At 35.4% G+C, this 72,089-nt stretch overlaps 4 protein-coding genes and 1 long non-coding RNA gene across 6 annotated transcripts; 3 read left to right on the top strand and 2 right to left on the bottom strand.

The window, feature by feature from the left end:
* Positions 1–14,076: 14,076 nt before the first annotated feature.
* Positions 14,077–15,876, bottom strand: LOC120200765. Its single transcript, XM_039201516.1, has one exon. It carries the CDS (start codon positions 15,874–15,876, stop codon positions 14,077–14,079), a length of 1,800 nt encoding a protein of 599 aa, XP_039057447.1.
* Positions 15,877–28,062: 12,186 nt separating this feature from the next.
* On the top strand, positions 28,063–28,899 carry LOC120200841 (zinc finger A20 and AN1 domain-containing stress-associated protein 6-like). The gene is made up of 2 exons (XM_039201590.1): positions 28,063–28,168; positions 28,265–28,899. The coding sequence occupies exon 2, from the start codon at positions 28,331–28,333 to the stop codon at positions 28,823–28,825; it is 495 nt and encodes a 164-aa protein (XP_039057521.1). The 5' UTR covers positions 28,063–28,168; positions 28,265–28,330; the 3' UTR covers positions 28,826–28,899.
* A 15,220-nt stretch (positions 28,900–44,119) lies between these two features.
* On the bottom strand, positions 44,120–59,976 carry LOC120200792. Its single transcript, XR_005523603.1, has 4 exons — positions 59,966–59,976; positions 57,962–57,969; positions 56,302–56,308; positions 44,120–44,242 (listed from the first exon to the last, which is right to left on the bottom strand). It is a non-coding gene; the product is annotated as an uncharacterized LOC120200792 (long non-coding RNA).
* Positions 59,977–67,083: 7,107 nt separating this feature from the next.
* Positions 67,084–68,206, top strand: LOC120200782 (protein BIC1-like). 2 transcript variants are annotated; one of them, XM_039201535.1, is made up of 2 exons: positions 67,084–67,647; positions 67,981–68,206. In XM_039201535.1, the coding sequence occupies exon 1, from the start codon at positions 67,229–67,231 to the stop codon at positions 67,616–67,618; it is 390 nt and encodes a 129-aa protein (XP_039057466.1). In that variant the 5' UTR covers positions 67,084–67,228; the 3' UTR covers positions 67,619–67,647; positions 67,981–68,206. The 2 variants fall into 2 exon arrangements, with proteins under 2 accessions (XP_039057466.1, XP_039057465.1); XM_039201534.1 differs by lacking the exon at positions 67,981–68,206 and adding an exon at positions 67,849–67,911 and having other exon boundaries at positions 67,089–67,647.
* A 724-nt stretch (positions 68,207–68,930) lies between these two features.
* Positions 68,931–71,255, top strand: LOC120200840 (cytochrome b-c1 complex subunit 9-like). The gene is made up of 3 exons (XM_039201589.1): positions 68,931–69,133; positions 69,403–69,450; positions 71,052–71,255. The coding sequence occupies exons 1-3, from the start codon at positions 69,011–69,013 to the stop codon at positions 71,100–71,102; spliced, it is 222 nt and encodes a 73-aa protein (XP_039057520.1). The 5' UTR covers positions 68,931–69,010; the 3' UTR covers positions 71,103–71,255.
* Positions 71,256–72,089: the final 834 nt, after the last annotated feature.

The following is a 72,089-nucleotide window of genomic DNA, read 5'->3' as shown; positions in this document are numbered from 1 at the left end:
TCATTCCACTGTTCTTCAGGGAAGATTAAATCAGGGTAGACTTGTTCCGCTGTCACTCAGGGAATCTCAAATCTTGGAGGATATAAATATGTTCCGCTTCTTCTGAAGAGAATATCATATATGGAAAGAGATGTGATCCATTAAATTAGGACATATTTGTTCCACTGTCACTCAGGGAATATCAAATCTTGAAGGAGAGGGATTTGTTAGACTTCTTCTGAAGGGATTATCAGATCTGAGAGGAGAGGTGATTCATTCCGCTGTCACTCAGGGAAGATTGAATCAGGATAGACTTGTTCCGCTGTCACTCAGGGAATATCAAATCTTGGAGGAGAGGGATTTGTTCCGCTTCTTCTAAAGGGATTATCAGATCTGAGAGGAGAGGTGATTTATTCCGCTGTCACTCAGGGAAGATTGAATCGGGGTAGACTTGTTCCGCTGTCACTCAGGGAATATCAAATCTTGGAGGATAGAAATTTATTCCGCTTCTTCTAAAGGGAATATCATATATGGAAAGAAATGTAATCCATTGAATTAGGGCAGATTTGTTCCACTTTCACTCAGGGAATATCAAATCTTGAAGGAGATGGATTTATTCCGCTTCTTCTGAAGGGATTATCAAATCTGAGAGGAGACGTGATTCATTCCGCTGTCACTCAGGGAAGATTAAATCGGGGTAGATGTAACATCCTCAATACCGAGTTAGTGACTAAATTGTAAAGTCTCAGAATTTTGTAGTTAAAATAAAATGAATGAATAGTATAAAGATTTATATGTAAATATTGTGTAGGATGGAATTGAAAGGAAGAAGGAATGGAATGACAATAGAGTAATTGCAAGGAAAAATAATTAAAGAAAGGATAAGTATAGATATAAGGATACACGTGGGTGGAAGGGGAGAAAACACCCAAGGCTTCCAGAGTTCTCTTCTTCTTTCTTCCTTGTGCGTGTGAACCAAAGCAAAGGTAAGATTTCTGATTATTAAGTTTATTGTTAAATTTAATATTGGGTTTTTATTATTAGATGATAACTAAGCTTAAAGAAAGCTTAAGTTATCTTAACATCAAAGGATGATGGAGTTAGGAGAGATTTAAGATTGTAAGTTCTTAAATGAAATTTTAGAATAGAGTTCATAACTAGAATTAAAAGTTAAATTTGACTTATCATCAATCTAGTTAAGATATACGAAGTGTTAAAAGTGGAATTCAAACATGTTGAATTATTGATGTAATTCTTGAATTTCATATGAATGATAGAATTGGAGGTTTAAGATGAAATAAATGAGTATAAATTGGTTTAAGGATGTATATTATAGTTAAGAATGAAAAAGAGGATTAAACATAAAGGATTTAATCCAAAATTAATGAATTTTTGGGTTCAAAAAGAGGATTCTGGACAGAGTGCATCGGTGCATATTCATAGTGCATCGATGCATCAAGGTTAAAACCCAGAAAGTGTTTGAAGGTGTATCGATGCACTCTTTTAAAATAAAAGGATCGAATGCAATTAGTGCATCGATGCATAAGGCATGCATCGATATATCCCATTAATAATAAAACATCGAATGCATTTTATGCACCGATGCATAAGTAGTGCATCGATGCATACCTTCATTAAAAGAGGAAATTGGCATTTATCTTAATCTAAAGAGTGAACCATTAGAGTATATTAGTTATAATACTGATATAGATCCATGTGTGATTATGTAGATACTAAAAGTAAGCTTATTCCGGAACGATCAAATGATTAGAATCGAATCAAAGCAAAGCTAAGGTGAGTGCATACTATATGTATAGTATAATGGAATAAGACTTGTAATAAGTCTAATTCATATATTGATTTTCATAGTACAATAGTTGTGAACATGCATACATGATAATTATTGTAATACATGCATAAGGCATATATATGTTCATGTGATTGGATAAATGATGTATATATATGAATAGATTCAAATACACATGTGACATGAGAACATGACATGAGCTACATGATCACAAGAGAAATGACATGAGTACATGAACATATGAAATATAAGAATAATGCCCATAGTATACGATATGAGAGCTATAGATGTAATTGGCATGCCAAGAGTCGATGGTATAATAGTCATTCGAGACGTAGTCCTTCGGGATGTAGTGGTCCTACGGGACATATATGACAGTCCTTCGGAACGAATATACCAAGGTTCAGTGCCCCATGAGGGAATTGATACGAGCTGTGGTGACAGCATTAGTGCACAACCTCTATGTACTCACATACCTCTATTCTTAATAATATACATGGGCAATTGAAATACAAAGTAAAGTGAAAGTGGTACAAGAAGGTAAGTCTTGTACATGCATGATATGATTATATATGTTATTGTGTAATAGATACATGCATATTGAAATGTCATGAAGGAAATGGTAAGAATGCATATTCATGAAGATATTGTTGCATATTCATTTATTGTCTCACTAAGTCTATGACTTAGCGTGTAAGTGATTTACACGTAAGTACCAAGAAATAAGAAGATTCAGAATAGCAGTGGCACAGACAACAACATTACTAAGAAATCAGATCAGAATTAATTGACAAAGTATGTATTTTATTGTGTATAAAGTGTTGGTATGTAATAAGTGGTTAATTACGAGTGCTCTGATCAATTTTGTATTAAGTGGTTTTTTTATGTACATTAAAGTATTTTGTTTTAATGAAAGTTTTAAATTCCCGGGATTTTTCTTTAAGAATCAAAGTTTGAAAAGTCAATGTGACATCTGGAATTTGTATTCGAGTAGAATATGAGTTAGTGGTGTTACATTTAATGGTATCAGAGCTATGGTTTAGTCGATTCTCGGCATAAACCGGAGTCTAGAGTGTCTGATAATGTATACATACCAATAAATAGTAGAAACTTCTGATCTGATGGAATAGTAAATATGTTGTTTTGCTAATAGAACTATATGGTTATATTTTTATGGATTTCCGGACGAGGTAGTTCTAGGAATGAAGCGGAAGATGATAGACCCGCTGAAAGTAGTAATTCACCTACCCTGGCCAGGCAGAGTGAAGAACAGACATCCTCTAGAATGCCTGTAAATGATTAAGATGTATTCTTTAGAACGTTAGACGTGGTATTGACGCGTTTCCAACCTCCTGTTACTTCAACTCTAAAAATGAATATTGCGAAAGAGTTGAAGGGATTAGGAGTTCCAGAGTTTAGAGGGGAAGCCGGTGAAGATCATGTTACTGCAGACCTTTGGCTTAATGACGCGAAGGTCATGCTTACCGAACTTCATTGTTCCGATGTTGAGAAGCTGGATGGAGTAATTTCCTTGTTGAGAGGACAAGAAAGGATCTAGTGGACCAATGTTACATTGAGGATATCTAATACCCAAGTAACTTGGTCATTATTTTTAGAAGAATTCAAGCATAAGTACATTGGAGATCAATTTGTTCGTCAAATGAAGCAAGAGTTCATGAATTTGAAGCAATAGAATCACAATGTATATGAGTACGAGTGTGAATTCAATAAGTTGAGCCGCTTTGTTGCCGAGTTAATTCCTACGGAGAAGGATACTTGTGAGTGGTTTGTAGAGGGGTTACGTCCTCGGTTAAAGGAAATGTTAATTGTCTTGAATTTATCCTCGTTTCAAGATGTAGTCAACCATGCCAAGGTTTTAGAAAGAGCTCAGAACGAGAGGTTTGAAAATTCGAGAGCTCAGATAGTCAAAAGAACGGGTGCTTCTTCGAGTTCCGCACCATCAAAAAGGGATAGAGATGCTGGTTTTCGACCCCAAGTTAGATCAGAATCAGTATCATCCTTCGCTAGAGGATCGAATCAGATAAGAGGTAGACAAACTCAGTCAGTGGGATCTGGAGCTTTGAGATCTAATCAGAGTCAAACCAGACAATGCTCACATTGTGGAAAGAATCATTCAGGGATATGCCAGATGATTTCTGGAGTTTGCTTTAGATGTGGGGACGTTGGGCATTTTGTTCGGGATTGTCCATTGTTAACCAGTGAAGCTATACAGCCAGAGAGATCTATTTCTACAGGCCAGAGAGGAAGAGGTAGAGGCAGAGGAAGAAGCCAATCGGAATCCTCTGCTCAACAGGAGATACACTCCACTGCTCGAGTGTACAACCTCAAGACCAATAAGGATTGTGATGACCCAGATATTATAACAGATACCTTTTTATTGTTTGACAAAGGTGTAGTTGTATTGATTGATACGGGGTCTACATATTCATACATTACTAGTAAGTTAGTGAAAGAATTGAACATTCCGTTAGAAACTACTAGCAATGAGGTAATAGTGACGAACCCATTAGGTCACAGTGCTCGGATAAATTTGGTGAGCCGAGGGTGTCCCATACAAATTCAGGGAATTGAATTTCCTGCTAATTTGATGAAATTACCTTTCGACGAATTTAAAGTGATACTGGGAATGGATTGGTTATATCGTTATTACGCTAATGTCGATTGTAGATTGAAAAGAGTAACGCTGAAAAGTCCAGAAGGGGTAGATGTTGTAGTATTTAGTGAAGGATGGAATCCATTGGCAAATGTAATTTCAGTAATGTCGGCGAAGAAGTTATTGCTACAAGGATGTCAAGGGTTCATTGCTAATGTGCTGGATATTAGAACCAAGGAGAAAGGGATTGAAGGAATTCCTATAGTCAGAGAATTTCCCAATGTATTTCCTGCAGAGTTTCCAGGTTTACCTCCGGATAGAGAGGTAGAATTCCAGATTGAGATAATACTGGGAACAACGCCCATTGTAATGGCACCATACAGGATGGCTCCAAAAGAGTTGCAAGAATTAAAGATTCAATTACAGGAGTTACTAGACAAAGGGTTTATTAGACCAATTGTATCACCTTAGGGAGCTCCTGTTCTATTTGTTAAAAAGAAAGATGGATCAACGCGTCTTTGTATCGATTACAGACAGCTCAATAAAGTGACCATCAAGAACAAGTATCCACTTCCCCGAATTGACGATTTATTTGGTCAATTAAAGGAAGCTTCAGTGTTCTCTAAAGTTGATCTACGTTCGGGTTATCATTAATTAAATATTCAAGAGAAAGATATTTTAAAAACGGCGTTTAGAACAAGATATGGTCACTATGAGTTTATCGTGATGCCGTTTGGAGTTACGAATGCACCAGCTGCTTTTATGGATCTAATGAACAGGATATTCCAACCTTATTTGGATCAGTTTATTGTGGTGTTTATTGATAATATTTTAATATATTCAAAGTCAGAAGAAGAGCATATTTCACATTTACAGATTGTTTTACAGATTTTACGAGACAAGAAGCTTTATGCTAAATTTTCTAAGTGTGAATTTTGGTTGAATGAAGTGACATTCCTTGGACATGTAATTTCTGCAGAAGGAGTTTGAGTGGATCCCCAAAAATTAAAGCTATTCTGGAGTAGGAAGTTCCAAAGAATGTATCAGAAGTTAGAAGTTTTCTGGGGTTAGCTGGTTATTATCGAAGGTTCGTTAAAAACTTTTCGATCATAGCATTACCCCTAACTAAACTGTTGAAAAAGGAAGTAAAATTTGTTTGGACTCAAGAATGTCAAGAGAGTTTTGAAAAGTTAAAGAAGATCCAACATATAATAAATGGAGAGGGTACGGATTATGAGATTAAGTCTGATGAGAATTTGTATTATCGAGAAAGATTGGTAATTCCGGATGATGATGAATTAAAGAATGATTTGTTAACAGAAGCTCATTGTAGTCCATTGACAATGCATCCGGGAGGGAATAAAATGTATATGGATCTCAATAGTCGATATTGGTGGTCGGGAATGAAGAAAGATATTACGAAATTTGTATCAAAGTGTTTGACTTGTCAACAAGTCAAAGTTGAGCATCAGGTTCCATCAGGATTGTTACAACCAATTTCAATTCCTCAATGGAAATGGGAAAACATAACGATGGATTTTGTCATGGGGTTGCCTTTAACTCCGAACAAAAAGAATTCAATCTGGGTGATCGTAGATAGATTGACTAAGTCAGCCCATTTTATTTCGGTACAAACTGATTTCTCCATGGATAAGTATGCGGAACTGTATATTAGAGAGATTATACATTTGCATGGTGTACCTATTTCCATAGTTTCTGATCGAGATCCTAGATTCACATCACGGTTTTGGAATTCATTACATGAAGCACTAGGAACTCGGTTGAATTTCAGTACAGCGTTTCATCCTCAAACCGATAGTCAATCCGAGTGAACTATTCAAATTCTGGAGGATATGCTAAGAGCTTGTGTCATTAAATTCAAAGGATCGTGGGAAAGGTATTTACCACTTGCTGAATTTGCATACAACAATAGTTATCAGTCAAACATCAAAATGGCTCCCTATGAAGCTTTATACGGAAGAAGATGTCGTACGCCCTTGAACTGATATGAACTTAAGGATCGAGAAGTTATTGGTCCTGAGTTGATTCAGAATACGGAAGAAAAAGTTCAAGTAATTCAGAATAATCTGAAAGCTGCATCTGATAGACAGAAATCGTATGCTGATTTAAAAAGGAAAGAGATTGAATTTCAAGTAAGAGATAAAGTGTTCTTGAAAGTGTCTCCGTGAAAGAAAGTGTTGAGGTTTGGACTGAAAGGAAAGTTGAGTCCTCGATTCATTGGACCTTATGATATTAGTAAGAGAGTAGGACCAGTAGCATATCAGCTAATTTTGCCACCTGAAATGGAAAAGATACACAATGTTTTTCATGTCTCAATGCTTAGGAAATATCGATCTGATTCATCTCACATTGTGACTCCTGAAGAAATTGAAGTTCGATCAGATTTAACTTATGAGGAAGAACATGACCAAATATTAGCTCACGAAGTCAAGCAACTAAGGAACAAGACTATTCCATTGGTTAAAGTCTTGTGGAGGAATCACAAAGTAAAGGATGCAACATGGGAACGTGAAGAGGACATGAGGATTAAGTACCCCTACCTCTTTGCATAATGAAAATTAGAGGATGAATTTTCTTAAGAGAGAGAGTTGTAACATCCTCAATACCGGGTTAGTGACTAAATTGTAAAGTCTCATAATTTGGTAGTTAAAATAAAATGAATGAATAGTATAAATATTTATATGTAAATTATTGTGTAGGATGGAATTGAAAGGAAAATGGAATGGAAGGACAATAGAGTAATTGCAAGGAAAAATAATTAAAGAAAGGATAAGTATAGATATAAGGATACACGTGGGCGGAAGGGGAGAAAACACCCAAGGCTTTTAGAGTTCTCTTTTTCTTCTTTCTTCCTTGTGCGTGTGAACCAAAGCAAAGGTAAGATTTCTGATTATTGAGTTTCTTGTTAAATTTAATATTGGGTTTTGATTATTAGATGATAACTAAGCTTAAAGAAAGCTTAAGTTATCTTAACATCAAAGGATGATGGAGTTAGGAGAGATTTAAGATTGGAAGTTCTTAAATGAAATCTTGGAATATAGTTCATAACTAGAATTAAAAGTTAAATTTGACTTGTCATCAATCTAGTTAAGATATACGAAGTGTTAAAAGTGGAATTCAAACATGTTGAATTATTGATGTAATTCTTGAATTTCATATGAAGGATAGAATTGGAGGTTTAAGATAAATAAATGAGTATAAATTGGTTTAAGGATGTGTACTATAGTTAAGAATGAAAAAGAGGATTAAACATGAAGGATTTAATCCAAAATGAATGAATTTTCGGGTTCAAAAAGAGGATTCTGGGCAGAGTGCATCGATGCATATTCATAGTGCATCGATGCATCAAGGTTAAAACCCAGAAAGTGTTTGAAAGTGTATCGATGCACTGGTAGTGCATCGATGCACTCTTTTAAAATAAAAAGATCGAATGCAATTAGTGCATCGATGCATAAGGCATGCATTGATGCATCCCATTAATAATAAAACATCGATTGCATTTTATGCACCGATGCACAAGTAGTGCATCGATGCATACCTTCATTAAAAGAGGAAATTGGCATTTATCTTAATCTAAAGAGTACCATTAGAGTATATTAGCTATAATACTGATATAGATCCATGTGTGATTATGTAGATACTAAAAGTAAGCTTATTCTGGAACGATCAAAGGATTAGAATCGAATCAAAGCAAAGCTAAGGTGAGTGCATACTATATGTATAGTATAATGGAATAAGACTTTTGATAAGTCTAATTCCTATATTGATTTTCATAGTACAATAGTTGTGAACATGCATACATGATAATTATTGTAATACATGCATAAGGCATGTATATGTTCATGTGATTAGATAAATGATGTATATATATGAATAGATTCAAATACACATGTGATATGATATGTGATATGAGAACATGACATGAGCTACATGATCACAAGAGAAATGACATGAGTACATGAACATATGAAATATAAGAATAATGCCCATAGTATACGATATGAGAGCTATAGGTGTAATTGGCATGCCAAAAGTTGAGGGTATAATAGTCCTTTTGAACGTAGTCCTTCGGGAAGTAGTGGTCCTACGGGACATATATGACAATCCTTCGGGATGAATACTGAACTAAGGTTCGGTGACCCATGAGAGAATTGATACGAGCTGTGGTGACAGCATTAGTGCACAACCTCTATGTACTCACATACCTCTATTCTCAATAATATACATGGGCAATTGAAATACAAAGTAAAGTGAAAGTGGTACAAGAAGGTAAGTCTTATACATGCATGATATGATTATATATGTTATTGTGTAATAGATACATGCACATTGAAATGTCATGAAGGAAATGGTAAGAATGCATATTCATGAAGATATTGTTGCATATTCATTTATTGCCTCACTAAGTCTATGACTTAGCGTGTAAGTGATTTACACGTAGGTACCAAGAAATAAGAAGATTCAGAATAGCAGTGGCACGGATAGCAACATTACTAAGAAATCAGATCAGAAGTAATTGACAAAGTATGTATTTTATTATGTATAAAGTGTTGGTATGTAATAAGTGGTTAATTACGAGTGCTCTGATCAATTTTGTATTAAGTGGTTTTTTATGTACATTAAAGTATTTTGTTTTAATGAAAGTTTTAAATTCCCGGGATTTTTCTTTAAGAATCAAAGTTTGAAAAGCCAATGTGACATCTCGGACTTGTATTTAGGTCGAATATGAGTTAGGGGTGTTACAATAGACTTGTTCCGCGGTCACTTAGGGAATATCAAATCTTGGAAAAGAGAAACTTGTCCTGTTACTCTGAAGGGAATATCAGATCTGGGGGAGTTGATCCATTGAATTGAGATCAAACTTGAAAATTAAACATTAACCTTTGTTAGTATGTGTTTGAGGACTCGAAAGCATCATATCTGAAAGTCTCGAGATGATAGTTTTTTGAAGAGATTTCTCTTGCGGAAGCTTGTCTTGCCACGACCAAATATGGAAATCTGAATTGGTTATTTTTATGTTTGGTCTTTATATCTTTGTCCTTTCTTTTAAGAGAATCTACAAGCACTTAATTATTATGCATTTTATGACATGATCTTGTTTATGCCTAAAATGTGTGCAATGATGCATTTATTTTGAGGGTATTTTCTTTTCAAATAGGAATTTTCTTTTGTTAACGGCCTTGTACTTCAGTCTAATTTGAGCACAAAAGCATCAACAACAATTCATCTCAGTCAACAACCTTGGTTGGACATTCTTTCGTTGAGCCTGACTCTGATTCTCTTTGAACCCATGTGCTTTTCATGACCCGCTATTTGATCAGTGACAAAACCCCCTGGGTTATCTCACATTATTGAGCATTCGCGTGTATCCCAGGGTTTTAACTTTTTGTGGCCTGACATTGTGTAAGCCTTATGCTAAAACCATTTTCATCTTCGGAATACCTACATTTCCCAAAAATTTTGTACAATAATGCACAATGCTCTCATGTTTCCTGAGCTAATCTACATGTTTTTTATTTTTAATCGGGATGCTTGCAACGTGGTTAAAAATATCTTTTTATTTATAAATAAAGAGTTTTTGGGTGAATACATGGCAAACTTTTAACTGGAATAATCAAAAGAAAATACAATAGGCGTTATCATATATCAATAGTACAAATGCTTTTGAACTTGCACGCCGTAAGAGGACCCAAGTGTAGATTTTGTCAAGAGGATCTTGAGGATTATGGTAATGTGTAAGGGTGCGAGGTTCCCCTGTACTGCCAAATTCCCAACTGTTGGACACCATAAGCGAGTGTTTGAATCTTATTTATTTTCTGGTTACCCAAGCTTTTCGATTTCCAACCCTAACCCATGACTACCATTTCAAGCCTTCAAAACTAATTCAGAATCTCCGTCATGCACGAATTCTGAATTTACACAATTCTCAAGCTGCCCTTTACGGGTTTTCAACCTGAGACCTTCTCTGGTTTCAAGATGCCCTTTACGGGTTTTCATCTTGAATCCTTTTATTATGTATTTTCATGTGAAGTACTTCTTGACTGCGTCAGCATTCACAGGGTTAGGTAACTAAGGTCCATCCATCTCAGTGAGTATCAAAGCCCCTCCAGAAAAGGTCTTCTTTACCACATAAAGTCTTTCCCAATTTGGCATACATTTTCCCCGAAAGTCTTTTTGAATTGACAAAATCTTCCTCAACACCAGGTCTCCCTCCTGAAACTCTCGTATGTGAACCTTCTTTTTATATGTCCTTATCATACGTTTCTGGTACATTTTTCCGTGGCTGATAGCTTTTAATCTTTTTTCCTCAATCAGATTCAACTGGTCATACCTAGCTTGCATCCATTCTGCTTCATCTAGCTTAACCTCTGACAGCACCCGTAGTGACGGAATCTCAACCTCGATGGGTAACATAGCCTCCATCCCATAGGCTAAATAAAACAGAGTTGCCCCAGTGGACGTCCTTACTGAAGTTCGATAGGCAAACAAAGTGAATGGTAGCTTTTCATGCCAGTCTCATAAGTCTCAGTCATTTTTTGTATGAGCCTCTTGATGTTCTTATTAGCTGCCTCTACCGCTCCATTTATCTTTGGGCGATAAGTGGTGGAATTATGATGTTTAATCTGGAACTGTTTACATACTGACTCCATCATCTTATTGTTTAAATTCAAGGCATTGTCGGTGATGATCCTTTCTGGTAGCCCATACCGACAAATGATTTCTCTCTTCAGGAACTTGCAAACTGTTGACTGAGTGACATTTGCATAGGAGCCCGCTTCTACCCACTTAGTGAAGTAGTCTATTGCCACGAATATGAAACGAAGGCCATTAGAAGCTTTGGGTGAAATTTGCCCAATGATATCCATGGCCCATATAGAGAATGGCCACAGAGTAGTCATTACGTGCAATGGATGATGAGGGGTGTGGAGCTTGTCTCCATAAATCTGACATTTTCTGGAGAAATTGATACAATCGGTTTCTAGGGTTGACCAATAATATCCAAATCTCATTATTTGTTTAGCCATTACATGTCCATTAGCATGGGTACCGCATACTCCTTCATGCACTTCTTCAATGATCATTCTGGCTTCTTTAGTATCTACACATCGCAACAAGACCTGATTATGACTCTTCTTGTACAAGATATCACCATCAAGTACATATCCTGCCGCCATTCTACGAATAGTTCTTTTGTCATTCTCAGTGGCATGCTCAGGGTAGCTTTGATATTTAATGTGCTGCAGGATGTCGTAATACCAGAGGTTTCCATCATTTTCCTCTTCTATGCTATAGCAATGGGCTGGATACCCATAAGCTTGCATCGTAATAGGCATCATGCTTGAATATTCATTGACTTTGAAGGCTGCTGCCAAAGTGGCCAGAGAATCCACCATTTGATTCTCTTCTCTATGGAGGTAATAGAATGTCACTCTCTCAAATTCTTTAATGAGCTCTGGGACCAACTTATGGTCTTCCACAAACTACGTATCATTTTTTTCTCATTCACCTTTGAGTTGATAAAATATCAGGGTTGAATCCTTGTATACTTTGAGTGTTTTCACTTTACGCTCAATGGCAGCTCTAAGACCCAGAATACATGCTTCATACTCATCCATGTTATTTGTGCAATCAAAATTCAATCGACTGGTGAAAGGATAGTGTTTTCCATCAAGTGAGATGAGAATTGCCCCAATCCCATGCCCCAAGGCATTCAAGGCACCATCGAAATTCATCTTCCATTGTTCATTAGTAGTAGAGCAAAACTACCTCCTCAGTTGAAACAACCATTAAATCTTCGTCTGGAAAATCAAAGTTCAGTGGTTCGTACTCTTCAGAAGCCCTACTTGCAATGAAATCGGCCACAACACTTCTTTTAACTTCTTTTTGGATTACATATTAGATGTCAAATTTAGACAATAAGATTTGCCAATGAGCCAATCTTCCAGATAAAGCAGGTACACCCATTAGATATTTCAGAGGATCAAGTTTAGATATCAGCCAAGTAGTGTGATACAATATATACTGCCTGAGCCTTCGGGTTGTCCAAACTAAAGCATAACACAACTTTTCTATTGGTGAGTAATTTGCCTCACAATCAGTGAACTTTTTGCTGAGATAGTAGATTGCTCTTTCTCTTTTCTCAATTTGGTTATGATGCCCTAATTCGTACCCCATTGAATTCTCAAAGATTGACAAGTAGAGGATTAATGGTTTGCCTGATATTGGTGGCATTAAGACTGGAGAATTCGACAAATATCCTTTTATTGTTTCAAAAGCTCCTTGACAATCATCGTTCCATACCCCTGGGTTATTTTTACGAAGAAGGCGAAAAATGAGATTGCACTTCTCAGTTAATTGTGAATTAAATTGGAAAATATAGTTTAATCTTCTCAGGAATCCTCGAACTTCTTTCTGTGTTTGTGGGGGTGGTAAATCCTGAATAGCTTTGACCTTGTCAGGATCTACTCCCTTTTTTGCTTACTACAAACCCCAAGAGTTTTCCCGATGTTACCCCGAAGGTACACTTGCTTGGATTGAGTTTTAATTAGCATTTCCTTAATCTTTGGAAGAGTTTTCTCAGATTCTCGATGTGTTCTTCCTCCGTTTTAGCTTTAACAATCATATCATCGACATAGACCTCTATTTCCTTATGCATCATGTCATGGAATAGTGTTACCATGGCCCTTTGATAAGTTTCCCCTGCATTATTTAGCCCAAACGGCATCACCTTGTAACAGAACGTACCCCACATGGTGACAAACGTAGTCTTTTCCTTATCATCTGGATGCATCTTTATTTGATTGTAACTTGAGAACCCATCCATAAACGAAAATAGAAAGTTTCCGGACTGGCCCGATTAAGATCTCTGTAGTCGACGGACATGCAGACTTTCCCATATTTGTTTGGTACTGGAACAACGTTTTCTACCCATTCTGGATACTTGGCTACTTTTAAGAACCCAGCATCGAACTGCTTCTTTACTTCTTCTTTAATTTTAGGTAACATTTCGGATCGCATCATTCTGAGCTTTTGTTGTACCGATTTACATTCGGGTTTTATTAGTAACTTATGTACCACTAACTCAGTGTCTAAACCTGGAATATCCTTATATGACCAAGCAAAAACATCTTTGTACTCTCGAAGAATCTCAATCAGACTTTGTCGTCCCTCAGCACATACGATGGTGCCAATTTTTATCTCATTTTAGTCTTCCTCTGATCCCATATTCAGAATCTCAATGGGCTCTTCATGAGGTAAAATTTGTTTGTCTTCTCTCTCTACCATTTTTAGTAGTTCAGAAGGTAAGTCGTTTCTCTCATCACTATCATAACCTCAAACTTCCCCTTGATATATGGACAGCTCGAAATCTATCTTCGGGTCAGAGTCATCAGCATTCATACTATTGATACCGGAGGTCCTGAAAGAATAATAAACGAGATGATATATATACGTATACAAATACAGGAGAATTTATCCCATATCAAAATAGAATGAATAAATAAAGAAATAAAAAAATATGCAATAGAGGATGTTTGCCATTTCGTGAATTAACAGAAATGCATCATTTATGGAAATAAAAAAACAGATAGATTAACCCCTTACAAAGGATCACCTATTGTCCCGGGATTTAGACAATAGGGAAATTTTTTGGTCATTACTCTGAAATAGTTTTGTAAACTACATGTAATTCTTCTGCATTCCAATTGTTTAGCACAAAGCCCGGTGGTGCGGGGTAGATGCCCATAGCCCTTCCGTCTTCAATTCCTTCCTCTGATATCATATTTAAACCCAAATCCCTCAGGGCATTTTCAATAACATACTCTTTAGATGACCTAGCCCCCTGAAACATGTGGCCCCCAGATATGAAGGTGTCACGTAGCGGTGGGAAAATCATGGGCTCCCACTTAATATCCTCCCCCGCTAACCTGGTTTTCCTCTTTTCCTGACTCTTTTGAACATTTTTTAACTTTTCTTTTAAGGTCGGACGATATCGCATACCAAAATGATCTCGTTTAATACTGGGAAAAACTAGACTAATATTCCCCTGTAAGCGACTCCCTAACCCTCTTTCGATCTCAGCTCCTCTTTTAAGAGTCATTTTCAGTCCCATTCTGGTACAATTGGATAGCCTAGGCTTCCGAATTTTCTTTCTCTCAGCAACAAAGATGGCATTAACGAATTCCAGGGATCTGAAAGAACACTCGACCGCATATTTATTTACTTCGACATATGGAGCGGTAGTAGATATGGAAGCAATGATGTCTTCCTCAACATTAAGGCATACAAGTCTCCCCTCTATTACAAATTTGAGTTTTTGATGCAGAGTGGATGGCACAGCTCCTGCCTGGTGGATCCAAGGTCTTCCCAACAAATAGTTATATGAGGGCATTATATCCATTATAAGGAATTCGACCTCGTAGGTTGATGGGCCTATGGTTAAGGGAATGGCGATCTTCCCCAACACCTCATTCTTCATTCTGTTGAAAGCTCGAACGATGATTTGGCAATTTTTCATGTGTGTACTATCGTCCGACAGTTTCTTCAAGGTTACTAATGGCATCACATTCAGAGTAGAGTCGTTGTTGATTAGTACTTGTGATAATACATATCCCTTGCACATGATAGTAATGTGCAGGGCTTTGGGATTGCTCATCATTCCGGACAGGATCTCATCATCAGAGAAAGAGATGAAGTTATCCGCCTGAATATTCGTAACCAGTCGGTCTATCTTTTCCACTGGTACATCTTTCGGTACGAAAGTCTGATTCAATACTTTTAACAAGGCATCTTGATGTGCCTCAGAGCTTAATAGTAGAGCTAGGATCGAGATGCGAGATGGCAACTTGTGTAGTTGTTCGACGATGCTGTACTCACTATGCTTCAGAAATTTTAAAAACTCCATAGCCTCGTTCTCGGTTACTGACTCATTAATTGTCGGCTCATCATCTTTCAGCAGTATTTCGACCTTTTTCCCTTTATCAGGGGTCGCTCTTTTCTCGGGTTCACTGGTCTGGTTGGGAAAATTACATCTCCCACTTTTGGTGAAGTGGTATACCTCATCCACATCTTCCTTAGTAGTCTTTAAACTCTCAAAATTTTCTAGTTGGCATTCATACCTCCAAGGGACCTGTTTGTTGTCCTTATAAGGAAAGGACGATGGAGGCGTGATCACCACTTTTGGGATTAACTTTTCCGTAGTCTGGGCTTTCGATGTGATGACTAAAGGCCAGTTAGTATTGTAAACTCCCGTGGATGTGCCTTCGGAAGCGCAAATCTCCATCTCTTTCTCTTTTGTAGCTTCATGGTAAAATTCCATAACTTTACTATCTATCAACCTTTGAACCAAGGCCTTGAACTTATCACAATTTTGAATGACATGATCTTCACAGCAGTGGTAGGAGCAAGCGTGCTTATTCCCGTCAACACTAAAGGTCAACCAACCTGCTTTGACCATTTGCCCCCATACCCAATACATGGGTGACTTCACTTGATTTACTTTGGCTATGAATCTGTTCACTCTTTCTTCAATAACAGTATTAACCCCTGTCCCTGTATGGTTCGACAGAGGGTTCTGAGCTAAATTGGGCTGCTCACTGTCACCAAAGTTGATGACATTTATTTTTCTTAATTTATGCACCAACTTTTTAAAGGCCAGACAGTTTTCAATTGAATGCCCCGACGCCCCCATATGATACTCACATTGAGCATTGATGTCAAACCATTTTGGGTAAGGAGGCTACATTGGAGAAGCGGGGTAGGGCGACACCACATGTTTGTCATACAGGATCTGGAATAGTTCTTTATAGGCTATAGGGATAGGGTCAAATTGAACCATTTCCCTTTCTTGTCTTGGTTCTTTCATCCCTTGCTTAACAGGACTTAGTGCAGATAACGCGGTGGCTTGAGGTCAGGATACTGTAATGTTATTAGAATCATATTTCTTTACATTACTGACTTCATTATCCTTTCTTCTCGCTGGAGGTTTTTGGCTAGATTCTCCCCCTTCTAGCTTCCCGCTTTTGATCGCCAGCTAGATCATTTCCCCTGCATTAACTATATCAGCAAAATTCTTGGATGAATTTCCAATGAGATGTCCAAAGAACGGGGCCCTTAAAGTATTCACAAAAAACATATTAGTTTATTCCTCCTCTAACGGTGGATGAACTTGTACAGCCACATCTCTCCACCTTTGGGCATATTATCTGAAGCTCTCGTTGGATCTTTTTTCCATACTCCGTAACAGAAGTCGATTCAGCCTCACATCTTTTAAGTGCTTATATTGCTCTAGGAAAGCCTTAGCCAAATCCTTTCATGATTTAATCTTAGCCCGACTTAGCTGATTGTACCAACGGATTGCTGAGCCTGTTAGGCTTTCTTGAAAGCAATGAATTAATAGCTGATCATTTTCCACATAGCCTGTCATTTTTCTGTGAAACATGGTAATGTGTGAAGAAGGAAAACTGGTGCCATCAAATTTCTCGAAGTCTAGAACTTTGAACTTCGATGGTAGTACTAAATCAGGGACCAGACTTAGCTCTCTGGCATCGATTCCATATAGGCTAGCATCTTCTTTCATAGCTCAGAATTCATGCTTCATTTGCTCTCATTCTTTCTTAATCTCTTTATCATGTTTTTTTTTTGTCTTCTTCATCCAAATCAGGGACATCTTCAATTGGTTGCGGGTTTGTAGAAGAGCCAGGTAGGTTCACTTGTATTTTTCTTGGTTGGACGGTCATAGTTTGTTGTGCATGGACATGCGGTGGTATGAAGCCAGGGGGATATAACGGTTCATCGGCAGCAGGACCGATAACTGGAGTCTCTTCTCGGACTATGCCATTTCCTTATAGTAAACCAACCAGTTTTGCCATCTATTGCATTTCAGTTTGAACCTTCTCTATTTGGGAAATTATGTCATCTATTGTTTTTTTTCGTGTGTTGTATGGATGCTTGTAAGTGTCCAGCATTCTACCACACAATCCTTTTATTAATATTAGTGTTTTATTAATAGGGGGTGAAAAATGTGATTAAAATGTTATTCGTAAAAATAAATGTGATGTATATGCAAAGTGAATGCAATGCAAGATGTTGACTTTGAGACGATTCCTAAGAACAACTTTTTATATAGGAAATGAAGCTCGATTACAAGGATTAAACAGATCACAGATACAACTGAGCTATCTCTCCTAAATTTTGGATGTGTCCCAGTAATTCCACAATCTCCTGGTTTTCTTCTGCCTCCGGATCCAGTTCTTCGATCACATTATCAGATTCCTGTGACAGGTCAACCAAGTACTGAGCCACTCCTTGAGCTTGCTATAGGTATATTGCGATGAGATCATCCCTTTGCCTAACTCTCCACTGAGCCTGCTCCCAATGATAGCGCCATTGTATAAGTCCTTCATAAGGGACCAATGGAAGTTCAGTTGCTCTTCTTTGCAAATCTTGATCTAAGGCGTCGAGTTTACTCACTCACTTTGTCAATCTTTCCACTTCAGCACAGTTTAAACTACTTTCTCAACTTCGATATTGTCGCACATCAATCTCTAAGCTCAAGACTTTACTCTTCAACTTCTCATTCTGGGTTCAATTCTCTTTCAGTTGTTGTTCAAGGGCATTTTTGTCTCTCGAGAGTAGTTTTGCCTGATGTCTGCTGTGTTTGAGTTCTTCGTTGTTTTCCCCAATTTTTCTTTTCAATCCTACCACTTCTTGTCTCCATTCAGCAGAAGGCTTACTTGAGCTAGCAACTCTTTTGGATGTCCATCTCCAGCCCTTTCTGATACACTTTATCTTCTAGCTTTTGCAAAGTTGCTCTCCATTGTTTCATTTCCGTCTCAAAATCAAGTATGGCTTGTTCGAGCAGAGATGGGATCACCCTGAGGTGTTCTTTTATAGGCTGGGTATTTTCGTGATTTCCTATCGAAATATTATCATTAACTCGGTTGCTTCTCCATTCCTCATACCCTTGAGATAGCCTTAAATCAAAAGTAAAGAGATTTACCCGATATGTGTGTCTCCAAGCATCGGTGACCTCCTTATTTTTATTCTTATATTGTTCTCCCCTAAATGTAAACTCAGACTTGGATAACTCCCTTGATGCTGGAATAAACTACCTTGACCCAAATTGTCGAGAAACCAGTAACGGGGCATACCCTACAGATCCCCAAATACCTGGTAACCCGACCAGGTGCTCTCTCGATATGTTTGAAATGACTAAGGATCCATGTTAGCAATAATGGTGCACAACCTATGAAGCGTCCTTCCCCTTCTCGTCGGTAATAGCTCAGGGAACAGAATGTTTCTGCCAGGATAGCTGGAACATGATCCACATGTCTATCCAGTCTTTCGAACATATCAACCACTAATACATCAATATACCCAAGAACTCTTGGGAAAATGACCAATCCGTAGATACCTAGAGCAAAGAAGTCAATCTTCTTTCTTCTGTCAGGATGACGGTCAATCAATTTTCTTAGAAGGGTCCAAGTAATGCATTCGCGGTCTCCTTTCTTTTTTATGCCTCTCATAACCCATTCTTCGCTAATGTCAGTCATCAGAATAAGTTTCTTCTTAAAGGAATGAATATTCGGCGGTTTGGTGTATACTTTGTCTACCTGGAACCTTAGACAGCGAATCAAGGCACGATACTCCTCTACAGTAGGCGTCATGTCTACTCGGCCAAATGTAAAATAGCTATACGCGGGATTCCAAAACTGAGCCAGAGCTCTAAATAGATTCCGATCAATCGGGACATCAATGAGGTATGAAATGTCAACATAGAGTTGATAAAACAACTGCTTATCGGACGTTTCCCATCTTCCCCAAATCTTTTTCATCTCATTCAGATCATTCTGACAAACGTTGATGTGAGTATACCCTCTCAGCTCTGACACGCACCCTGGTAATAGACTGTCTCCATTTATTAGGTGGGTCTGCTCGGACCATCTCAAGACGTCTGCATTATCCTCTACCTCTTTTTGAATCATTCGTTCCATAATACTAGTCTTCTATATAGACATCAATCATGGATCAACACCAATGAGATGAATAGTGCAATGCAAGATGAAGACAAAGTAACAAAAGGAAAGAAAATCGGTCAGTAATCATAAATGAACTGATTAAACATAATTCAATTTATCGATAAAACCTACCCCACATGTTAGTTACCCAATCATGCTTTAGTAGATCCTACCCAGTCATGATTTCTACCCACATGCTTTGTTTATAGAACATCCTAACCTCATACCGTCTAGTTCGCATGCTTATCCAAGAAATTAAACCTAACCGTATGATTTCTAGTTCGCATACATTTATTCAAAAATTTAAAATTTCACTAAAGAATGCTCAAATAAGCTTTTCCTTGTGTACTCTCCTCACAGGATCATATGGACTGGTTATGGCCGTATCCAGGTTCTACGTTTACTATATACTGGGTTTGGTTCTAAAGTAAAGGGTCCTCAAATTGTCCTTTGCCAGTGCCCCATTGGGCTACTGAACCCTCAATCCTAACCTATCACGGGCTTTTGGATCGAGTTTAATTCAAGGGGGCACACTTCCTTACGTCATTGCGGAGGTGAAAACCTCACAAGGATCATAAGGCGTGAGCCCAAAGAGCGTTTCACTATCCCGCACGGAGGTGAAAACCACAAGAGGGAATAGTTACTTACTCTTACTTAAATAGGACGAAGCGGGGTTTTAGCTCATGTTATATAAATTTAGTTGTACAGAGTGTGAGGAAAAGAGAAACAAAGCAAACACCAGTGAACAAAAAATTCAAAACCCTGAATAATTATTTAATCTGAAAACATTAGCAAACATATCAATATAACTATTTAGTGGTTAAGCAAATTACGAGTCAAAATGCAAAAACAAAACTTATTTAAAACCAAACAAGGGATCAAAAACTAAATTAGAACGAACTTGTAATTTTATTTGAAAAGACAATTCATTAATCGACTAATTGCCTGACTCTCTAAAAATCTTCCCCAGCGGAGTCCCCAAGCTGTCGAAACGGTCTTTTTCCAGGGAGAGAAAAGGGGTGGTCCCATTTCGAAAATGAACTTTCGATCGACCGATTAGTGATAAAATGTGGTTCAGGGAGTCACCACCAATCTTTGATTAGGATGTGATTGGGCACCCAAAAAATATATTTGACATTTTAATAAAATATTAATTTTATTTAAAAAGACAAACTTGGGGTCTGCGTTACCAAAATTTGAGTTCGGGAGTCGGTTACGTGTAGGGAAGGATTAGAACCCCCACAACGCCCTAAATCGGTACCTAATCGATTAATTAATTGTCTTTGCAATAAAATGTACAAGTTCGAGTCTAATTTAATTTAAGATCCCCGAAAATAACATTTTTCAAAATTTTGGATGAAAGATAATAATATTTAATTATTTCTTATTGAGGAGAACCGATCTATCATACCTTGAAGCAATCGATTCTTACTACAATCGAAATAAAAATATTAAAATTCCATTCTAAATTTCAAAATAATAACACTCAAAATAATTTTAGAGAGAAAATAATAATATTTAATTATTTTTGATTGAACATTATTTTTTGAAAACCCTTTGAAAACACATGCAAAAGTAAAAAAAATTAAATAGAGTATCAAGCAATTAATTAATTATTTATTTTACCAATATTTAACGAGAATAAGGATATTCAATTAATTAAATATCTCGAGACGAGACCATAGATTTGATCTAACTGTCTTTTCTCGATGAATTTAATTAAAAGAATATGATCTTTTCCTCAATCCCTAAATTTTAAAAATGATTTTGCTTTAATTGTTGTCACTTAGTGGGATAGACTTTCATTTTAAGATTATCGAAAGTAACTTTCTTATACGTTAAGACAGTCACTTTACGACAATATTAAAATGCTCGAATATTACCCTTAGTCAATTTATTTCGATTTGATTCAAGTGATGCTTATGAGGATATCATGCGAAATTAACTAGGACTAAAATGAACTAAAATGCAAACAACATGAAAAAAATTAAAATAAAAGTATAACTAAAATATAAGTTATTAAATTATTATACCAAAATTAAAATAAAACAAAAAAATATATAATGAACTAAAATTGACAATTTCAAAGTTAAAGGTTAAAATTATAAATAAAAAAAGTAAATAAACTAAAGTGATCAAATTACAATTAACTAAAATTACAGGACTGAAGTAAAATAAAAGAAACATAATTTAATGCTCAAAATATAAATATATAAAAATACGGAGTTGTAAATTAAATATACCAAAAATAATAATAATCATGCATTAAAAGGAAATATTACAAAAACAGTCCATTCAGGAATTAAAATACAAAACACGCTTAAAGTTTGGAGGACTATAATGTTATTTTACCAAGATCAATATAACTGCACATAAAATGGCCAAATTTTGAATTCGGTCCTCACAGAGGACCATTTTGCAAAACACGGGATAAATTCGGGGGATTTATGATGCTATTATCCCTCGGAGTTCGTACTATATATACAACCTATTAACATTTTTTTCATTTGAACCAAATGTAAGAAAAAAAGGAGAGAGAGTCTCATCTCTCTCAACTCTCTTCGGCCGGTCCTTCACCGACCGCCATACCTCGCTTTCGACCGCCGCCTGACCACCCGGTGACTGGACCTCCGAAATAAACCCTAAAACACCCTATACCCCCGATCTATTCTTCTAGATCCATATTCAAGCCTAAAACCCCTTAAAACACCATCTAAGTGTCCCGAAAAATTTCGACCGTTCGACTTCTCAACTACTCTGACGACCGTGAACCGACCTCGCTTCGGCTATCCCTTAGAGGTAATAGATCTACTCTTTTTCTTTCACTTTTATTACATGCAAATCCGATTATTATTTACATATATTTTTTGCTTTATATTTCGAAACTTACTGTAAAATACAAATAAATAAAACCGAAAAAAGATACCTTAAATCTCTGATATTATTGCTTTGATTTCTCTCAAAAATTCGAAGAGAATAACCCCTTTTTACAAGTTTGGTTTGAGTTTATATAGAACCCTAAATTTTATAATATTTTTATGATTTCTGATTTTTCTCTCAAAATCCCATGAGTCCATTGCAAGTTTGTTTTCGTTAACTTGGGTTTTGCTGCCTTGGTACTTGGTTCTGAGTCTTCTATCGTGTTTCTCTTGACATTTTAAGTGGACGAGGTTCACGTGGGATGGTCAACAGTCGTGATTGGTTCCAATGGCGGTGGCAGCTTAGTGATCGAAATGGGTTGGCAGCAGAACGGTTGAGCATCAAGGCGGCGACTGAAGGGTCATAAAACCCTAATGACTAAAGCATGCATGTCATTAGATCTTCCTAAATTCAACGGCTCCTGATGTGAGATACTAGAGCCCTAAATGGGTTTTGGGTTTCCCTTAGGCTTGGATCAATTCTGGCCCCAAACGGGTCATAGGTTAGGTTGCTGGAATTGGGTCAAATGACCCTTTGTAATTTAGGCCCAACCGGGGCTGTTGTATTTAGTCTGTAAATAATAATAAAATATTAGTAGTAATATTAATAATAAATTTGACAAAGATATCCACCATCACAACATTATTGTCCCTTGACTCGTGGATGGAGAGCATGCGCTTATGGATCAACCTCAACTGCATCACAACAGCCACTATTTACACTGGTGTATATTTTGTAGTCGTATCAGATGGTACCGCAACCGTATCAGATGGTACTGCAACCATTTCAACCGCAGCTAAGTTAGACGCCACCTCTTCCATATCAGATGCCATCACACCCATATCAGATGCCACCGCAGCCGGGTCAAATTCCACCATCGCGGGGTTTTATGACCCCTATTGGCAGATATTATACTTTCATGCTTGTAGAACCAGTGTAAGGTTCATATGCTGCTTATTTGGCGGTGAAGGTGGACCACATACACAGACACCTCCAGTGCAGTTTTTACACTAATCGATGTCGGTGTTTTTGGATTTTTTACAATTTTCTATGAGCGATGGGATAGTAAGTCATACACCTCCAGGGTCCTTATTCTATGGAGGTGCTACATCGTCATCCGTCCCTCAACAAAAAATTGTAGATGCTCCTCATGATGATGATGATGAGAGTGAGGAGGAAGAACAAGTTATATGAATAAATCCTATCGACACAGATAGCCACCGCCTTACGAAACATATTCAAGACGCATGCATCGATAGAGTTGTTTAGTTTGTAATGTTTTTATTTAATTTTTTTGTTTACCAGCAATTGTAAAATTTTTATTTAATTATGAATTTTTTATTTATTTTGTTGTTAATGTTTTTATTATTTAATTGTTCGAATTGTATCGTCTGCATTTAATGTTTCTATTTAGTTGTTCTTATTGTTTGAATTGTATCGTTTTCTTGTATTTAGTTTGTAATGTTTTTATTTAATTTTCACTTGAGTAGCCCATTACTTGATGATTCTCAAATGAAATTAATTGAAAGTAAATAAAAATTAAATAACACAAACTTAGATTTCATAAACAACTATTACATCATCACAACATCAACGGTTACTTGATGACAAAAGAGGTGAACATTTTTCCTATTGTATCATAGGTTTATACAATGCCCACATATTTTGTTTTCTCTCGATGTCTCTCGAATATCCATATCACAATGAATCCGAGTGGATTTTGGACGACTAGGCTCCCTTAATAAGGATGGGTCTGGTACAATTGAAAGTTAATTCTAAACCTTATCAGGGTATTTCACATTACCTATGATGGGAACTCAAATTCATATACCTTAAATACTTCTGAAAGTCGGTATACGAGATCCACAAAAATGTTATAGTCTTGACAGGTATGAGAGCAATCTGCTATGACATGAAAGCATTGATACTTCAGAGCTTGAAAAAACCCACAGTCACACCACTTGTCTCGTAGATTAACTCTAAACGAGTTAGCTTGAATCCCTTGAATATGTCACGACATCTCTGTGATATGAAGTAATTCAAGGGTTCTATAGAAGACTATTACAGATATTCCATTTGATTCAGTAATTCTTTTTTTTATAGATCTACAACTAATTTTGGGTGATAGACATGACCGTTTGGCATCCATGTTTGAGCTTGTCCCCTGAGCTGGGAAAAAAGCACTCTTAAACAAAAATACATCGTTTTAACCAAAGTCGTTACTGGTAAATGGCGTGCCCCCTTTAAGTTCGAATTGATAGCCTCAGCCAAGTTGGTCATCATGTGTTCATATCGATATCCATCATCATATGCATTTGTCTAAATTTCTTTATTGATAAGGCTGGTGTAATTGTATCATTCTTCGTTATTTCCTCGCAAATCTTGTATCACAGACTTAAATGTTTTAGGTAATAGTTTGTAACTTTAGCTTCAAATGTAAAACTTACTATTAAGTTTCTATAAAAAAATGATTGAGAAATAGACTTAGACATTTTTACATACCCATGCACACAAGTAATTGTAACTCATTATTCTTCTTAAAATTTCTATGATAGTTAGCATCAATGTGTTAGATACAGTACCAATGTTGGATATAGGGTGGTTGCCACATTGGACCCAAATACTCCATTGTTGCTTTGATCACAGCTCTGCGATATGAAATGACACATATCTTCCCCTCGTGACAATATGTAAGCGTAAGTTTTTGAGGAAAAAACCCAAGAATCTATATATTATCCTTCAACAAGGGCAATACAATTGGAAGAATGTTGCAATTACCATCTTGGACAACTGTCAAAAGTAAAATTTTCTTGTATTTTCCATACAAGAATATCCCATCAATTTTCTTGTATTTTCCATACAAGAAAATTGGAAGGATGTTGCGATTATCATTTTGGACAACTGCGAATAGTAAAATTTTCTTGTATTTTCCATACAAGAATGTCTCATCAATTAGGACCACGGGCTTACAGTATTTCACAACATTCATGCATTATGGGTAAGTCCAAAAAGTAGGTAGAATTAACATCGATTATGAAGTACTCGATCATTATAGTATGTATGGTAAGTTTCGAAGTCGATAATTATCCCATGATTCAATCTGCGCACTACCCTAAACCAATTTGGTAGTTCATTGTAAGATGCATCACATTCGTCGTGAAGTTTTTAATGACATTCTGCTTTGCCTTCCATGCTTTCATATATGAGACATTATACTCATATTACGACTGTAGAGCTAAAATCAGCACCACAATAGTTATATGAGAGCTTGCTTTGACTATGGGCATGATGGCTTAGCAGATAATGTCGAAGTACAAGTTGGGATGATCTTGGTTGATCCCTCCATCACAACATGTGTGAGGAAAGTTGTATACTGTTAATTACTATATATTGTTTTTCCTCTTCCTCTTCGATACATGAAACATCCATTTGAATACGTTATCACGTTGGACACAATGACAAACATACTTTTTTGTGGTGGAACGGACGACTCTAGACTGAGCATAATTAAGAATGTTGTAATTCTTAATTGCCATCATCGCTTATTCTTTGGATGAAAACTCTATTCCTTTATATAACTCACCATCATTGACTGATAAGTTAAATCTGTAGTCATTAACATTAAGCATATCCATAAATTTCGGCACGTTCACTGTATCATAGTCAGCTTCATACATGTGTGCTGGAGGTTCAGTGTGTACCGTATTTTTAGGAACTTCATCTACATCATCATCATTGGAGTTCATGTTGAACTGCGATGATTCTGGCTGAATGAATAGTCCAGTCTCAGCACCATCTACATCTGGCTCACGAAGAGGTTCTTCTGGTGGAGATTAGGGTTCCTCCACGATGTCGACATTTAGGTCGAACAACCTGGTAGTTGAATGTATTCCCCTTGAACTTGAAGGCATCTCGACATTGATGTCGAAGAAGCTCACAGTTGAATGCCTCCCCTAGAACTTAAAGGCATCGTGTCAAATGGGTACTGCACAAATTGCTACGTTGAGGGCTTCTCCATATCCAGATCAAAGAAATTGGCATGTGAATGCCTTCCCCTTGAACTAAAAGCAATGTTGACATACAAATTGTTTGTGGAGATACCTCGGTACAGATTGTAAGAAGTTACTGATGAATGCCTCCCCATTGAACTTGATGGGATGGCACCATGATGTAGATTTCCCATTCAAGTGTTAAAATCATTACACATTACTTGAGTTGGGTTGTCAACTTGATCAACTTGTTGAGCCAGCCCATAGTGGGAGCATAATGACATATCATGAACCTCAGACACTTCAACAAATATTGCATATATCTGTGTATTGACGTTTGAATATTGATTTTGAGAATCAACCATCATAGCAACATCGTCATCATTGGAGAGTTCGAACGCTATATAAGTTAATGGAAATACTACAGTTGAAAATCTGTATTGAAGTGAGGACAATCTTTTAGTACTTCCAACATGAACCTTTTTTGAAATCTTAGTGATCATCTCCTCAAGAGTGATGTTTCTCTTTAAGGATATTCTGACAGAATGAATTGATGTGAAGACGATGCCAGTTTCATCTTCCCGAATTTCTCCATCATAGTAAATAATAGCTGAAATACGCGTCATTTTAAGACTTTGAAAGAACGAGTATTGTATCTGAAATACGACTAATTAAATAAATAATATATGAATTAAAATATAAACTAATTCAAAAAAAATTAAAATAATTCAAAATAATTTAAATAACACAATTTCATATTGTTACCTTATCGGTAAAACGTCCTGAGGTATGATCCATCTTTTCAACAACCATAAAAAATAATATAAAATAATTAGTACAATAAAATTTGTTCATGTAATTAAATATAAAATAAATATAATATAATCAAAAATAATTTTATCTTATAAAAATAATAACAAAATCTACTTAGCTTGATAGAAGAAATTGATAGAAATGAGAATAAGCAAGTAATTTTGGTGTGGTGATGTTTGCATTTAGAGGGGTTGTTATTTATAAGGGTGGGGGAGCGTTTAAAAGTCGAGTTTTCAGGCTCGAGTAATAATTGAATACCAATAATTCAACGTGCATAATGAGGTACGGATCATGATCCACTCATTTCATACGCGTCAGAACCTCGTGAAGGCGCGGATGGTGATTTGCGCTTCCCCTTACATGGTGCATGCTCAGACAAAACACCATTCGTGCCTTCCCCTTACATGGCGCCTTCTCGAACAGAACCCGCGAAGGCGCGGATGACGATCCACGCTTTATTGCCACCGTGTAAGAAAGGGTGTTAGATCGATAATATTTCGAGAAAAGATACCTGACATATAATTATTATGTGTAAGAGTGATATTTCGGTAAAAATACCTATCATGGCATGTCCACATGCTCAGACAAAACACCATTCGTGCCTTCCCCTTACATGGCGCCTTCTCGAACAGAACCCGCGAAGGCGCGGATGACGATCCACGCTTTATTGCCACCGTGTAAGAAAGGGTGTTAGATCGATAATATTTCGAGAAAAGATACCTGACATATAATTATTATGTGTAAGAGTGATATTTCGGTAAAAATACCTATCATGGCATGTCCATTAAGATATTTCCTATTTCTCTTTTATTTATTTAAAGAGAAAAAAACCCAATTGCCAATTCAAAAAAAAAAAACAAATTGAATATTATTACTCGTTTCTTGTCCTTTTCGTCGCTGTTTCCTCCTCCCGTTTTATCTTCTCATCCCTCCCCGTTTAATATCACCCTTCCTTTCTCATAATTCTTTCCTTCGTTTCATATTCTCTTTTTTCTTTCAAAATTCAAAGGTATTTTTATCTTTTTTATAGTTTTTTAAATTCTGTTTTGTTTTATATTTTTTTAGCTGTTTCTAAATTTCGATTTTCGATTGTTTGTGTGTTTAGATCTTGCAAATCTCTTTTCAAACGCAAATTAAAGGAAACTATTCAGTTCTTGAAGAAAAATACAAGATGGCGGAGGAGCATAGATGCCAAGCGCCGGAAGGCCACCGTCTTTGCGCTAATAACTGCGGTTTCGTAGGAAGTCCGGCCACGATGAACCTTTGCTCTAAATGTTACAGAGATTTCCGTCTTAAAGAACAACAACAAGCTTCTTCCGCTAAATCATCTATCTCTGCCTCTCCTTCGTCTTCATCAAAGGTCGTCGAATCCGTTTCTCAGGTACCTCTTCTGACTCTCCCTGAGGTAAAAGGAGTTTTGCCGGTTTCTGCTGTCGCAATTTCCCCGGTGGAGGAACAGAAGCAGCTGCAACAGCCAAATCGGTGCATGGTTTGCAGGAAACGGGTAGGGTTGACGGGGTTCAAGTGCAAGTGCGGGATTACGTTTTGCGGGTCTCACAGGTACCCGGAGATTCACGGATGTACGTTCGATTTCAAGAAGGCTGGGAGAGAGGAGATCGCACGCTCTAATCCTGTGGTCAAAGCAGAGAAGCTCGTGAAGGTATGAGAAGAAGATGGAACCGTTGGATCCTTTGACTTTTAATGAGAAACATAAGTAAAAATTGTCAAATTGGTTAAGATCACGACACATGTTAAGGTGGTGGTCCCTCACCTTTAAAAATTGGGATTCTTCAAGTTGATGATTTGGATTTGATGAAATGATTTTTTATTACACCTAATATTCGGCAAAATCACCTAAGTAATGAAGTAAGAAACAAGAATTTCTAAAATAAATATCGAACTTTATATTTTAGAGTGTTCTTTATAGTGGATCGGGGAATATGCATGGACCACCATATGTTTTTATGAAGATGCATGCAAGAATCAGAAAACATAAAGATGCATGGAAGACTCAATGTCTTTCCAACCTTCGCGCATAGCTTTTTGGGTGCGAAAATGGTGATGTTGTTGTCGGTGTTCTTCAGTTGGCAGAGGATGAACTTATCTGGGTCGTTATTGGAGCAAAAAAACATGGGAGCTAACGAGCATCGTTAATGGAGTTTGGAAAGACGAAGAAGATAAGTTAAAAAGATAATGCAAAAAAAAAAAATTTGTCTTCCGTGCATCTTCCATCGAAGACGTCTTGTCTTATGTAGTCTTTCCAAAGATAGCAGGTGATCCACACTAATTTCTATTGACACAATAACATTCACCCTGTTTGAAAAAATAAATTTTGCAACACTCCATATGAATAAATTCATTTGCCCACTTCATTATTGTTAGTTTTATCGATCAACCAATAAACGTCAAGAGGTGGTGAATTGATCTTTTAAAGAATTTGGTGGAAGCAATCAAAAAATAAAATTTTTGCACAACGTTTAGAGTGGTTCGACTTTTCAACTAAGTTTACATGCACTATCTTAGCATCCACACTAAGTATTTCTTTCTTACCTTTAGGGTGTGTTTGGTTTACGGAATGTAAGATTACCAGTGGGAATAAAAGATTACCAGGGAATAGGATTACTGGGAATGTTGTATTTTGTGTTTGGTTGGTTTAGCAGGAATGTAAGGTTACCGTGTTTGGTTAAAGGAATAAAAGATTATTGGAATGTATATTTGACCAAGTTGTCCTTATTATATATTTGTTTTTTTAACAAGTTTGAAAATATTTATATATTTTCTTTAAAAAAAATTAAATTCATAAAATTTATATAATTTTTTTTACAAAATTGAAAATATAAAAATGTTTAATAAAAGGGTAAAATTTTATTTTAAACCATTAACTTCATATAAAATTTTAATTATAGATTTTTTTTGTAAATCTAAAATAGTTTAAGGATAAATTTGTAATTTAACTTTCGTAGAATTTTTATTATTCAATGACATAATAAGAATATTTTTGAAAGAAAAAAATTAAGGGCGTTTTAGTCCAAAACGCTAGTAATCCAACAATACCTAAGGAAAGGGAGGTAATGACATTCCCGGTAATATACCCAAAAAAATCTACTATTGGTAATGTAAGATTACCGGGAATGATATTCCCGGCCAACCAAACGGGTGAATGTAGATTTCATTCCCATGGGAATCTCACATTCCCCCAACCAAACACACCCTTAAGGACAATGTGTAACCTTACAAACACTTTAATGTTTATATCCAAAATCCTTGAATACTCACTCTCCCAAAGAGTAATTTCACAAGGCAAATGTGTTTACAAGCAATAAGATCTCACTCAAATCACACTTGAGCAAATTAAACAATAAGGCTCACAAGTGTATTACAATGAAAAGATTGGGAATTTAAGCACAAAAACTCTTTTGATATTGGTAAATTCTTTCAATGATCTTTATTGTTGTTCTCTATTTGAATCTTGGTCTCTTTTATGTCTTCTAATACCCTTCTAGCCGTTTGGACCAGTTGGTGGTTGATTAGAGCCGCTGGAATAATTAACTTTGAGCACTAAATGCTCACCTGTAACATTGGTATCGAAATCATGAAAAGGGTATCGAGACAAGCAACTTAACGGTCAAAATTATAGCCGTTGAGGCCTTCGGTATTAATACTGTATAGTGAGTATCGATCCTCACCTATCGATATCGATACCAACACCATGGTATCTATACCAGAAAAGCAGTCTAAAAATGGGATATCGATACTCGCATGTTGGTTTCGGGATTGGGGAGGGTTTTTGGACAAAAACAAGTATTTTTTAGCTTTGAAAAATATGTATAGCTTGTTTAAAGACTCAATAACGCTTAAGATTATTTTCTACAATAAAAATTATTTGAAAATGTTCTATGACAAATTTTCATAGTTTTGTGAAAATGCAAATTTTAACAATAAAAATTAATTAATAATTCATGTTATATCAAAATCAAATATTGATTTAACAATACTAAGAAGTTTTCTCCTAATATTCATGTCATATTTAAAATAAATATTATTTCTAATACTTCATTCTTGAAATATAAGATTACGTGACACATTACTGAGAATGTTATATTATGCATAATGTTATTTGAGGCTTTCAAACTTTTATAAGAAAAACTAAAGTGATCATTGTATTGTTTTTACACTTAATGTGGTCTTCAACCTAAAAAAATCAATGTGACCCTATAACCGATAATTTACATCATTGTTCGTTGCAATGTTAATGTGGCAATTAACGATGCTAATGTGGTGGTCTATGATGCTAACGTGAAAATCTATAGTAACTGATGACATGAAAGATGTATACATGTAACGTATAGACACAAAATACTATTAAAAGTTATAGAAAATAAAAATATAACAAGTTATCAAATAATAGATTATTAATTATTAAAAAAAATAAAAATAGTATACATAATATATACATATAATATATAGACACAAAATTTAGGTCCAAAGCGACATTACTTATGCACCTCATTTCGTCTCTCTTTTCTCCACTATATGCATCTTTGGCATGTTTCGATAGACTAGGTAAAGGTGAGGATGGTTATTTTGGTTTTAAGAGAGGGTGATGATATTTTTTTTTCTTTTTTTTAGGGGGGAGTTGAGGATATTTTTGATTGGTTTCGACTGATTTTGTTGATTATGAAGTTTTTCAACTTTCACTGTACCAACTGTTGATAACAAGTTTATCTTGTCGGTTGTAAACGATTCACACTTTCTGATTTGAGCGGAGAACTGTAGTCGATGTTTGAAAGAATAACAAGAGATTGAGCCATCGTGTAGAAAAAGAAGGATTGGTTGTAGTAATGACCAGTTCATCATCCCTTTTTACAGTATTGATTGAGAGGCATATCTATTGATCTTTAATGTATGTGTCAGTTGTAAAGTCATTATAATTATTTTTAGGTTGATAGATTAGATATATTTAATAATTAAATTTTAAATTTTATTACAAAAAAATATGTGGGACTATTAGAGATCTTATACGAAGATTTATGTTTGTACTATATGTGGCTTGAGATTTTCTGTCCGAAAGAGCTAGGTAAAACGAATGAATCATCTTAAGATTCCAGGCTGGCGAAGGGATGGTAGTTTTGAGGGGTATGATAGTTATATATAACTAATATATGTTTCTAAATATTACATATATTATTTGTATTTTAAATATGTATATATTGTGTGTTTATATGTTTTATTTATATATGTATGTATTATTATTTATTGGTTTTATATAAATATATGTACAATTCTTAAATCGAGGTAATACCTTTGTGTGAGAGGGAACTATGAGATTGTTTTCTAAATTATGAGTGTGGTCTTAAGGATAGTTCGAATAAATATATACGCATTTTACCTATTCAAATAATTATTATTACTATTAATTTTAAAATTATTCACTTTATTATTTTAATTATCAATTATATGTAATTCCATTCATTACATGCATTTGATTTAGTTAATTGTTGTATTCATCCGAGTATCGGCTGTTATATAATAAGGTAATATTGTTTAATTTGAAAAATTAACGAGTACCTTAAATCGCGGGTGGCAATCTTCATTAATTTTCCGAATAAAAAGGATATTCTTCTCAAACACTGAATGAATTAAATCATGTTTTAAGGCAATTACTTTTCAAAAGTTCACTCTTTTAAAAATAAATGAAAGGGAATGACCATGGTTTAAATTCATATCTAAATTCACAATTCTAATTATTAAAGATAACATATAATCGATCAGGTATTAATTTCGAACATTGTGAGGCTGCTCATTCTTTTTCACGCGTAATTAACTCTCGAATCTTTTTCAAAATGAATTTTTGATTAAATGTAGATATGTTATGTCTTTTAAAAGGAATTTTCTTAAAACTTATTTAAAAAGATGATTTGTGGGTATTCAACTTGTCTAATTCAAAATATTCGATAATGACTAAAAAAGATTAAGGACTATTTCAACATTGATAATGTAAACTTAAGGAATTTTCTTAAAACTTATTTAAAAAGATGTGTTTTAGTATTCAACTTACCTAAATCAAAAAGTTGATAATGACGGTAAAAATTTTGATTTTTTTTTTAAATTGAGTTCTGTCCAAAAGCTTAAGGATTATTTCAACATTAATAATATAAGTGATCAAAACATGACCATTTAAATTTAGCAAGTAAAAATATACAACATTGAAAGAAAGAACCTAGAGTATATTTTCTTTTTTCTTTTTTCATTTGAAAATCAAAGAACTTCCAGTCTTTTGGGGTTCTGAAACGTCAACATTAGATATTGGGTTTAGGGTTCTTAGATCCATGGCGGATTTTGGTAATTTTGAACCTTTTGATTGATTAAAGTTTTGGGTTTTTAGGCCACGATTTTAAGGTCTAACGAGGGTTAAGTCCATGGTATTTGGGGTTTGCCTTAGGGGGTCACCGCTACGTGAGGGTAAGATCGCCATACCCATAACCTTACGTGGGGCGGATGAACTTGGATTCACGTGGTATCGGAGAGGTTTCGAATGATTCTATTATCTATAAATGATTAAATAATTAAATTTATTAAATTAAATTAAAATTAGAATTAGAATCAAATTGATAGAATATATAAATATTGAGGATAAAATATATAATTATGCTAATATTATTAATTGTCATGTCATCATTTCTTTTCTTATCCCTTTGATCCTGACAGAGAAAAGAGTATACAAGCACAAATTAACTTAAATCAATATCAATCATTACAACCATGAAATCATCTCGAGACAAACCGAATCAAAATACGTCGAATTTCCATATCGAAGAGCCCAAGAGGCCAGCCCATAAGCCACAATATTACAATCTCGAGGAACAAAATGAACAACATAACACTCATTACTATCCAAAATCCGACATGTACCACGAAGATGGAAGCTGAAAGTAGACAGATCATTCTCATTACAAGATACTTTATTGACCAATAACACAAAGTCAGTCTCAAGGACCACTTGGGTCCAAGCATTCTCCTACGCAAACCGGAGACCAGTGAGAAAAGCATGAATCTCAGCAAGGCCTGTCTCACCACAACCTGGGGATGCTGACGCTTGCTCTCCCAAGACCTGATCAAAAGAATCACGAGCAACGACACCAACTGCTGCCAAGCGAGAAACTGAATCAAACACACCATCGACATTGATATTGACAACACCCGGATCAGGAGGCCACCACTTCGTTGTCATGGAGGGATAAAGAGGAATCTGGCCAAAAGATAACATAGACCGAGAGCCAGTACTAAAAGAATCTCGAGCCTGCACAAACTCTTTCTGCAGCAGTCTTGCATTCATAGCTATCACCCAAGGAGTAGGGATGGCAAACGGGTACAATTTCGTGGATTCCGCACCGCATCCGCTCTAATTGGAGCGGGGATGAGTATAATTTTAGCGGGTAGTGGGCGGGTTGTAGATTTATAAAGTGGTACCCGTCGTGGGTGGTGGGCGGGGTAATGGGTTTGAGATATTATCCGCCCCGCATCCGCCCTCCCCGCATCCGCTCGCCCCACATCCGCCCGCCCAGCTAAATATCTATTAGATTTTGGACCATTATGAATTTAGGTGTAATTTTAGAGACTAATTTATAAATTTTAATATTGTATAATATATAACATATAATTTAACCAAATATTAAGGATATTTAGTCTTTAATCTGGTCTTTAATTAGGGAAATATTCGGCTCTTTGATTAAACCCATAATCCCACTAACCATGTCACTTTCCATGTTTTTTAGCCCATGCTGCCCATCCAAACACAAATTAGTCGTACTATATGCATTAACATCAAAAGCAGCAGTTTCCATATTCTTTAGCCCCTCAAAACCCATATTAGGCGCACTATGAGCATTAACATCGAAAGCAACTCAACATTCCAGCTCTGCGACTACATGCTCCCTACAATCTATCTCCATAACATTCGTAGAGCCACTCCTCTGACAAATTGAAGCATGCGTTGCTACCCCATCACGAACTGTCTGTGAACCAACTCCAACATCCCATTAGTTTGCTGTCAGGCGGGTCTAAATGGGTATGTCGCTAGTGGGTAGTGGGTGTGGGGATGGATTTGAAAATGTACCCGAGTGGGCGGGTGTGGATTTGAAAATTTGTACCCATCATGAGTGGTGGACGGGTGGTGGATTGAAAAATATTAGGTGGGTATGGGGATAGGGGAGGGGGTATCCGCACCCGACCCGCCCGTTTGCCATCCCTACCAAGGAGGTTGAAAAGTATTACCATGAACCATCGCATTACGACCATTCCAGATATTCCAGAAAGTGACAAAAAGTATTGATACTTTCTCCTCCTCCAGAATGACCAACATAATCTCTAACCAAGAGATGGGACACACTGTCGGGCAAGACACTACAACACCAGAGAACTCGTTAAATGTTAACGATAGGTTGTTCGAGTGACATCATTTAAAGAGATTAGTAGTTTGATTGAAAAAATTGAAAGATTGAAGGTTAAAGTGAAAAGAGACAATAATTAAATTGTTATTGGTATAATTTACCCATTTTAATAGAAACAACCCCTTCTCCACGAGACTTTTAAACTCCTCCAATTTTGTTTTAATTAGCTTTAAAATGATTTAATAAATTTAATTCGTGTTTAATCCATGGCAGAAACGACAAGTTTAACAAACCACTAAACTTCCCTAAAGTTTCAAATTAGCACCAAAGTTCGTAGACTCTACAATTTTGACCCCAAACTTCCACATCTTTGTGATTCAATCCCAAATTTCAAAATTTCTTCCAATAAGCCCCGGAATTCAATTTTAATTCCAACTAAAGCCCCAATTCCTTCTAACCAAAAAAATTAACCTGATTTCGGGGCATGATAAAGCGGTAGGTCATAAAGCTATTTCTGATAGTATGATCCACAAATTAGAAATCGAAAAAGAGTTATTCTTATTGGACTATTGAGAAAAATACGAAGAAAGATGAGTATAGAAGAAATAACGCTTGCTATCGATTATTTGTTTGATTGGCTGTTTCTTGGTAGTGCGGTGGTTTATGAGTTGATGACCAACTAATTTAAGGTTCATGGTTTCAGAAGTTGGATTTTTTCTTCTTCTGATAATACATAAGAAGGGTGAGTAACTTTTTATGATGATGTATGAAATTTTAATGAAATGTGTTATTTGCATTTGAATTGAACCGTAATTTAATGGACCAAGAATGGTTAAACAAAATATTTGCATTTATTTGCCATATCCATCATTTATAGACAATGAACAAATAGTAGCTGTTCAAAAGAATAAAGTTCAAGCAACAGTGCTTGAGATCCATACAAAAAATATCATGTAACTACAAAATATTTCTATATCAAACATTACGATTAATTAAAATGTTAAAAAAAATTCTTTGGGGTACTACCTATATGGAAACAAATGTCACATATTCACTAATCATAAGAGTTTAAAGTACACTTTTTCTTGGAAAATAAACGAGTACAAGTAATTTCCCTATAACCAGATTAGTGAGAATGCGAAATAAAAGCGGAAAAATAATACCCGAATTTGATAACGGAGTTCAGCCAATTTGCTTATGTCTCCGGACTGCTGCAGATCTTTTACTAAGAGAGAAAATTTACAGGTGTTTACAAAACACTCACTACTCACAAGAAAGCTCTCTAGTATAGGGAGAAAGAAATGATTTTTTGGGATGGTTTTGAAGCTAAATGAGCTAGGGTATTTATAGTTGAAACTAAGGACTTAATCTTGTAAATACCCTAAAGCCTAGGGATTAATTGTGATTATCCCATTATCATTTTTCAACAAACATCTACCAAACTTTGAAAAACTATTTTTCAAAGAAACATTTACCAAACTTTGAAAAGCATTTTCAAAGAAACATTTACCAAACTTTGAAAATCATTTTTCAAAGTTGGTTGCCAAACTTGAAAATCATTTTAACAATACTTTCAACGATCTCCCACTTGAAGACTGATTTTAATATGTCTTCACACCTCGATCAATGCAATAACTTTTCTAGTCTTGTTACTCTAGCATGCCAACTGAAGTTGAACACAACTTCAGTTTGTCTGTAGTCACCGTCTTTGTCAACATGTCTGCCGGATTTTGAGCTCCACTGATCTTTTCAAGTTTCAAAATCCCATCTTCCAGAAGAGACCAGATAAAATGATATCGCAATTGTATGTGCTTTTTCCTGGAATGAAAAGACGGATTCTTTGTTAGATGTATAACACTTTGACTGTCGCAATACAAGACATTGTTTTCTTGTTTCTTGCCTAACTCTTCCAAGAAACTTTGGAGCCAAGCCATCTCCTTGCTGGCTTCCGTAACAGCGACATATTCTGCTTCAGTTGTGGAGAGAGCAACTATCTTCTGTAGTTGAGAAACACAACTCACTGCAGTTCCTCCTAGAGTATAGACATACCCTGTAGTGCTCCTTCTGATGTCAACATTTTCAGCTAAGTCAGCATCTACATAGCCTGTCAGTATCGTATCTCCACCTTAAAACAAAGTGCTTTGTTTGTAGTACCGCACAGATATCTAAGGATCCATTTGACTGCTTCCCAGTGTACCTTGTCTGGATTATTCATGTACCTGCTAATAGCTCCCACTGCTTGAGCAATATCTGGTCTGGTACAAACCATGGCATACATTAGACTTCCAATTGCTGAGGCATACGGCACCTTCACCCTGTGTGCACGTTCTTCCTCCGTCTTTGGTGATTGTTCTTTGAAGAGTCTAAAATGAACACCTAAAGGTGTACTTACTGGTTTAGCATCTTGCATGTTGAACCTGGAGAGTACTTTGTTGATGTACTCAGCCTGTGATAACATCAAAGTCCTCGACTTTGTGTCTCTCTTAATCCTCATCCCAAGAATCTGCTTTGCAGCCCCCAGATCCTTCATAGCAAACTACTTCGACAATTTTTGCTTCAAGTTTATAATCTCTTGCATGTCTGAGCCTGCAACGAGCATGTCATCAACGTACAACAATAAAATAATGAAGCTATTGTCGAACCTCTTGATGTAGCAACAATGATCTGCTTGGCATCTAGTAAAACCACTGTTACTCATGAAGCTATCGAACTTCTTGTACCATTGTCTAGGATCTTGTTTTAAACCATACAAGCTCTTCTTCAACCTGCATACCAGGTTTTTCTTGCCTGCCTCTATGAAGCCTTCTGGCTGCCTCATATAGATTTCTTCCTCCAAATCACCATGAAGGAAAGATGTCTTTACATCTAACATCTCAAGATGTAAATTCTCTGCAGCTATAATTTTCAACACCAGTCTGATTGTGGACAATTTTACGACTGGAGAGAAAATTTCATTGTAGTCAATACCTTCTTTTTACTGAAAACCTTTGACAACCAATCTTTCTTTGTAGTGTTTTCTCCCATCATGCTCTTCTTTGATCCTGTAAATCCACTTGTTGTGGAGCGCTTTCTTGCCTGGTGGTAATTCAGCTAATTCCCACATCTGATTTGACATAAGCGAGTCCATCTCATCTTTCATGGAAGACTCCCACTTGACTGAATCCTCCACTTGCATTGCTTTATCATAGCACTCTGGTTCACCATTGTCAGTTAGCAACAAGTAGTGCAAAGAAGGAGAATACCGTTGGGTTGGTTTAGGAATTCTAGAGGAGCGTCTTAGTTTCGGTGTGTCTGGTTCTTCTTGAACTACTTCAGGACTGATTTGAACATCATTTCCAGAAATCTCCTCGAACTCAGCAAATTCTTTTGTTTCAGCTTCGGTATTGGAGCTGCTTGATTCTACAGTTGACCTGTCTTTGTACATCACATTCTCATTAAAAATGACATCTCTGCTTCTGATGATCTTCCGATTTTCATAGTCCCAAAATCGGTAACCGAACTCATCACCTCCATAACCAACAAAGGCACATTTGTTGGACTTAGTATCAAGTTTACTTCTTTTAGCAGAATCTATGTGTACATAAGAAATACAACCAAACACTCTTAAGTGTGAAAGGTTTATTTCTTTCTTGCTCCAAACTTCCTCCGGTATTTTGCCATCCAAAGGAACTGAGGGCCCACGGTTGATCAAGTAAGATGCAGTGTTGATAGCTTCAGCCCATAGAAATTTGGGCAATCTGGCATGTATCCTCATGCTTCTGACACGTTCATTCAGAGTTCTGTTCATGCGCTCTGCTACACCATTCTGCTGCGGTGTCATAGGAACTGTTGTCTCCATCTTGATCCCATTGTTTGCGCAGAAATCTCTGAATCTACGATTTCTGTACTCTCCTCCATTGTCAGACCTCAACCGCTTGACTTTCAGATCAGTCTCATTTTCCACCATGGCCTTCCATTTTCTGAAGGTATCAAAGACTTCTGATTTCTTCTTCAGAAAATAAACTCACACCTTCCTTGTAGAATCATCGATGAATGTGACATAATATAATGAGCCTGCAAGAGATGGAACTGGAGATGGTCCCCATACATCAGTATGAACCAACTCTAACCTTTCTACCTTGGGTGTCTTACCAATCTTTGCAAAGCTGACTTTCTTTTATTTGCCAAAGATGCAATCCTCGCATAGTTTGGCATCTACATTTTTTAGATTCGGCAGCTTCCTTTTTGACAAAAGTGTCTTCATCCCTTTCTCACTCATATGGCCAAGCCTTTAGTGCCATAGGTTTGATTTTCCATCAGCATCTGCTGCAGTAATGATATTCTCTAAATTTGAGGTTATATAGAGACTACCAGTATTCTTACCACGAGCAATGACGAGTGCTCCTTTGGTGATCTTCCATTCATATCCTGAAAAAATTGTGTTATATCCTTCTCCATCAAACTGTCCTACAGAAATCAAATTTCTTTTAAGGCCAGGAATATGTCTCACTCCTGTAAGCTTTCAGGTAGTCTGGTTTGGCAGCTTTAGTCGGATGTCTCCTTTTCCGATGATCTTCAAGGTTTCATCATCAGCTAGATGAACCTTCCCAAAATCACCACTGACATAGTTCTCCATGATTTCTTGGCATAGGGTAGAGTGGAAAATTTCCCCTGAATCCAAGATCCATGATTCAATCGGACTGTTGACGCTTAGAATCATGGCATCACATGTCTCCTCAGTAATATTTGCAGATTCCTGTGCGCCGATATCTTTCTTCAGTGCTCGGCAATCCCTTTTAAAGTGACCCTTCTTGCCACAATTATAACAGGTAAAATCTTTCTTTCCCGTTCTTGATTTTCCCCGTCTGGATTTCGATCTACCACGATTTGAATTTCTTTCTGAAGTTCTCCCTCTGGACTCCATGTGCAAGGCTGAGGAGGTTGATGCTTCACCCGATTCTCTCCGTCGAATTTTTCGCTCAGTACCAGATCCCGAACATCGTCGAATTTTAATTTGTTATTTCCCGACGAGCTGCTGACTGCTGTAACAGTAGCATTCCAACTGTCTGGTAGAGATGATAAGAGAATTAAAGCTCGAACTTCATCATCAAATTCAATTTCCACTGAACTCAAATGGGTTGTGATTGTGTTGAGTTCATTTAGGTGTTGAGCCACTGATGCCCTTTCCGCCATCCACAAATTGAATAATCGCCTCATCAAATGAACTTTGTTTGAGGCTGATAGCTTCTCATACATACTGGAGAGAGCCGCCATAAGACCTGCCGTGGTCTTTTCTTTTGCTATGTTGAAAGAAACATTGCGGGATAACGTCAGTCGGATACCTCCGAGGGCTTGTCTGTCAAGAAGAGTCCAGTCTTCATTCTTCATGCCCTCTGGTTGCTTTCCTGAGAGGGGTTGATATAGATTTTTCTGGTACAGAAAATCTTCAATCTGCATCTTCCAAAAGCCAAAGTCCGCACCATCGAACTTTTCAATTTTCACCTTCCCTTCGTCTGCAGCCTCGCTCCCACTCGAATCTGGCTTCGTTTGGATCGTTTCTGACAATTCTTGCGAACCACCGTGTATTAGAACACCTCCGTCGACAAATTCGTATCTCCGACAAAATTTTACTATTCACGAAATTTACTATTCACATGAATAGTAATAAATAGTAACATCGCAAAAAAATTGACAAAATTTACAACCAAAAGCTCTGATACCAGTTGTTGGGAAATAAACTAGTACAAGTAATTTCCCTATAACCAGATTAATGAGAATGCGAAATAAAAGCAGAAAAATAATATCCGAAATTGATAACGTAGTTCAGCCAATTTGCTTACGTCTCCGGACTACTGCAGATCTTTTACTAAGAGAGAAAATTTACAGGTGTTTACAAAACACTCACTACTCACAAGAAAGCTCTCTAGTATATGGAGAAAGAAATGATTTTTTGGCATGATTTTGAAGCTAAATGAGCTAGGGTATTTATAGTTGAAACTAAGGACTTAATCTTGTAAATACCCTAAAGCATAGGGATTAATTGTGATTATTCTATTATCATTTTTCAACAAACATCTACCAAACTTTGAAAAACTATTTTTCACATAAACATTTACCAAACTTTGAAAACCATTTTCAAATAAACATTTACCAAACTTTGAAAACCATTTTTTCAAAGTTGGTTGCCAAACTTAAAAATCATTTTAACAATACTTTCAACACTTTTATTACTATATTTTTTAACCTCTAGCATACATTGTATAGAACCTCATAAATATGTAGATCTCGTAATTGACTATCATCCGATTAAGAAAAATAGTGTGATTAATGTATTCAATAGTAAGATTTTACCTGGTAAATATCTAAACTTTTGTGTTAATCTATTCCAATATTCAAAATATATCTATAAACTTTGACAACTTAGATAAAATTTTATTCATCTGAGTACAATTTTACATTTTATTGTAAATTTTAGTTTATTTGTCTAAATAATTTTTTATTGGACTTAAAACACTAATTTTTATTTTTCCAATTAAACCTTTTTTTATAATTCTTACAATTTTTTTATTTTTCCAATGTTTATATTAATAATATAATATTGCATGATTCAGTTAATCCTTAAAACATCTACAAGTACATAGAAGTTACTAACAGTATTAGCCACTGGGATTTGTTTTGTTGGAGAAACTACCAATTCCTTGGCATTTGTACACGAATTCTGAAATCACATTTTTATATACATAATTATTCATTTCGTTAGTTAGCCCATATGATTGGGACATTAAATCTAATATTAGAGAAAATAAAATTTGTAGTTAATCGGTTTTTTGTCTAATTTTCGTCATAGATATAAGTACAACTACCATCGAATTAAGCATAGAAAATGTTGTTTCTGGAATGGTCGTTGAGACAATTTGGATTGTTTAAGACTCTAATTGTTTTCCCTCTGCTAGAAATGGGTCAATATCTTGTGCTGTGTTGTGTAGGAGTAGTTGGGTCTACTTCTCAAGCCCATGACTTTTTTAGGTGAATTAAATCCTAAATAATTTAATTTCTTTAACGTTTTTTAAAAAATATAAAAATTATTTTATACAAATATTTTTATATTTTAATGAAGATATAAGATAATTTTTAACTAAAACAAAAAAATCAACCTTCATCACTAGTGTAATTGACCATAAACTGTAGTCTAGAATGATTACAAGATAATATATATTTAAAAAAAAAATTTAGTCTATTGACAACATACACATATTCTACATATACAATTGTTTGAATTCATATCCTTTAGTGAAAACAATTTTCCCTTTCATCATTGGCACCGCTTAAAATTTTGGTTGTAAGTATATAAGGAGAACAACATATAGGTTTAGTTTTGGGATAGCTCAATGACACCTTTGCAAAAATCCAAATCCCACCATCCTCCTTTGTTTTTTTTAGTATTGTAATGCTTTTGATCCAATAAAACGGGGGTCAACAGATCTCTTTGTTCTCTCATTGTCCTAACTAACCCTCTAGCATGAGATACATTCCAAGTTACTGAAAACTAATTTGTTAAGGAAAGACAATTTTTATTAATTAACAAGTATCTGGTATGCATTGCATGTATTTCGTATCAAGTTAACAAGAGTTTGGTTAACAACCCATAACTCTAGTTGACCTCAAGATTTTATTTATTTATTACAATAGTATTATATGAACATTCTTAATCACTCAATCCAATTAATGGATCTCGATCCTAAGACTTCTTTTTTGTTGTCTTTCGGTTCTCTATGATTTTGTATTAATTGATCCGGATTGATCCTAGCGTTCACCTGACTTTGATAGGTGAGTTTCATAGCGGAGATTTTATGCATACACAAGGCCTCGAACTCTAGAACTACTTAAATAATATCAAACTGCTTACCACTTGAACTAATTTTATTGGTGACCTCAAGACCTTTTTAATTATATTATTAAACAAATAATTATTATTTTTATTAATATGGGGTAAGTACAAGGCAATATATGTACAAAGATAACTCTCAATCTCTCAACATTGAACTCTCACCCCCTGGCTTCTATGGTGCTCGAACCTAGGTCCTCAAGGAATATCAATAATTCCTTTACCATGAAGGTCACTTGGTTTGTGCTTAAACACATAATTAGAATATATTATAAAAACAGTTTTTTAATAATTGGGGTGATTATAAGATAAACATACATATTCTATAGATGTCGTTCCTCGAACTAATAACTTTTATGGATATTAGTATTCATTTATACCACTTATGGTTGATTACAAGTAATTCATTAAAAGAAAGATTATGTACGGAAATGAGATTTTAAAGAGTCCAAAATTAATGTTTGATTTAGTGGCTTTGTTTTGACCAAAATTTGTCGTGAATTTGTTGGAGAGCGTTCTACTTACCACCTTCCCTCAACTCCACTACTAACCAAAAAACCTCCACATATTTTAAGCAAATGCATACTCCAAAAACTTTCACAAAAAACTCAAACGTTTCCAATGGCTTCTTCTGTAATCAAACAAGAAATTTCCCAGATGAAGTATGAAGGCGAAGAAGAAGACGAGGAGTTATTCGAGATCGATATCGAAGCAGTTAACAGTATCCCTCCACCACATTATTGGGAAGGTTATTTCACAGCAACAAGCAGCGCTTTACTCGCCAATTGCCTGTTACCCATATGTGATCTTTCCACTGCGATTCCTATGGCTTGTCCCGCATTTTCTAGGGTTGCGGATTGAAATCTATAGTTTTCATGGTTGAGGAGTCCTTTCCAGGGAGGTTTTTGCAAACGAAATTAAAGCATTATATGAACAGAAAATCAATAGGAAAGGTAGAGGTACTAGAACGTTATTACGTCCTAATATTGTTGTTTATATAAGTGTTCCCCTGTTCCTTCCATTGAACTGGTGTTTATACAATACATGCATCATTGATGATTGAGCTACATTCATGAATCATTATGAGATATTATACATTTTAAGAATTTGAGGCTCCTTAGAAAATAAGTGTCTCCATAAGTAACTGGTCTTCCTATTCTTGGATCATGTATTTTTTTTTTTTTGTTAATATGGGACAAATCAAATTTTTATTATACTTTAATAAAAATAATATGCAAATCATATATTTAAGATTAATCACGCACAAAACTTAGTGACCTCAGTGGTAAAAGAATTGTTGTTATTTTTTGAGGTTTCGGATTTGAGCACCAGAAATGTCAGGGGTACGAACGTTCAATGTCAAATGGTTAAGAGTTATCTTTGAACATATATTACCTTATACTTACCACAAATTATAAAAAAAATATTAATCATGATCCCATTAACCTAGATAGTAAAAGAATTATTGTTATTCCTTGAGGTACTATCTTGTACTTACCCAGATTATCAAAAAATATACATATATTAATCACAAACCCCGCAATGCCAAGGGTACGAGCGATCAATGTTAAATGGTTGAGAATTATCTTGGAACATATATTATCTTGTACTTACCTCAGATTAATAATTAAAAAGAAGGAAAATTAAAGGCTAAACATGAAATCTATGGATCCCATTTGTTTGATTTTCCAGGTGTGTAACCTGAACATGAAAGTCATTAGTCCTCGATCATTCCTTTTTTCACAAAGAAACAACACTTTCTTTAACTCAGTGAGAGATCTTTTGAGTTAAATGGAGAAAACACGGCAAGATAATCGAACAAAAGACATTTGAGGATAACAAGGCCATAAACAACTGTGTTATCTGCATTTGGACAGTCAGTGGATTGTGACCAGACCGCAAATTTTCATTATGCTCCATGTGACGAAACGATTTTTTCCTCAAAATGTGATATAAAGGTGAGATTTTGAAAATCACATTAATTCTTAATTGTCTCTTTTTATTTTAAAAATATAAGCGATTTAAAAGACCTCTCGTTTCGAAAAATTTTGAATTTCCTTTACGATCGAAAAATACGGTTCGAAGAGTCGCCACCAATCTTTGATTAAGGTGTGATTGGGCACCCAAAAATACTTTGTCATTTTAAATAAAAATTAATTTTAATTAAAATAATAAATTGAGGTATGCGTTACCAAAATCCGAGTTCGGGAGTCGGTTACGTGCGGGGAAGGATTAGCACCCCACAGCGCCCTAAATCGGTACCTAGTAGATTAATTAACCTCTTTGTAATGAACTTTACAAATTCGAATTTAATTTAATTTTTGATCCCATAAAATAAAAATAAAAATGTAAATTTAAAACATTCAAAAGCACTCAAATAAATTAAATTAAAATTACCGAGTCGTTTTAGAAAGATAAAGAATGTTCGATTATTTACAAATGTCGAGACCAGATCTTAAAAGTTATAACAACCTTTTCTCGATAAATTTAAATAAACGAACATTTCCTTTTCTTTCGTTCCCAAATTTTAGGTGACGAATCAATTTTTGGTTTCACTTTCGGGATACACTTTTATTTTAAAATCATTAAAAGCAGACCTCAAATCAGTTATGACTGCCCACTTGAAACAATTTTAAAATAAAAAATATATTACCCTTAATCCAATTATGTCGTATGGTCGAATTATGCACATGAGGGTATCATACATTATGCAAAAACGATGTCATGCAAAAATAAAAGGATATATTACATCTAAATCCATGTTTATGAACCACATAATTACATATGCGCACATATCACCATCATTCAAACCTAGGATAAGCATACACCCTAAACGAATCCTAACTAATCATACATACATACACATAAGAAACTTAAACATGGACTAAAATGAAACATGTAAAAACTTTAAAGTCTAATATCTAAACAACGGAAATTAAAACATCAACATTTAGGATGAAAATTAAATGAATATAAAATAAATAGACAGAATTAGAAACATGTAAACTTCGACCTAGGGACTGAAACGAAACATGGAAAAGTTAAAAGTGAAATGTCTAAACAATAAATATTTAAATACATTCATATTAAGGACTAACATTAAATTCGGATAGAACACAGAGACAAAATTAGAAACACAAACACAACGATTTAAGGATTAAAATGCATGAAACTGAAAGTTCAAATGACCCAAGTGTTGAATAACCCACACAAATCGGCCATTCTCAAAGTGTTTCCGTTTTGAAGATCTAATATTTGTGTAATATTCTGAGCACCTTAAACCCTATTCTCATTTATGTTAAACCGGTCCCCAGCTCCGCTTCTCTCCTTGAACCACCATCGCCGTTTCTCTTCTACTCTCTCATCTCTCTCATTCTCACCCCTAAACCGAGCCTAAAACCTCACTATAGCTTCCTTCTTCTCCCACAGCCGAGACTCCAAAAGCCTTAGTCTCCACCGGCCACCACTTAGCACAACTGAAAATGGCTAAACCGACACCCAAGTCGACCTAAAAACCATCTATTTCCCTCTTAATCTCGAATCAAACCCCAAAACAACCAAAACAGACCCAATCGCCTAAGACCGTTCCTAGTCTTCCTCCTCTCCGGCTAGAAGTTCCTCTCTAAGGTAAATGGTCTCTCTTTCTACTCTTACTCTTTTTATTTTAAAAAACACCAACATAAAAACTAACCCTAACTCATGCACAAGGTTTCTCGAGCAACTCTCAACACTCCGGTTTTGATTCAGGTGACTCAAATAGGTAATCTTCTAACCTTTATTTTCTTCCTAAATAAATACCACATATACGAATAGTTACTAAAAATAAACAAAATAAGATGAAATACCTCCTTATTAATGTTTGCTGTTTTTTTGTTGTTTTTACTTGAGATAATGCTACTGCCCTTTTGTAAATGATTAATATCCTTGCAATTGTGAGAGTGAAAATCAGGAGAAAAAATGTTTCCTTTTTTATTGCTTTCAAAATGGTGAACCAACAATTTTACAAGTTGTTCTCCTTTTTCCCCGTTCTTTCTCTGTAATTTTTCTGTGAATGTCTAGTAGTTTTTTTAGTTTTCCCCTCTCTAGCTAACTTCCCGTGGTTAATCTCCTTTTACTGATGATGGGTGGTTATTTCCTAAAAACCAAAACTGCTAAAAATCGACCCTCAAACTGCTCTCTTCTTGTGCATATATCTGCTGTCCATTGGGCTTGAATGGGGCCTGTAATTGGTTTCCTTCGGGCCTGCTCCGACCTAGACTCGGATAAAAACGAGCATCTACAGCTGCCCCTCTTTGCTCATTGTCGTGTAACGAGAACAGAGCAAAGATCAAAAGATGATCGAGTTTGTCCGGTCATGAGAACTTCAAAAGATTAAACCATTCCACTGTTACTTCAAGAGAAGTGATACTTGAAAAATCTTCAAATAACGGGTCTGCTCCCTTTTCTTTCAAGGAGTATAAGACTCGAACAATCCTTGGCAAACGTGTCTGCTCCCTATTCATTCAGGGAGTATAAGACTCAAACAATCTTCAATAAACGTGTCTGCTCCCTATTCGTTCAGGGAGTATAGTACTCGAATAATCTTCAACAACCGGGTCCGCTCCCTATTCCTTCATAGAGTATAAGACTCGATTTTCAATAAACGTGTCTGCTCCCTATTCCTTCAGAGAGTATAGGACTCGAACAATCTTCAACAAACGTGTATGCTCCCTATTCGTTCAGGGAGTATAGAACCCGAACAATCTTCATAAAACGTGTCCGCTCTCTATTCCTTCAGAGAGTATAGAACTCGATCTTCAACAAACGTGTCTGCTCCCTATTCCTTCAGAGAGTATAGGACTCGATCTTCATAAAATAAGTTTGCTTCACTACTCTTCCGTGAAGGCTTAAGATTGACTTGCTTCACTACTCTTCCGTGAAGGCTTAAGATTGAACTATTTCGAAGGTCAAACCTAAAAAATCAAACATTACGAATCATTAATATATGTTTGAAAAATATTATACTAAAAAATTTAGAATTTGAGAAAATTTCTGAAAATCCATTGGATATGCGGATCTACTTTGGCTCAATCGTCATCTAAACATCATTCTTTTCAAAATTCCAAAACTAATTATCCTCATCTTGATGTTTCCATATCTTCAATCTTCAACTATCCCTGGGAAACCTGTAGATATTTAAGTCATCATGTAATTATGAATGTCATGATCCTATTCATGCCTATAATGTATGCAATCATGCAATTCAATGCGTTTTCTTCTTCGAAGGAACTCTATCTCCTTTTGATCTCGATGGAACTCAGTTTCATCTTGGGTACAAAACATTTGACCAATTCACCCCAGTTAACAATCTCAATTCCGTACCTCTCGGCTTAACAGAACCTTGACTCTTTCCTTTCTTAAAACCCGCCAGTGCCCATGACCAACTTCTTGATCAATGACAATCTCTTTGGGTCTTCTTATCATGGCTGAGATTTTCTATGAATTCCAAGGTTTTAGCTTCCCGTAGCCACACAAGCTTACATGTTTAAACCATTTTCAACTTCAGAATACCTGTATTTTCCAAAACCTTTTGCACAATAATACAAAATGATCTCATGTATTTCAAGTTAAGCTATATGTTTTAACCTTTCAAAATAAGATGCTTACAAAAGGGAAACGAACAAGGAAACACATCTCTTTATTTATATAAATACAGAGAATTTTAGGCAACTAAATGGCAAACTTTTAACTGGAAACAGTATAAGAACAAAAGAGTAGGCGTCTTCAAATATCAATAATGCAAATGCTTTTGAACTGGCACGCCGTTAGAATGTCTCGAGTGTAGCTTCTGTCAAAAAAATCTCCAAAATTATAATGCTTAAGAGTATGAAGCTACTTCTAAACTCCCAAATCTCCATCATTGGATGCCCTAAACCAGTATTGAATCTCATGTGCATTCAATTTCTCTTGGTTATTTCAATCGAGACTCATTAATCTTTAGTCTCATCCCTGATCACCAACTATCATTGTTACTACCCATATCAGGAGCTCTTTCCACTTCCAAAATTGATTTAGAACCTCCACCATGCACGAATTCTGAATTTCAAATTCAACTCAAGTCGCCCTTTGTGGGTTTTCAACTTGAGACCTCCTTTGGTTCCAAGACGCCCTTTTCGGGTTTTCATCTTGAACTCTCCTTTTATTTCTCTTTTTTTCATTTTTCTCTTTTTTCATTTTCCATTTTTTCTTCTTTTTTTCTTTTCGTTTTTTCCATCATTTTCCTTTTTTTCTCATTTTTTTCTTTGTTTTTCTTCTTCTCATTTTTATTATTTTTTTTTCATTTTTTCATTTTTCTCTTTTATTTCTTCTTCAAGCGAAATATCTCTTAACAGCGTCGGAATTCACTGGATATGGTAATTCTGATCCGTCCATTTCAGTTAGGACTAGAGCTCCTCTAGAAAAGGCTTTCTTGACAACATAAGGTCCTTCCCAATTGGGCATCCATTTTCCTCGGAAATCCTTCTGAACATGTAAAATCCTTTTAAGCACCAAATCTCCCTCATGGAATTCTCGAAGGCAAACTTTCTTACCATGTGCCCGTATCATACGTTTTTGGTACATCTGACCATGACAAATAGCTTTTAATCTCTTTTCTTCAATCAAATTCAACTGGTCATACCTAGCCTGGACCCATTCTGCCTCATCGAGCTTTACTTCTGACAAAATCCGAAGTGAGGGAATTTCCACCTCAATAGGTAAGACAGATTCTATCCCATATACCAGAGAAAATGGAGTTGCCCCAGTTGAAGTCCGTACTGAAGTTCGATAAGCAAACAGAGCAAATGGCAACTTCTCATGCCAATCCTTATAGGTCTCAGTCATTTTCTGTATGAGCCTTTTGATGTTCTTATTGGCCGCCTCTACTGCCCCATTCATCTTTGGGCGATAAGTAGTGGAATTATGATGTTTTATTTTGAACTGTTTACAGACCGAGTCCATCATCTTATTATTTAAATTCAATGCATTATCGGAGATAGGCCTCTCTGGTAAACCATATCTACAAATGATCTCATTCTTTAAGAATTTGCATATTGTAGACTGGGTAACATTTGCGTAAGAAGCTGCTTCTACCCACTTGGTGAAGTAGTCTATGGCTACCAGAATAAAACGATGGCCATTTGAAGCTTTGGGTGAAATTTGTCCAATAACATCCATGCCCCACATTGAGAATGGCCACGGAGCTGTCATTACATGCAACGGGTGAGGAGGAGTATGTATCTTATCTCCATAAATCTGACACTTGTGACATTTTCGGGCATAATTGATACAGTCTATTTCCATAATTGACCAATAATACCCAAATCTCATAATCTGCCTAGCCATAGCATGCCCATTAGCATGGATACCACATATTCCCTCATGCACTTCTTCAAGAATCAATTTGGCTTCTTTTGCGTCCACACATCTTAACAAGACCTGATCCAGACTTTTCTTGTATAGAGTCTCACCATCAAGCACATACCCTGATGCCATTCTTCTAATGGTTCTCTTATCATTCTCAGTAGCCTGTTCTGGATAACTCTGATACCTTATATATTGCAAGATATCATAATACCAGGGGTTTCCATCTTCTTCCTCTTCAATATTAAAACAATGGGCTGGATACTCATAAGCCTTCATTTCAATGGGCATCATATTTGAATGCTCGTTCATCTTAAACACTGCTGCCAGTGTGGCCAAGGCATCTGCCATTTGATTCTCTTCTCTGGGGAGGTAATTGAAAGTTACTTCTTTAAATTCTTCAATAAGTTCCATAACCAACTTACGGTATTCTACAAGCTTAGGATCTTTTGTCTCCTATTCTCCCCTGAGCTGGTATATTACCAAAGCTGAATCTCCATATACTTTAAGCATTTTTACTTTGCGTTCAACATTAGCTCTAAGACCCAGAACACAAGCTTCATACTCGGCCATATTGTTAGTACAATCAAAATTAAGCCGACTAGTGAAAGGATAATGCTCTCCCTCTGGTGAGACCAAAATTGCCCCGATTCCATGTCCCAAGGCATTTGAAGCACCATCGAAGTTCAACTTCCCATATTTGCTAGTGAATACAACTGCTTCTTCTACCGAAATAGCCATTAAATCTTCATCTGGGAAATCAAAGCTCAACGACTCATATTCTTCCGAAGCCCTGCTTGCAATGAATTACGCTATAGCACTTCCTTTAATTACCGTCTGGTTTACATACTGGATGTCAAACTCGGACAATAAGATCTGCCAATGAGCTAATCTTCCAGATAATGCAGGCACACCCATTAGATATTTCAAGGGATCAAGCTTGGATATAAGCCAAGTAGTATGATACAACATATATTGTCTAAGCCTTCGGGTAGCCCATACTAAAGCACAACACAACTTTTCAATGGGTGAGTATCTTGTCTCACATTCAGTGAACTTCTTGCTAAGATAATAAATAGCCCTTTCTTTCTTCTCAGTTTGGTCACGTTGCCCCAGCACACACCCCATTGAATTTTCATAAACCGACAAATACAGAATCAATGGTTTACCTGAGATAGGTGGCGCCAAGATTGGAGTGCTCGACAAATATTTTTTCACTGCTTCAAAAGCTTTTTGACAATCCTCACTCCATTCCCCTGAGTTATTCTTACGAAGAAGGCGGAATATGGGATCACACTTTTCCGTCAGCTGTGAAATAAACCGAGCTATTTAATTCATTCTCCCCAAAAATCCTCTGACTTCTTTTTGTACTCGTGGGGGTGGCAAGTCTTGAATAGCCTTTACTTTATGTGGGTCTATTTCAATTCCTTTTTGGCTTACTACGAATCCCAATAACTTCCCAGATGTCACCCCAAAAGTACACTTATTTGGGTTGAGTTTTAGTTGACATCTTCTTAGTGTTTTAAAAAGCTTTCTTAAATTCCCAATATGTTCTTCCTCTGTCTTAGCTTTGACGATCATATCATCGACATAAACTTCTATCTCTTTATGCATCATGTCATGAAATAATGTCACCATGGCCTTTTGATATGTTGCCCCGGCGTTCTTCAATCCAAACGGCATTACTTTATAACAAAACGTTCCCAACATGGTAACGAACGTCGTTTTTTCCATATCTTCAGGGTTCATCTTAATTTGATTGTAGCCAGAGTAACCATCCATAAAAGAGAACAAAGAATTTCCAGCAGTATTATCCACTAGTGTGTCTATATGTGGCAAAGGAAAATTATATTTTGGACTAGCTCGGTTGAGATCCCTGTAGTTAACACACATTCGAACTTTCCCATCCTTCTTTGGTACTGGGACAATATTCGCCACCCACTCAGGATATTTAGCCACTTTAAGAAACCCCGCATCAAACTATTTTTTCACTTCCTCTTTAATCTTGAGCAGCATCTAGGGTCTCATTCTTCTCAGTTTTTGTTGTACCGGTTTACATTCAGGCTTTATTGGTAGTTTGTGAACAACCAGTTCTGTATCTAAACCCGGCATATCTTTGTATGACCAAGCAAACACATCTTTGTATTCTTGAAGCAATTCTATCAAATCATGTCGACCTCCAACTGACAGAGTGGTACCAATCTTTACTTCTCTCTTATCCTCATCTGTCCCCAAATTCAAAATCTCAGTAGACTCTTTATGAGGCAGAATCTGCTTATCTTCATTCTCCACCATTTTCAGCAATTCAGAAGGTAGTTCACATCCTTCATCATCATCACAATCTTTGATTTCCCCTTGACATATAGGCTTCTCGAAATCAATCTCCGGGTCAGAGTCATTGGCATTCATATTATTGATATCTGGGCTCCTAAAAAAATAATGAAAGAGAATATATATATACATATATACATATGGGATGATCTTTTCCCATATAAATAAATAGAAATAAATAAATAAATACATACATATATACAACAAAGAATGAATGAATGAATGAAATGCATGGGAAATGTTTGCCATTTGGAACTAACAGAATGCATCTTTTATTGAAAGCAAGAAAAAACAAACAGCTTAATCCTTTACATAAAATCACCTATTCCCCCAGGGTATGAACAACAGGGAGAAAGTTCCAGTGCATTACTCTGTAAAAGATTTGTAAACTACAGGCAGTTCTTCCGCGGTCCAATTGTTCAACACGAAGCCCAGCGGTGCAAGATAAATGCCCATAACTCTCATTTCCTCAAATTCATCATCAGTTATAACGTTAATGCCTAAATCTCCCAAGGCATCCTCAACCATCACCTCAGTGTTCCTTGAATTCCCTTGAAACATATGTCCCCCAGATATGAAAATGTTTCTCAACGGCGGGAAGATCATGGGTTCCCATCTAAGGTCTTCACCAGCCAATCTGGTCTTTCTCATTTCCTGACCCTTCTTAATTCCCCTCAGCTTATCCCTCGGAGTTGGCTGATACCCCAAACCAAATCGATCTCTTTTAGTAACAGGGCATATTGGATTCACTGGTCCTTGTAACTAACTTCCTAACCCTTTCCCAACTTTTGCTCCTCTTCCAAGGGTCAGCTTGAGTCCCATTTTGGTACAATTTGATAGTTTAGGATTTGGTATCTTCCTGCCTTCAGCCACAAATGTAGCATTGACAAACTCCAACGATCTGAAAGAACACTCGACTGCTTGCTCATCCACTTCAATGTACGGAGCAGTAGTAGAAACAGAAGCAATAATGTCCTCTTCAGCATGAATACATACCAACCTTCTATCAATCACAAATTTCAGTCTCTGGTGCAATGTGGACGGAACTGCACCGGCCTGATGAATCCAAGGCCTTCCCAACAAATAATTGTACGTAGGCATAATGTCCATAACGAGAAATTCCACTTCATAAGTTGCTGGACCAATATTCAGAGGAACATCAATCTTGCCCAACACTTTTCTTTTAGTCCCATCGAAAGCTCGAACCACACTTTGGCAGGTTCTCATAAGTGTACTATCTAATGGAAGCTTCTTTAGAGTCACTAAGGGCATCACATTCAAAGCTGAACCATTATCAACCAAGACCCGAGACAACACATGCCCTTTACATTTAACTGTGATGTGCAAAGCCTTCTGACTACCAACCATCCCAGAAGGGATTTCATCCTCAGAAAAAGATAAAAAATTATCAGCTTGTACATTGGAAACTAACCGATCCAACTTTTCAATGGGAAACTCTTTCGGAACAAAAGTCTGGTTCAAAACCTTTAACAGAGCATTCCTATGGGCCTCTGAACTCAAAAGTAATGATAAAACAGAAATACGGGCAGGCAACTTGTGTAACTGTTCAACAACATTGTATTCACTATGCTTCAGAAACTTCAAAAATTATACTGCTTCACTCTCGGTTACTGGTTCATTGATAACAAGCTTATCTTCTTCTATCTGCACATCAACCTTTTTCCCTTTATCAACTGCAACCTTCTTCTCAGACTCTTTAGGTGGATTAAGAGAATAACACCTACCACTTCTGGTAAAGTGTCCCACCTCATCTACGTCCTCATTTTCTTTTGTTACATCTCTCATCTGGAAATCATATCTCCAAGGCACTTGCTTATTATCCCGATATGGGAATGGAGATGGAGGTGTAATAACCACTTTCGGGGCTACCTTCTCAGTAACTCGATTTTTGGGAGTAATAATTAGGGGACAACTAGCATTGTATACCCCTTTAGACGATCCTTCTGAAGCGCAAACTTTCGCTTCCTCTTCTTCAGCAATCTCTCTAAAGAACTCAATTTCTTTACTGTCCATCATGTCTTGTACCAAAGATAGGAAGTCAGGACATTGCTGAATATTGTGTTCTTCACTGTTATGATACTGACATATATCTCCACTTTTAAACTGTTCAACCATCAAACTGGGCTTCAACCATCCTACCTTAACCATCTGGCACCACACCCAACTCATAGGTGATACCACCTCACTAACATTCCTTACAATTCTTTTTCCTCTCTCTTCAGTAATCGAGTTAACTCCTGCCCCTGCATGGCTTGGCAACGGATTCTGAGCTATATTTGGCTGCTCACTGTCACCAAAGTTGATGACATTCCTCGTTCTCAAAGCTTGGACAACCTTCTTAAAAGCAGTACAATTCTCAATAGAATGCTCAGGATTCCCTGCATGGTACTCACACTGAGCACTAGCATCATACCATTTGGGAAAAGGAGGTTGCATTGGTGTCACGTGATACGGCAAAACCACATGCCGATCATAAAAAATCTGAAACAATTCCTTATAAGTCATCAGAATTGGATTAAATTGAGGCATCTCTCTCCTCTGGTCCCTTGCCCCTTGTCTATTGTCATTTTGTGTTGATGGCCCTGCTCCTTGAGGATGGGAAACAGTGATGTTATTAGAATCGTACTGCCTCATATTACTGACTTCGTTTTCCTTTTTCCTCGTTGGTGGTCTCTTACTAGACTCTCCTCCCTCGAGCTTCCCACTCTTAACAGCCATTTTAATCATTTCTCCCGTCGTAACTACATCAGCAAAACTTCGATAAGGATTACCGATAAGATGCGAGAAAAAAGGAGCCTTTAAGGTGTTGACAAAAAGCATATTTGTTTCCTCCTCTTCCAATGGCGGGTGGACTTGCACTGCTACATCTCTCCATCTTTGAGCATATTGTCTAAAACTCTCGTTAGACTTCTTTTCCATTCCTTGTAACATTATCCTGTTAGGTCTAACATCTTTTACATGTTTGTATTGCTCAAGAAATGACTTAGCCAAGTCTTTCCATGATTTATATATTAGCTCTACTCAGCTGGTTATACCACCGGATTACCGAGCCAGTTAAGCTTTCCTGAAAGCAGTGTATCAACAATTGATCATCCCCTATGTATCCGGTCATCTTCCTACAAAACATCATGATATGCGCAAAGGGACACCTGGTACCATCAAACTTCTCAAAGTCAGGAACCTTGAACTTTGGAGGTAAAACCAAATCCGGAACTAGACTTAATTCCTTTGCGTCGAATCCATAGACACTAGTATCTTCCTTCATGGCTCTGACTTCTCTTTCTAGCTGTTTCCACTTCTCTTCCAACGGATTTTTTTGGTCCTTCTTGGCTTCTTCATCAAGGTCCGGAACTTGATGATATTGATGTTCTTCCTGATATGAACTAGATCTAGATTGTACGTTAACAAAAGCACCGACTGGATTAATATGCACCTTCCCGACATGTGCAGGGGTCACTTGAACGTTCTGAGATTGTTCTGGGGTTAACCCTGGATGATGAAGTGGGTCCTCAGTTACACCTTCTGGCATAGGGCTTTTCCCATGTTCTGGATTTCTTCCTTCCAACATACTCGCAAACTTGGCAAACATCTCCTTTTGGGCATTCATCATATCTTCTTGCATTTTCTTGATATTATCTTGTAACTCCAACTGAACCTTCTCAATTTGGGCAAGTTTGTCCTCCATAACTTTCTTCTTGGTTCTATAGGTATGCTTGGGATTTTCCAGTATTACTCTGTCACAGAGTTATTTTGTTAACATTATTGTTTATTAAAGAATATGATTTATATGATTATGAATGAATAAAATGTGATGCAAAAAATTAAATGTACTAAAAATGCATATGCAAAATGCAGGGTGTTGATCCTGGAACGACTCCTTAAAATAACTCTTTATATTAGAATGATGTTCAATTACAAAGTTGAAACATATCACAAATAAATCTGCACCATCTCTCTTATTTGCTGTACATGTGCTAGCAACTCCACGATCTTCTGGTTTTCTTCAGCCTCGGGATCCAGTTCTTCAGTCACATCAGCAGCTTCCTCGGATAAAATGACCAAATATTGAGCTATTCTCTGCGCGTGTCCTAGGTAACAAGCAATAAGATCTTCTCTTTGCTTAACTCTCGCCTGAGCTCGCTCCCATCGAAAATGCCATTGTATATCCCCCTCATAAGGAACTATCAATAACTCACTTGCTTGCCTCTGAAAATCTCGAACCATGGCTTCAAGCTCACTCACTTGTTTTTTCAGACTTTCAACTTCCCCATGGCTTGAGCTACCTTCCCTGTTTCGGTATCGTCGTAATGCAGTCTCTAAACTTGAAATTTTCTCCTTCAACTTCTCATTCTGGGCTTGACTCTTTTGTAACCGCTGCTCTAAAGAATCCTTTTCTTTCGATAAAATCTTCACTTGGTGCCTGCTTTGCTTGAGCTCTTCTTGACTCTCTCCGGCTACTCTTTTGAGGCTCGCCACCTCTTACCTCAATTCGACAGACTTACTCGAGCTAGAACCTGCCTGAGCTTTTACCATTCGCTGATAAGTTGACCGAAGATCGTCAAAGTCTAGCCGAAGTTGCTTCTCTACTTTTTCAATTCGATCTGCTCTACTCTTCTGAATGTTAATCTCCAATCCCTTTTGATACACTTCATCTTCTAGCTTCTGTAAAGTCATTCTTCATTGTCTCCGTTCTGCTTCGAAATCACGCTTGGCTAACTCTAATGGAGATGGCACCACTCTTAACTGTTCCTCCACCGGCTGAATATTTTTAGGATTCACTATTGGGATGTTATCGTTTACTCGACCGCTTCTCCACTGCTTGTACTCTTGAGATAACTCGAGATCATAGGTGAACAAATTCACGCGACGAGTTTGCTTCCAGACCTCAGCAACCCCTTTAACTTTACCCTTATACTGATCTCCTTTGAATGCAAAATCCGATCCTACCAAGTCTCACGTGGCTGGAATGAACTGTCTCGATCCATACTGTCTGGAAACTATTAGCGGTGTATACCCAACAGAACCCCATATACCTGGCAAAGGAACCCAATCTCGCTCTCCACATCGGTAAAGTATATCCGAAAAGGTATTCCACGAAGCTCGCCACAAAATATCACCATCTCTGATATCCTTGAAGATGACCATCCATTTTTCTTCGCTAAAACCCCCAGGCCACTCTTTAGAAAGAAAATCTTCCAAAGGTGAGAAACCGTCTAGAAATACTCGTCCTGGTGCCCTTTCAACATGTTTGAAATGACTCAGAATCCACACTAGCAGCAAAGGCGCACATCCTATAAAGCGTCATTCTCCCTCGCGCCTACAAGAACTCAAAGACCGGAACGTCTCAGCTAAAATGGCTGGAACATGATCCACGTGCTTGTCTAATCTTTCAAACAGATCAACGACTGATACGTCTACATATCCTAGCACCTTTGGAAAAATAATGAGCCCATAAATCCCTAAAGAAAACAAGTCAAGCTTCTTTCTCTTATCAGGGTGATGATCAATTACTTCTTTCAAAGCAGCCCAAGAGATACACTCACTGTCTCTCTTCTTCTTAATGTTTCTGATTACCCAATCTTCACTCATTCCGGTCATCAATAGTAATTTCTTCTTAAACGAATGAGTGACTGGCAGCTTGGTATATACTCTATCCATCTGGGACCTCGAACAACAGACCAAAGCTTGATACTTCTCTATTGTTGGTGTTATATCCACTCTACCAAATGTGAAACAGTTGTAAGCCGGATTCCAGAATTGTGCCAACGCTCTAAACATATTTCGATCAATAGGAACATCCAGAAGATAAGGAATATTACCGTACAACTGATAAAATATCTCCTTATCGGCTATTGTCCATCTTCCCCATATCTCCTTTAGCTCACTTAGATCATTATGACGCACGTTGATGTGAGTATAACCAAATAACTCCGACACGTATCCAAGCATCATGATATCCCCATTGGTCAGTTGAGACTGTTTCGACCACCTCAAAATATCTGCATTGTCTTCAACCTCTTTCTGAACCGTTCGTTCCATATTACTGGCCTTCTATATGGACATCGATCCCAAATCAACACCATGTAATGGATCGTGCAATGCAAAACAGAAAAGAAACAAGGCAAAGATAACAAAAGATCGGTTAGTATACATAAAGCAATTAAGTCGGGATAATAATTTATTCAAGAATCCTACCCACACATGCTGGCTACCCAATCATGCTTTATCAGATCCTACCCAACATGATATCTACCCTCATGCTTTGTTATTCACAAAAATAAATCATAACTGCATGATATCTAATTCGCATGATTGTTCAAAAAATAAACCTAACCGCATGATATCTAGTTCGCATGCATTTATTCGAAAAAATGAAAATAAATGACTCAAAAAAGCTTTTCCTTGTGTACCCTCCTCACGGGATTCTTAAGGTTCGGGTTTGGCTCAACTTAAGTTCAGGCTCTACATTCACTATATGCTGGGTTAGGTTCTAAAGTAATAGGTTCTCGAATTGTCCTTGTCGGTGCCCCCTTGGGCTGCCGAACCCTCAATCCTGGCCCATCACAGGCTTTAGGGGATCGAGTTCAATTTCGAGGGAACACACCTCCTTATGTCCATGCGGAGGTGATTACCATCACGAGGACCATAAGGCGTGAGCTCCAGGAGCGATCCACTATCCCAAGCGGAGGTGAAAACCACACGAGGGCATAGTCTCTCACTCCTACTTAATTAGGACGGAGCGGGGTTTTAGCTCATGTCATGAAAATGCAACTGTGCAGTGTGTGAGGAAAAGCGAAAAAAAAAAACACAATAAAAACACTCAAAATTTCCTAAATTCACACAATTAATCTGAAATCATTAGCAAACAAATTAGTACAACTATTTAATTATTAATCGAATTAAATTAAAAGAAAATCAAAATACAAACGAAACTTATTAAAAACCAAACAAGGGATCAAAAATCAAATTAAAACGAATTTGTAATTTTCAATTGCAAAGACAATTAATTAATCGACTATCGGCTTGACTCTCTAAAAAAAAAGGTCCCCAGCAGAGTTGCCAAGCTGTCGAAACGATTTTTCCCTCAAAAGGTGAAAAAAGGTGAGATTTTGAAAACCACATTAATTCTTAATTGTCTCTTTTTATTTTAAAAACATAAGCGATTTAAAAGACCTCTCGTTTCGAAAAATTTTGAATTTCCTTTACGATCGAAAAATACGGTTCGAAGAGTCACCACCAATCTTTGATTAGGGTGTGATTGGGCACCCAAAAATGCTTTGTCATTTTAAATAAAAATTAATTTTAATTAAAACAAAAAATTAAGGTCTGCGTTACCAAAATCCGAGTTCGGGAGTCGGTTACGTGCGGGGAAGGATTAGCACCCCACAGCGCCCTAAATCGGTACCTAGTCGATTAATTAACGTCTTTGTAATGAACTTTACAAATTCGAATTTAATTTAATTTTTGATCCCATAAAATAAAAATAAAAATGTAAATTTAAAACATTCAAAAGCACTCAAATAAATTAAATTAAAATTACCGAGTCGTTTTAGAAAGATAAAGAATGTTTGATTATTTACAAATGTCGAGACCAGATCTTAAAAGTTATAACAACCTTTTCTCGATAAATTTAAATAAACGAACATTTCCTTTTCTTTAGTTCCCAAATTTTAGATGACGAATCAATTTTTGGTTTCACTTTCGGGATACACTTTTATTTTAAAATCATTAAAAGCGGACCTCAAATCAGTTATGACTGCCCACTTGAAACAATTTTAAAATAAAAAATATATTACCCTTAATCCAATTATGTCGTATGGTCGAATTATGCACATGAGGGTATCATACATTATGCAAAAATGATGTCATGCAAAGATCAATTAAATAAAAGGATATATTACATCTAAATTCATGCTTATGAACCACATAATTACATATGCGCACATATCACCATCATTCAAACCTAGGATAAGCATACACCCTAAACGAATCCTAACTAATCATACATACATACACATAAGAAACTTAAACATGGACTAAAATGAAACATGTAAAAACTTTAAAGTCTAATATCTAAACAACGGAAATTAAAACATCAACATTTAGGACGAAAATTAAATGAATATAAAATAAATAGACAGAATTAGAAACATGTAAACTTCGACCTAGGAACTGAAACGAAACATGGAAAAGTTAAAAGTGAAATGTCTAAACAATAAATATTTAAATACATTCATATTAAGGACTAACATTAAATTCGGATAGAACACAGAGACAAAATTAGAAACACAAACACAACGATTTAAGGATTAAAATGCATGAAACTGAAAGTTCAAATGACCCAAGTGTTGAATAACCCACACAAATCGGCCATTCTCAAAGTGTTGCCGTTTTGAAGATCTAATATTTGTGTAATATTCTGAGCACCTTAAACCCTATTCTCATTTATGTTAAACCGGTCCCCAGCGCCGCTTCTCTCCTTGAACCACCATCGCCGTTTCTCTTCTACTCTCTCATCCCTCTCATTCTCACCCCTAAACCAAGCCTAAACCCTCACTATAGCTTCCTTCTTCTCCCACAGTCGAGACTCCAAAAGCCTTAGTCTCCACCGGCCACCACTTAGCACAACTGAAAATGGCTAAACCGACACCCAAGTCGACCTAAAAACCATCTATTTCCCTCTTAATCTCGAATCAAACCCCAAAACAACCAAAACAGACCCAATCACCTAAGACCGTTCCTAGTCTTCCTCCTCTCCTCTCCGGCTAGAAGTTCCTCTCTAAGGTAAATGGTCTCTCTTTCTACTCTTACTCTTTTTATTTTAAAAAACACCAACATAAAAACTAACCCTAACTCATGCACAAGGTTTCTCGAGCAACTCTCAACACTCTGGTTTTGATTCAGGTGACTCAAATAGGTAATCTTCTAACCTTTATTTTCTTCCTAAATAAATACCACATATACGAATAGTTACTAAAAATAAACAAAATAAGATGAAATACCTCCTTATTAATGTTTGTTGTTTTTTTGTTGTTTTTGCTTGAGAGAATGCTACTGCCCTTTTGTAAATGATTGATATCCTTGCAATTGTGAGAGTGAAAATCAGGAGAAAAAATGTTTCCTTTTTTATTGCTTTCAAAATGGTGAACCAACAATTTTACAAGTTGTTCTCCTTTTTCCCCGTTCTTTCTCTGTAATTTTTCTGTGAATGTCTAGTAGTTTTTTTTTTTTAGTTTTCCCCTCTCTAGCTAGTTTCCCGTGGTTAATCTCCTTTTACTGATGATGGGTGGTTATTTCCTAAAAACCAAAACTGCTAAAAACCGACCCTCAAACTGCTCTTTTCTTGTGCATATATCTGTTGTCCATTGGGCTTGAATGGGGCCTGTAATTGGTTTGCTTCGGGCCTGCTCCGACCTAGACTCGGATAAAAACGAGCATCTACACCATGCACGGGGCTCTGCCGTTGACAACATGTATGCAACATTGACCATTTCTTTGCAGCAGGACATTTTCATTTTCTCTTTTCGTATTTGTATTCGATGAAGTGTACGCATTGGGGCAGTGTTGGGAGAGTCCTACGCCGGCAGAGTGTCGATAGTGCCTGCAAAATGCGTTAGAGACGGTGAGAAAATGCATTCTCAAGTATATGATATGTATATGATATATGTAATTGAAGATGAATTATGGGAAGTATACGAAGAAGGACTATCACAAGCAAAGAAGCAAGAAAGGATAGTTATCATGGAGGTAAATAATTTGGTGGTGTTTCGAAAACTGTAAACGAGACAATACTCAAGCACGTCGTCGACGCTCATGAGTAGAATATGTGAGTTTATGAAAAGAGATTGGACGATCTTTATTTGTCATATCTCCAAGAAATAAATATGGTCGCAGATAGATTAGTTAAACTTGCGAAAACTAATGCAGCTGAGTTTTGAGTTTTCCTAAATCCTTTAGCTAAAACTCTATCCTTTTTACTTTTAGATTGTATTATGGCCAGACATGTTTGATTTTTAGTTAATTTAAACTCTTGTTCACCAAAAAATTAATTGTTTATATTAATTGAGATTATTATTTAATATATTTATGATAAAATTTTATAAATGAATTTAATCTAGCGTTATATATATTTAATTATTATTTAAATATTAATTAAAAACATATAAAAATTAATTAAAATTAATCTTGTAATTATACTTGAAAGAAAACTTCATAAGAAAGTCGTATATTTAAAATTGGATATTCTTTTTTTATAATCACCTATAAATTTGAAATTCATAAATACTTTATTTGACATGAAAAAGGTAGGGTCCAAAATTAAAAGACATGCCCACATGGATAACAAGCCCCACCACCGATTTGTGTTAGCAAAGACAAAAGAAAATCACTTATTTCTTTCCTTTCCATTTGATTTTATGGTTCAAAAAATGAAAGAAAAAAACAATATAGTATTCAGATGCACTTCCATTGACACCTCATAAATTAGTTATGGCTTTGAATTTTAACATCTATTTGTAATTATTATTATTTTATTATCACGAGGGGATTATAAGATAATATATACATATTCTATAGACATAATTGTACAAACTCGAATTTTTTAAGGTGAATAACATTCTTTCTTACCATTAAAACCACTTAATAGATTCTTTATAATTATTAATAAAATATTAGTAATGTTTTGAAAAAAGTAAATTTATTCACACACATATATATATTGAATGAAATACTTTTTTTTGAAAAGGAATTGAATGAAATACTTATATTCCCTAAAAGTTTTGAAGTGTATGTTCAATTTTAAAGAAAAGCTCTAATATCATAAAGTGTGGGTCATACATACATATATATATATATATATAAAGACGGACGTATAATTTTATATTAGGAATAGATTTTTAAAATTTTAAGAATAAAAATAAATTATTAATTAAAAGTACAAATAAATATATCATATATATCTCGTCTCGTAGGTCCATCCCTTGTGATATTCTACATAATTAATCAGTTTCTCGTGCCTTTTGTATTTTTGTATCATTAAATATTTGTATGTGTATGTACATACACGTGTACTCTAACGACGTACATAAAAGTATTTCTAGAAAAGAAAAAATGAGAAATTTTGAAGGAGAGAAAGTGAAAGGAGAAGAGGTCTATCAAGGAATAAAATATCTTTATAAAGAGTCTAAATGTCATTAAATTTAAAGGAATATTACTAGTAATACACATAATTGCCACTAAACCCGTAGATTTGATGATAGAGACTAGAGCAAGAACTATTACCGTAATACTCTTTCAATTAATTTGTAACAGCCAACAATGTACACGGGTTACACTAAATAAAATAAGAGTAAATTGCATCATATACCATCAAACTTTAGACGTTATATTATTCATACTATTAAATTTTTAAATTTTTAATTATTTACTATTCAATGTTATAAATAGAATAAATTAAATTAAGAGGACTATCTCTATAACAAACTTTTATAGTATTCAAATAATTTCAATTAAGAATTTATTGATTCTTTTAACAAAAATCCTCAAATTATAAATCTTTATTCATTATTTTACCTTTTAATAAATCATAACCAGACTTTTATAGGAAGATATTTGAAGCTCCAGAATAAGCTTTGAGTGAGGACACGACTTAAGAGTCGTTTGATTCACATAATGTAAAATTAAGTTTGAAAATATGATTATTGGAATGTTACATTGCTTAACATATTACTGGAAATGTTGTATTATTGTGTGTGATTTGTTTGGCGGGAATGTAAAACTATAATGTGTGATTGAAGGAATATAAGATAGGAAAAATATATGTTTTACCATATTGTCTTTAAAATATATTTTCTTTTTTAACCAGTTAAATTCAATATTAAAGTCAAAATATTTATATGAAAATTCACATAAAATTATTATTTCTAATTTATATATTTTTAACAATTTTTTAAATAAATAACTTAATATATATTTTTATTATTTTTAATTTTGTATTTCTTTAAAAATATAGAAACATATACACCAATACAATTATGTGTTTATTTTTAGATACCAATATATTAAGATAGGTACATACTTACATCGGTGTAAGTATGTGTTAAATGATACATTTTTTTATTTTATTCATGCTACATGTGTGAGTTGTACAATGAAATATCATATCAAATTATTTGACAAAACTAATAGAAAACATTAAAAAAATATAATATATTTTTTTATGAAAAGTAATCCTAAAAAATAAATGTTATAAAACACATATAAAAAATAAAAATTGAACCAAATGCATACACAATAAATAATTAAAATAAAAAAATTGATATATTTTTATTTTACTTTTTATTTCATATGCATCATATTATTTTACAATAAGTACTAAAAATATGAAATCATTAAAAAAATGAAATAAAATAGATTCATAATCATAATCATGTAATTACATATAAATTGAAGGATCATTTTGAAACAAATATATTATTTCAGAGGTATTATTGTCCTAAGGAAAGGGAATTGTCTAATACCTAAGAAAAGGGAAGTAATGATATTTTCGGAAAAATGCCCAAAATTACTACGATAAAGAACACTTCATAATCCGAGAAGAAATACTCTTAAACCAAATGTGGATATATAATTTAAAAAAAATTAATAATGATTTTTTTAAACCAAACACCTTTTTAACTTCTTGTTTTTGGATTTGATATTTCAATCATAGGATCACATGTCGTTCTTTTAAAAGAAATATATGGCCTAGTAAATAGTAAACTTCTTAAGCCGAAGGGAAATAAGCTAGTGAATAAATATTGATAGTTAAAAAAAAATGTCATAATTATTTTTTATAAAGAAACAGTTAGTTATATTAAAAATGGAGAATATTTAAAATTGTAATAAATGTTTATAATTACAGTTGTAAATTAAATATGTAAATAGAATATTTTTTTACAATTATTGACATAAGAAATTAGTTACTTGAGATCATACAAGAAAGATATATAGGAAAAAGTTAAATGTCATAATTCATTTATATAAAGAAATAGTTAGTTATATTAAAAATAAAGAATATTCAAAATTATAATGAATGTTTATAACTATAGTCGTAAATTAAACATGTAAATATAATATTTTCTTATAATTATTGATATAAAAAATTAGTTACTTGAGATTATACAAGAAACATATACAAGGAAAAGGTTAAAAATTCATTGAAAAACTTAAGACAAAAGATAGATGTGAATAGATCTATTACATATGCAAATAAACCATAAAAGGGTATCAAACTATTAAAAAATCATCGACAAATCGTTAATCAAATACGAGCGACATGAGAAAATTATTCATGGACACAAACCGCGTATTCAAATCTAATCCAAGGGTTCAAAGTAGGAAAGATCAATAGTTTAATAAATAAGTGTCATCTTGATCTAGTGGCAAATTTAGAAATAATTTTTAGAGTAAGCACGTGTGCATTAATAACACAAAGTTTTTTTATGGGATAGGTACAAATAAAATTTTAGAAAGAGCACAATCAATAAAATAAATAATTAACTATAGAAAATTTAAATTTTAGAGTAGGTATGTGCCCATCATGAACTAAGAGTGAATCTAATACTATTTTAATCAGTATTAAATCTAACTACGAAAAAAATAAACAAAAAAATACCTTGAAACTTTATTTACTATCTGTATGAAAAAAAAAACTTAAACCTCACAATCTTTCCTAAAATCAACCCAAGGAAATCAAATAAAAACTGATTGATTGGTTTTGTTTGCTAAAAATAAAAATCTGTTTCCATTGCCTTTTTGTGTATAAAAACTTTAAAACTAAAAACCACATACACAAAATGGAATCCAAACCATTTGAAGACAAGACACGTACTTTTCTCACAAACCATACAAAACACACACCAAACCAACTCCAAATGTTTTGTAAGCCATAAATGACGTGTAAACGAACTCCCCACCCATTCTTTAATCTTTTATATCCTCTTTCCCACTCCCTAAACCCTTCAATCTCTCCTCTCTCCTCTCTCCTCTCTCCTCTCTCCTCTCTCCTCTCTCCTCTCTCCTCTCTCCCAACGTTCAAGGGATCATGAACTTACAAAAACCAACACAAATGACCACCCACCCTCCAAATCCTCCCCAGTTTCTGGAACAAGAACAGCCCAACAAAACTCTGCAAGCTGACTATATTCATGACGAGGGAAGCTTGTTAAAGGGTCGGTGTTCATCGGCTGATGGCGTTCGAAAAGTAGTCATTGATGAAGTTGCTATAGGAGCGGCTGAAGAAGAAGACAATGGGCGGGAGAGACTGAAGAGACATAGGATTGAAACGGCAAAAAGTAGGGTTTGGATTCCAGATATATGGGGTCAAGAGGAACTTTTGAAAGATTGGATCGATTGCCCTGCATTTGATGATTGTTTGGTTCCCAGTGGGATTACGTCGGCTCGTGCTGCTTTGGTTGAACAAGGACCAAGATGAACTTCTGGCAGGCTTAGAATAGAAAACAGGTGCTGAATTATTATCAGTATCTTTCATATGTTTTCTGGTGTTTAAACTATGAGTACCAAATTACGTTGAAAATCCAAGTATCTGAAGTAAATTTTCATGTCCAAGGATAATGCAAGGATAATAAATTTTCATGTCCAAGGATAATGCAAGGATAATAACCATAATTGAAAGAAAATGGGAAGGGGTTGTTTGTTTTGTAGGCAGCGTAATCTGGTAAAATCTTTTTAGTTAAGAGAAATTTAACTTTGATTTAGTTTTACGATGGATGATTGCTGTGTTTCTTCCATTCTTTCTTTGGTTTTTGGTTGGTTTTCAAAGATTAGTTGTTGCAGGAAATGGCTTCATCAGAGGTTTCATTGATGATAAAAGCAGAAACTTCAATAGAATAATTCCACTCCTACGTATTCGAGGATGCCAAATCTATTGAGTTGAATCGTAAAGACATGAATGATGAACCAATTATGGCTCACGGATGGTCCAAGCTTACCAAAAAAATTCATGTTTGCTCTTACAAATTATACACACAGGTTGTGCTTTATGTTTCCATGATAAATTTAAACAAGTTTCTGACACAATACGTATGCAAAACCACAAAGTAGTTCTTCACTTTTTCCTATACCACAGTGCAGCATTCAATCACAGTTTCTACTTTTTTTTTATTTTGAGCCCTTTCTACGCCACTGGTTTGATAAAAGGACTTGCTAATCAATAACTGAGCCAACCTGCATAAAGAAACATATGTATTTGTGATCTATATTCATTCACTCTTTTACGTAGGTCCATCCCTGTCCTATGGCACCACTGTTCTGTACCGAATTTATATCCATGACCCTCTCAACCAACTATTTGATTCTAGGAGGATCGAATTATAACATAGTATTACAATACTCGATCTAAATTAATCGATCAATAAATTAGATATTCGATGATTAAACTAAAAAAGAAATTACATCCATCTTATGCTCCTTCAATAGCAATTGATGTTGGAGAAATAACTTACTATCTTTATACATAAACTGTTTCGTAAGACCATAAAAATATAGAATATTATAATAAAAACAATATCAATCGAATTAAAACGACTGAGTTTCATAATTAAGATATCTCAAACATCAAAAAATCATTTTCATTTTACATCTATTATGTAATAAAATGGCATTGAGCAAGATAAGGCCCAAAAAACTGACCTATTGGGCCCATCAAATTAAACTGAACTAAATCGATACATTTCGGTTCGACCCGAAAACTCTTCTAAGAAACTTCATCCTTACAAGCATAAACATTTCCCCACTTCTTAGATCCCTGCAAACCCTTATCGCAGATCCCAGCAAGATCGACTTCCTAACATCTTCAGTAATCGCCATGGACTACGCAGCTAAGAGAAGAGGTCAAGGAGGCCTTTTCGAAGGTCTTTATAGAGTTATCATGCGCCGTAACTCCGTCTACGTCACCTTTGTCATCGCCGGTGCTTTCCTCGGAGAACGGGTAAGTTCTAACACTTTTCTTCCCCCTTGGATCTCTCTCATTTCCGTTCTTGATTCCTTTTTTCGGTTGAATTTTAGTTCTGATTTTAGAGAAAAAAAAATTTTGGTTTATTTATTTACTGATTGGAATAGTTTTGGTCGGAGGATTGATATTTTTTATTGGAAGTGATGACTTTCTATGATGTTTAGGGTTAGTTCTTTTTTATGACTATTGATGTAAGGAGAAAAAAATGGTGAAGATTCTTATTGTAATCGAATCGACTTTTGTAGGCTGTGGATTATGGAGTTCATAAGCTCTGGGAATACAACAATGTTGGGGTAAATTTTCTAATTCTAAGAATACCAGTTTTACTGTGTATTTTATTTGTACATTATTTGGAATCTGATTGGCAAATTCGGTAGTTAATTCATTGTCACTTTGCCAAGGCACACTGGGATTTTTATTTGATTGCATCATGGATAGGATAGCCTCTACTCTCCTAGTGGCAAGATTTTTAAACCTTTAGGAGGTGTTTGGTTCAAGGATTGTGACATTCCCATGTTTGGTTGGCCGGAAATCTCATTCCCGGTAATGTTTTATTAACAATAGTAGATTTTTTGGGTATATTACCGGGAATGTCATTACCTCCCTTCCCTTAGGTATTGTAACATTACCGGCGTTTTGGACTAAAATGTCCTTAAATTTTTATTTTTTTTCAAAAATATCCTTCTTCTATAATTGAATAATAAAAATTCTACGAATGTTAAATTACAAATTTATCCTTAAATTATTTTAGATTTACAAAAAAAATTCTATAATTAAAATTTTATATGAAGTTCAGGGATTAAAAAAAATTTACCCTTTCATTAAACCTTTTTTATATTTTTAATTTTGTAAAAAAATTATATAAATATTATGAATTTAATTTTTTAAAGAAAATATATAAATATTTTATAATTTGTAATATTATACAAATATATAATAAGGACAATTTGGTCAAATATACATTCGAATAATCTTTTATTCCTTTAACCAAACACGGTAATCTTACATTCCTGCTAAACCAACCAAACACAAAATACAACATTCCCAGTAATCCTATTCCCTGGTAATCTTTTATTCCCACTGGTAATCTTACATTCCGTGAACCAAACGCACCCTTATAGCAATTAGGACTGCCTGACGTGCCTCTTCCTTATTTAATAATCTCTTTATACTTTTTTAATGTAAATAAGCCCTTCTCCTTTGATTTGTGCTAAATAAGCTTTAATTTCAAGTGAAATGTTGATCCCTGTTAAGGGCTTTATTAGTTTTTTATAGCTTTTTTTACTTCTAAGTACATTCCATGGTGTATTTTGTGATCTTTGGGTAATGTTAAATTTTGTTGAAGAACTACCATCCTTGTGCTCGCACAGTCCTGTTAGTTAATAAAAACCTTTGGGAAAATATGGGAATATGTATATGTTTGATCTCACCAATTGCTTTTGATGGGCTTTCCGGAGAAAGGATCTAGGAAGATTTGTAATTTCTTTGCAAACTCAGTATCACGACCTTCGAAAATTTTGGCTTTGCAATGAAATATTGTTGTGATTACATAGAAGGCTTAACAACTGGCAGGTATGGACGTACGGTAACTTGTTTTGCATTTCATCATGTTCAATCTGTGAGGCTTATTGTTGTTACCTTATGTCAGTTGTGCACATAGTTACAGTTGATGCAAAGGCATTCTCTAAAGCTAAAATTCTTCTGTTCTTGAATGTCTCAATATAGATTCAATTTCGTAAAGGTGAAATGGTTATCTTTGGGTTATCCAACACAATGCACCCTTGAAACTTGTTTGCATAGTGTATTGACAGCGGCCTGATCATGGTCTGCAATAATTGAGCTTACATAGTCCATATACTAACTTGTATGTTTGATTTTATTTGCTATACAACAGAAACGTTATGAAGACATTCCGGTGCTGGGTCAGAGGCAATCTGAGGAATGAAATTGACCCCCCCCCCCTTTTTTTGTTTCTTTCGAAGTTGTTAAGTGATGTGTCTGAGCATACATCTATTTGGTGGCAATGCGCGTTGTTGCAATAAAATGTTGTTTATTTTGGGGAAACATGTCTTTATCAACAAAGAGCTGGGATATTTCAGAATTGTGGATGATTTACAATGTATACGAGAAAGTAAATGAATATTACTCTGATAAATAAGCCAATATTTAATGGATTCAAATATTCAAATATTTACACGTGAAATATGCATTGTACGTTTGTGTCGAAATAATTTGTCAAGACCAAAAATAAAAATAGTAGAAAAAAATATTTACAACGTGGTTTGGCTCAACTGAAAATCTCAGCCCACTGTTTGATCATGAATGAATTTTTTTGTTTGTCGTAAAATGAATTACGGAATTGATTTTTTTTTAAATTCTGTGTTTGTTTTATGTAATTCGTTTTCCGAAAATATTTTCCTGTGTTTGTTTCACGTAATTCGTTTTCCGGAAAATGTTTTCCAGTGTTTGGTTGAAGTAAAACTGGTTGGTCAACGTAATTCATTTTCCTGATCAACAGAATTTCTTTTGTGTTTTCTGGAAATTGACTTACGGTCTGATTTTCCGTAAGTTATTTTCTGAATTTTTCACTTCAAAGACTAAATACTCAAAATAATTTTATTTTATGAATTTAATATTAATAAAATATTTTAATATCATTTTTATCAAAATATTAATTATTAAAATATTTAAAATATATTTATTAATATTTATAACAATATTATATTATATTTTTAATATTATAATAAAATAATCAATTATATTATAATAATATAAGATATTATATTTTTATTTTAATAAATATATAATAAATTTGTAATATATTTAATAATGAATAATATTATTTATATATTTAATATTAATATAATAATGTTTTAATAAAGATATTTAAAATATACTAATTAATATTTTTAAAATATAATATAACACTATT

Source organism: Hibiscus syriacus, unplaced genomic scaffold (genome assembly GCF_006381635.1).
Source record: "Hibiscus syriacus cultivar Baekdansim isolate YM2019G1 unplaced genomic scaffold, ASM638163v2 tig00006570_pilon, whole genome shotgun sequence".
Lineage (NCBI taxonomy): Eukaryota > Viridiplantae > Streptophyta > Magnoliopsida > Malvales > Malvaceae > Hibiscus > Hibiscus syriacus.
This window is presented reverse-complemented; position numbering and strand designations above follow the sequence as displayed.

What these genes read in the sequence shown, in the direction of transcription:
- LOC120200765 (XM_039201516.1), bottom strand. Translation starts at nt 15,876, where the DNA reads ATGGTCAAAGCAGGTTGGTTGACCTTTAGTGTTGACGGGAATAAGCAC.
- LOC120200841 (XM_039201590.1), top strand. Translation starts at nt 28,331, where the DNA reads ATGGCGGAGGAGCATAGATGCCAAGCGCCGGAAGGCCACCGTCTTTGC.
- LOC120200782 (XM_039201535.1), top strand. Translation starts at nt 67,229, where the DNA reads ATGAACTTACAAAAACCAACACAAATGACCACCCACCCTCCAAATCCT.
- LOC120200840 (XM_039201589.1), top strand. Translation starts at nt 69,011, where the DNA reads ATGGACTACGCAGCTAAGAGAAGAGGTCAAGGAGGCCTTTTCGAAGGT. An exon ending in GTGCTTTCCTCGGAGAACGG is followed by an intron (nt 69,134 to 69,402) that starts GTAAGTTCTAAC and finishes CGACTTTTGTAG; the next exon opens with GCTGTGGATTATGGAGTTCA. An exon ending in GGGAATACAACAATGTTGGG is followed by an intron (nt 69,451 to 71,051) that starts GTAAATTTTCTA and finishes GCTATACAACAG; the next exon opens with AAACGTTATGAAGACATTCC.